Below are 57,487 nucleotides of genomic sequence, written 5' to 3'. Positions count from 1 at the left end.
GTGAAGGCAGGGGGCTGGACTCGACCTTTCAGGGTCCCTTCCAGCTCTAGGAGATAGGATAGGTAGTGATCACAGGGTGTACTGTTCCTTCAGGAATGTACCAGGGTTGTGAGGGCTGGATTCAATGACCTTTCTGGGTCCCTTCCAGTTCTAGGAGATAGAATATCTCCATTCCTCACCTTTCTCCTGTACTTCCACCTAGTGAGGAAAGGCTGGGGGACGGCAGGGTTTACAAACTGCCGCCAGGCTAAGGAGGCTGCTGGAAGCCTGAAGACTCCTTTGGGGGCAAAAGCCCCCTAATAATGTGCACAAGGGTTTAGCCTGAATCCAGCTAGGCTCATCTGTTACCAGGGACTCCAAGTTAGGGGAAGGGGAAATACCACCTAGCATGAAAATGTGCGATGGTTTATCTCCACCCTGAATCCTGGCTGACAACTAAGTCTGAGGGCTTGTCTACACTTGAACGCTTCAGTGTAGGCCCTACCTATGCTGATTGGAGGGGTTCTCCTACTGGGCTCTCCTCTGAGAGGTGGTACCTAGGTCGAAAGAATTCTTCCAGCGGCCTAGCGCTGTCTGCACTGGAGGTTAGATCTCTGGAGAACTGAATACTGAAAGCAGAGGGGATTCAAGGGACCAGGTACAGAGAACAAGGCATAGTCTTAAAGGACTCCACACACCTCCACACTGAACAGGAGAAGAGCTTGTTGTCTTCACTGACTCCAATGCTCATCTGCCATTGCTGTGGAGAGAAAAGGTCTGAACAGTAAATCTCGGTAGCATTTACAGTCATGCCCAAAGCAATGGTGCTAGCTACACACATCGCAAGCCTCCCCCGAAACAACTGACACTCCGGGGGAGGGATCTCATGAGAAAGACCAAGACTGGAAACTTAAAGTCACATTCTTCATATTGTGGCTTTATTGCATGAGGAGGGAAAGCTTGAGAAGGGCAGAACATGATTCTTAAACGAAGGGCAGTGCTTAATTTGTGCCAGGGCTTGCTTGAGCCCCGGCACCTCTGGGCCTGGCCGTTCAGAGCCCCGGCGCCTCTGGGCCTGGCCGCATCAGTTATGAAAGTAAAAAAATTGACAAATTTTGCGTTGACAAAGGGTGATTTGTTAAAACCGCACATACACCATTAAACACCGTTTGCCACTTAATTACCCGTGGCTCTTTTTAATAGCTTCACTTCTAGCGAGTGGAATACAGGGGAACCCTTTCCTCTAGCTCCGCTTCTTGTCAGTACCAATGAAAGGGTGGAGCAGCAGCGGCCCCCTGCCCCACCCTAGAAAAGCCATAACCCCATTCATGCTACAGGGGCTGACCCTTCTCCAGAGGAAACTGCCACAAGAATCTAATGTCATTTTGTTCTGTTTGTACAGCAATGGGGCCGTGATCCACGCCTGGGCCTCCTACGTACTATTGCAATACAAGTAATAATAAAGTCTTCAAGCCTCTTTAAGAACAGAAAGCCTGTTGGTTGTTTGCACATAGATTTCCCCAGCACCAGTAAGGGGTTGGAAAATACCACGCTCTTCTAGAGAGAGTTCCTGCCCCATGCCCTCAAAAGCAAAACTAACTACAAAGCTATATAAACTTTACAGAGATCCACTTGCTAAACACAGCCTTATTGTAGCACACAAAGACTTCATCCACAGGTGAGGCTGACACAGGTGATTCTCTTTTGCAGACATGCAGTGTTTCCAACTCTCATGATGTTTGTTTGAACTTTTAAAGCCCCAGCTCCCTGAGTCAGGGGATTACAAAAGACTCTTGGCCTTTTTAAAAAAAGGCCAAATTTCTAGCCCTGGTGGTTGTGGAGAAAAGCTTGAATACACGAATCCTAAAGGCGCAACAATCAGAAGGCAGTGGAAAAGACCCAACATTTATTAATTTAAGTCAATAATTATTTTTGCAGGGGGGCTGCTCAAGATGTTTAAACACTTTGGGTTGCTGTGATAGAAACAGAGGTCTTTATCAGATAATTTCTATATCCAGAAAGAGGGATGCAATTGTTCCTTATTCTTACACTGCAAGATCTAGGAATCTAAATACACTAATGTTCTTCAGAGACCCAGAAAAATGGTGAACAAAGTAATTAGCTACAGTCATTCTACAGACAGACCTCTTGAGAGGTTTCTTATTCTACTTCCTTGAAGCCTCTGCACCTGTGTTTCTTAAGTGAAGTGTTCAAATAACTCACCTCATTGGTCCCTCCCTGAGACGCGTATGTGAATGTGCAGGTGTAATCCTCCTTGAAAACAGCAGAGAAAAGTCAGTAGTTTTTCTAAAACAAGATATGCTAGGTTACTAGCTATTCGTTGAGCATAAGCAATTTGCTTGGCATAGATTCATAGGCCTGGTCTACACTACGACTTTAATTCGGATTTAGCTGCGTTAATCCGAATTAACCCTTCACCCGTCCACACTACAGAGCCAGTTAATTCGAATTAAAGGGCACTTAAAATCGATTTCTGTACTCCACCTCGACGAGCGGAGTAGCGCCAAAATCGATTTTGTTAATTCGAATTAGGGTTAGTGTGGCCGCACACCACCGAATTAATGTGGTTAAATTAATGGGGTAGTGTGGCCGCACACCACCGAATTAATGTGGTTAAAAACCGAATTAATGTGCTTAGTGTGGCCGCACACAATCGAATTTATACAACCTGTTTCCCAAATTCGAATTATCTAAATTCGGATTAATCCCGTAGTGTAGACATACCCATAGATTCTAGGACTGGAAGGGACCTCGAGAGGTCATCGAGTCCAGTCCCCTGCCCGCATGGGCATTGTACAGAACATATGTAACCTGGAGAAGCTAGGGGGAATTTAGGTTCTGATTTGCCAAAAGCCCTTACATTTTCTCTCCAAGCATGAGAAAGTGGTGAAGTATTCACAATTCCCCCAGAACGGGGCTATAATATCTTGTTTCCTCTATGCACGGGATCAAGTTTAGTTGGGTTAGTACCCAAGCAGGGGCCTTGCTGCAAGCTGAGTCGGGTTGCCAACTTTCTAATCATACAAAACCGAACAAACCTTCCTCGCCGCCCGCTCGCTCCATCCCCCCTCCCTCTGTTGCTCACTCTTCCCCACCCTCACTCACTTTCACCAGGGTGGGGCGGGGGACTGGAGTATGGGAGGAGATGAGGGCTCTGGCTGGGGGTGCAGGCTCTGGGGTGGGGCCTGAGATGAGGGGTTTGGGGTGCAGAAGGGGGCTCCAGGCTGGGGTAGGGGTGCAGGAGGGGGTGAGGGCTCCAACCCGGGGTGTGGGCTCTAGGGTGGAATTGGGGATGAGGGATTTGGAGTGCAGGAGGGGGTGAAGGTTCTGGCTGGGGGTGGGGACAGGGATGAGGGGTTTGGGGTGCAGGAGGGTGTGGGTTCCCGGCAGCATTTATCACGGCTCCGGGGAAGCAGCCACCAGGTTCCTGTGGCCTCTAGACACATGGGTGGCCACTCCAGGCAGCTCTGCCTTTGTGCCTGCAGGTGCCACCCCCCGCTGCTCCCATTGGTCACGGTTCCCAGCCAGTGGGAGCTGCGGAGCTGGCCCTGGGGACGAGGGCAGAGTGCAGAGCCTCCCTGGCCACCCCAGTACCTAGGGGACGCAGGTGAGCAGCGCAGAGCCAGGGCAGGTAGGAAGCCTGCCTTAGCCCCGGGCCTCCGCTGCGCCGCCAACCGGACTTTTACCAGAGTCAAAAACCAGACAGCAGGCAACCCTTAGCCTTGAGGCTGCACTTGATTGGTGTGGTCCTTCCCTCATACAGCATCCAGTTCCGCTTGGCGACGCTGCTGCAGTGGGAGTCCTGCAGGCTGGGGGCCAGTCTCTGCAGGGCTCAGAGGGGACCCTTGTGGGTAGGGGTCATGGGGGGTGGCAGGGGTCTAGTCACAGACACGCAGGGGTGGGGGGTGCGGAGGGACTCATAGGATGCCTCTGTCCTGAGAACCTGGGGGGCCCACAGGACAGGCCTTTGGCAGGTGGTGGGTGTGTATTGGGGGGGCGGGGGGGCTACCTCTTCCTACTGAAAGGGGGTTACACATGAACACCCCCAAAAAACCACTGGGGAGGGGCCCCCTCTACAGCAACTCGGGGAGGGGCTCCAGACTGAAGCAAGGGGCGGGGCTACAGGCCCGATGCCCCGCCCCCCGGCTCAGGACTGCCCCTCCCCCCGGCTCAGCTTGCCCCCGCCGGGAGCCACTTGGCCGGAAGCGGCCCGGACCCGGCCACATTGAGACCCACCCCGTTTCCCAGTTCCGCGTCATCACCCCGCCCGCCCTGGCTCTCAGCCAATCAAAGTGGCGGGACGTTTGAGCGACGTGCGGCTCAGCCAATCAGGGCGTCGTGCCCATACACCTCCCCCCCCTCACCAGGCTCCGGGAGAAGGAATGGACCATCCCGCCGGGCCGCACGTCGAACTCGGCCGTGCTGGGCCCCTCTTCGGCCGTGGCGAACAGGAGGAGAACGGGGACTAGCCCAGCCCAGAGCCGCCAGGCGCCTGCTCCACTGGGCGCCGCCATCTTGGAAGAGATGCCTCCCTACGGCGAGCCGGAGGGGTCAATTCAGAACGAGGCCGAGCCGGATCACGTGAGGCGCATCCCTAGGCGGCCATCTTGGATGTGGGCAGAGGTACCAGGCTGGTAGATTAACCCTTTGGGGACATTCCCATTCTACCCCCTAGAGCCCTGAGGGCAACAAGGAGGGAGACCGGGCCCCCACCTTGCCATGAGCTAGGGTGGTGTGGGGGATAGTGCATGCACGAGGGCGCTTCGCTTGCACAAGGGCCACGGCCCATTGTGTGCACGAGGGCGCTTGCACAAGGGTGGTGGTGTTTGCACAATGGAGGCCCAGTGACTGTTCAGAGTGGGGCAGGTGGGCGGCTTTGCACGGCGGCGTGTTGGTGCGGTTCTGCGGCAGCAACGGCTTCCTGGAGCAGCATGTTGGAAGGAGCAGCACAGCGGGGATGCCGTCCGCAGAGCGGCACCGTGCAGGGCTCGTGGTGCGGCGTGGGGACGACGTTCGCCAGGCATGCGGCAGTGACGCCGGGGCAGCTTCTCTTAGCAGATGTTTGTGCCACTGTAGAGCTGTGGCACCGTTTGCACAGCAGGGACGGCATTTTCCTTCTGCCACGGTGACGGCTGTCTCAACTGGTGCTGCCGGGAGCGGGTTCGCAGAGCAATCGAACCGCGGCATTGGGTGAGCAATGGTGACCTTGCTCTAGGAACGCTACCATAGGAATGGCATGTGCAGAGCCGTTGCCAGGGTGCCCTCCATGGCAAGGGGCCTGCAGGGTCGTCGAGGATTGAACGGGTGAGATAATATCTTCTGGACAAACAGACGTCCCATGAAAGATGTTACCTCCCGCACCTTGTCTCGCTAATATCCTGGGACCAACACGGCTACAACAACACTGGCTTGAATTTCAGAGCGGTAGCCGTGTTAGTCTGTATCACCAAAAGGAACGAGGAGTCCTTGTGGCACCTTAGAGACTAACAAATGTATTTGGGCATAAGCTTTCGTGGGCTACAGCCCACTTCATCAGATACAGGCATGTTCTCTGTGTGTATATATATATATATCTTCCTACTGTATTTTCCACTGCATGCATCTGATGAAGTGGGTTTTAGCCCACCAAAGCTTATGCCCAAATAAATTTGTTAAGTCTCTAAAGTGCCACAAGTACTCCTTGTTCTTTTTACTGGATTGAATGGCTCCTTTTCACCCCCTACAGGTCAGTATGCTGGTCGCACACCAGAGGAGAACCTTGCACTGCTGCTCAATGCCCATATTTGATAACGAGAGGATTTCATTCCCCAGGGCTGTCAAATAGGCCAGCACTAAATTAGCCCCCCCCACCACCCCACCCCCAAACCATAAAATAAAAAATCTCCTCTTCCCTCCATCTCTTTCAGGTCAGTGTCCATTGGGTCTGGCTCAGATGCTCATGCAATGACCTTAACCAGCCCAGGCCCCCTGCTAAAAACGAGGGACTGGCTGCTCTTTGACAGAGGTGCTGCGGAGAGCCAGCGCTGCTGCCTGTAAGCGCAGAAATCAATCTAACTGTTCCTGAAGCTGGCTGTGAAATGCTTGATTTATACCATAAGTACAGCTTGCGATTTCATAGAGCGAGGGGCAAATAGAGCTGAAGGAGCTGCTAATTCTCTCATAAATCTCAGGAGGCTTAGCATGAAGGACACCAGCTGGGTTGAGTGTTGTATGCTGCAAAGCAAATTGTCAAACCAGGCTTCCAAGGCACAGGGCAGCTTCGGCGCAGCGTCCCGAGAATAGGCCAGAACAGCGACAGCAGTAACAAGGCTCATTGAGCAGAATTCTGGACTCCCCCCGCCCTTCACACATGCTGATGCTGCTCAGATTGCATGGCTCTTGGAAGCCTGGCGAAGAGACAGGTGGATGGCTGCCGTTGGCATGGGCAGGTGTTCGCTGCCTGAGGTCCAGGGGTGACCTACAGGTCACTCTTTTGGGCTGGTACATTGACAGATTTGAACAGTCGCAGGCATGAAGCACCAGGGGCCTCCCTCCCAGACTCTAGCTTTCAGCTGAGAGCTTTACCCCTCGCCCACAGCCACCTGCTGCCTCGGTAACAAGCAAGGAATACAGCCTAGAAGGGCGGGATTGATGGGAAGGGGCTCCAAGCACATGAGACCTCACTGCAACAATAGATGAAGCTGCTATCCCCTTTCTCCAGCGGGGCTCAAAGGGCTTTACAAACACCACGGCAGGGCATTTGGTCGGTATTATCACCCACCTGCTGTGGATGGGGAAACTGAGGCACAGAAATGGGACGTGACCAGCCCCAAGGTGTGTCAGAGTTGAGAATAGTGCTCTGTTCTCTTGCTTCCCAGTTCTAACCATTGGGCAGTACTCCCCTTTTGCTTTACTCAAACATTGTTGGGCAATGGTCATTTTAACAGCCCCGTGGGTTTTTGGTTTTGCAAATACCAAAGAAAATGAAAAACAAGGTGTAAAATAAAACAAAAACTCCCCTGCAGTGGCAGCTGCCGCCTGTGAGGTTGAGCCTGGGGACCTAGTGCACGGGGTAGCAGCAGCACTTGGGTTTGGCCCAGCTGCCCCTCTGTCATGATGGTGGGAGATGGCTGGGCCAAATTTGAGTGAGTAGCGTTGCAAGCTGGCGCATAGGGCCAAAGAGTATGGGGTGGGTTTGCATTGCAAACTCCCCCCACCCCGGCTTCCTACTCCACTGGAACCAGCATCTGACCCTCCTCTGGCTGGAGAAAATGAAACCACACAAAATTCCCCCCAAAAATAAAATGAAAAATGATATAGAGAATTTGATGGGGGTTCTAATCACTTTCTTTCTCCCTGGCATCATCATATCCGAATAAAGAGGGCCTGGGGAGCAAATGTAACGGGAGCTATTTATATGGCTTCTTGCCTTGTTGTTCCTGTTTGGTTGTAAATACATATCTTCAGGACAGTGAGCTCTGCGGTCTTAGATCGTGCCTGCACAGAGGCAGTGCTTTAATAATACAGACTCAGATTACAGGCACTTCTACACCTTCCCGTCATCATCTTCGTGGTTTTGTTGGCAGCCGGTTTGGCACGGTCTCCACGGGCTTTTGGGCTTTAGCTAAAGAGGAAAATGGGATCTAACAGCTAAGGGAACTTGTAAGGTGTATAGAAAGCTCCTACGGAGAAGCATTTTTAATCATCTTTCAAACCCACAAGGAGACTGGTTTTCACACTGAGAGGAAAACATTCTTTATTTTATGAATACGTCGGACAGGCCACTAAGCCTCATTCAGCGATGCTGCGGCGTGACCAGAACAGGACTTACCCAGGCTTGCAAGAGCAATTTGCTGCACAACTTTTAATCGCTTCTAAACCCATGTAAATCGCAGCTAAGAAACAGCCCAGAAATCACTGCCAGGAGCAAAAAGAATCTCCATGCTGAAGACGAAGATCAAGTCATTTAGACTGTGGGAAGGAAAAAACCCCACGCAGTATGTGAGGCCTTCTGCCATGCAGGCCCAGGGCAGGAGGAAAACCCAGCACTGGCTACAAGACGGGATAGCTTGCTTGATTGGCCACACCACAGTGATTGTTGGCTCCTTTCGCCAGCCGGATGTAACCTTTTTCGCCCCATAGCTCAGACCAGCTGCGGGAAGATAAAGTGAAGAGAGCATGAGAGAATCTCTGTGGGAACTGAAGGGCGTTTGAACATTATAATGAGAAAGAAGTTGTCCCAATATGCTAGACCAGTGGTTTTCACACTGCGGGCACTGGGTCGCGGTGGCTCTGGTCAGCACCGCCGACCGGGCTGGTAAAAGTCCCATCTGCAGTGCTCCCGGCTAAGGCAGGCTAGTCCCTACCTGTTCTGACACCACACTGCGCCCCGGAAGCGGACAGCAGCAGGTCCGGCTCCTAGGTGGGGGGGCAATGGGGCTGCACGCGCTGCCCCCGCCCCGAGCACCGGCTCCACACTGCCATTGACCGAGAAGTCTGCCTTTGCACCCCCACTGTGCCGCTGCCCGCGAGCCGCCCGAGGTAAGCCCGTGCCCCAACGCCACGCCCCAATCCCCTGCCCCTGCCTTAAGCTCCACCCTAAACCCAGAGCCCCTTCCTGTACCCCAAGCCCCTCATCCCTGGCCCCATCCCAGAGCCTGCACCCAGAGCCCAGACCCCCTCATGCACCCCAATCCCCAGCCCTGATCCTCCCCCAAAACCAGAGCCCCCTCCTGCACCCCAAGCCCCTCATCCCTGGCCCCATCCCAGAGCCTGCACCCCCAGCCCAGAGCCCTGACCTCCCACCCTGCACCCCAACCCCCTGCCTCAGCCCAGAGCCCCCTCCCACACTCTGAACCCCTCATTCCCAGCCCCCCCCCCCGCAGCCAAACCCTCTGCCCCAGCCCCGAGCCCCTCCCACACCCCAAACCCCTCATCCCCAGCTCCTTTGGGTCACGGGCATCAACAATTTTCTTCAACTGGGTCCCCAGAAAAAGAGTTTAAAAACCACTGTGCTAGAGGCCAGCTTCAAGGATGCTTTGAGCATCTGCCTAACCAGCTGTCCACTGGCTGATCTCAGGTTCTCCAGACCATCCAATGAAGGCACCAAACGCTTGTTCTCTGCAGCGGGATGCTGTGCATTGGCACGTCCCTTCTGCCTTCGATCACAAATGGAATAAATCTGGCAGCCTCAGCTAAGCCATTTCTCCAGAATACCCCTCCGTCAACTAGCACGTTTGGCCTTCTCATTTCAGGAGCCGCCAGGGAGAGGGTAGGGAAAGTAGCCATGTGGCACTGAGGCAGTGCCCAGCGCTCAGTCCACGTACGCCTGGCTCCTGACAGCTGCTTAGCCCTTTCATTTTGAGAAGGCAAAAATCCAAAGACAGGCCCGGAGCGAGACAGATCTCCGGGGTGGGGGGGTGCAAGTTTGCGCGAGTGCCCATCCTGAGGCCATGGGAATGCGTACGGTCGGGGAGCAGGGTGAAGGGTTGTGAGTTCACACGTGGGCACCTGCATGCTGGGGGGCAGGATTGAGTTGGCACAGAGTGTCCTGCAGGAGGGGTAAGGGGGGGAGTTTACATGTGTGTGCACATGCAATCTGAGGGGAGGGTGCACATCTTGGGGGCGGGGCATGTTTTGATCATAGAATCATAGAATCTCAGGGTTGGAAGGGACCTCAGGTGGTCATCTAGTCCAACCCCCTGCTCAAAGCAGGACCAATCCCCAACTAAGTCATCCCAGCCAGGGCTTTGTCAAGCCGGGCCTTAAAAACCTCTAAGGAAGGAGATTCCACCACCTCCCTAGGTAACCTGTTCCAGTGCTTCACCACCCTCCTAGTGAAATAGTGTTTCCTACTATCCAACCTAAACCTCCCCCACTGCAACTTGAGACCATTGCTCCTTGTTCTGTCATCTGCCACCACTGAGAACAGTCTAGATCCATCCTCTTTGGAACCCCCTTGATGTGTGTACACATACAGTTGGGGGCTGGGGAGGAAGTGGGGGGGTGCATTTTCACAGAGGGCATGGGTTGGAGGCAGCTTTGGATGCCGCCAGAAGGCGACAGAGGTGAGTGTGCCAAGGGTGTCTCGGGGAGAGCTCTCTCGCCTGGCTATTCCCCCTCACCTGTTCTTTAGGAGCCAGTAGGGGGCGCTCTTCCCATTCTCCTGGGATGTGCCGTAGCCCACGGCCAGCATCGCGTGGTTCACTGTTTGGCTGCACTGGCTGTCGGTGAAGACTCCTGGGGGGAGAGCAAAGCCGGAGTGAGATGAGCTGCTGCGGGTCTCTCCCTCTCGGAGCAGAAGCAGACCCTGGAGGGAGGTCCCAGCGGATTGGAAGGAAAAACTCCCCCAGGGCATTGGATTGAAGCCACCCGGAGCGGCCCTGCTTGGTCCCTGCAGGCTGTCAGATAGCAGGCCCAGCTGGGGAAGGAGGTAATCAAGTGCCCCCCGGGAGGTGAGATGAAACTAAGCGACAGACCCAGTCATTCCGGATGGGAGCCCGGACAGCGCAGTGAAAAAGCCCCGAGCCAAAGTGCTGGAATCCCGTGTCCTGTTCTGGTCTGCACAGAAGGACGTCGATAAATTGGAGAGGGCTCAGAGCAGAGCCATCGTGACGATCAAAGAATCTGGGCTTGTCTCCGGCTGTAGCGCTTAGCGAAGATGCTCCCTATGTCAATGGGAGAGTTTCTCCCCTCGGGGTTGGTACTCCACCTCCCTGAGAAGCGGTAGCTCTGTTGACGGGAGAAGGCCTCCTGTCGCGGTAGTGCTGAATAGACCCGGGGGTTAGGTTGGTATAACTATGTCGCTCAGAAAACATGCCCCATAGTGATTGACTCAAGCGAGGAGCTCAATTCTATTTAGCTTCAAGTGAAGGCTAAGGGGTGACTTACCAGTCTCTAAGTACCTCCAGGGGGAATAAATATTTGAGAATGGGCTCTTTAGTCTAGCAGACAAAGGCGTAACGTGATCGAATGGCTGGAAGTTGAAGCTAAACAAATTCAGACTGGAAATAAGGGGCAGACTTTTCACAGTGAGGGTAATTAACCATTGGAACTCACGGTGGATTCTCCCTCCTGGGCAATTTTTAAATCAAGGTTTCCTAAAAGATCTGCTGAAGCAGAGGTGCTGACTCTGTGGGTGCTCTGGGGCTGGAGCACCCACGGGGGGAAAATGGTGGGTGCTGAGCACCCACCGGCAGCCCCCCTATCAGAACCTCCCCCTCCCCGCAGCGCCTCCTGCCCGCCGCAATCCACTGTTTCACAGCGTGCAGGAGGCTCTGGGGGGGAGGAGGGAGGAGCAAGGACGGGGCAGGAAGAAGCGGGGGGGGCCTTGGGGGAGGAGGCGGAGTGAGGGCAGAGCTTGGGGCAGAGCCAGGGTGGGGCAAGTACCCCCTGGCACATTGTAAAGTCTGCACCTCTGTGCTCTAGCAACTAATTCAGGCAAGTCCTACGGCCTGCATTATGCAAGACATCAGACTAGATCAGTAGCTTCCAACCTGTGGCCGGTGGACTCCTGGGAGTCTGCCGACAATGCCTCCGATTTCCAAAGGGGTCCGCCCTTCCATTCAAAAGGTATGGGGTCCGCAAATGAGAAAAGGTTGAAAACCACTGGGTTAGATTATCCCAGTGATCCCTTCTGGCCATAGACTCTCTGGGACGTTTGGTACCTGACTTGTAGAAGTGGAAGTGGAAGGTGCTGGCATCCACGGCAACGGAGACCGGGCCGACAGTGGCCACCGCCTGCTCCAGAACTGTCTCGTTGCCCGGCTGGATCTGCATGAGAGAGGTGCAGTTGGCAGCGTTGTCCTGGGGGTTGTAATGGCAGCTGAATTCGTCCTGCAGAGAAAGGAGATGGAACGGGAGCTCGGGCACTGCTCCCTGGAGAAGCAGCCGCCCGCCCCAGGAGGCCACGCTCGCCTACGTTACCCTCTCCAAGTAGGGGTAGTTGAGCTCCGAGTTGATGCCCTTGTTGTCCCGCACGTACTGGAAGGCCCGAGTGATGAAGCCCCCATGGCACCCGTTGTTCCCCAGCCTCCTCGAGCAGTCCATGAGGTTCTGCTCGCTCAGCGACACCAGTTTGCCCGTCTTCTTGAAGACCAAGCCCTCCAGGGCTCCCGTGGCACTGAAAGCCCAGCAGGACCCGCAGTGGCCCTGCAGAAAGCAAGGCAGGTAGGTGGGGGACAGGTTCGAGCTCAGACGTTCTCAACCTATTTACCCGTATGCCCTGGAGGACGTCCCATGGGCCGCGGCCGTGTGCTGATTGGGCCGCGGGTTGAGAACCACCGTTCTAGCTCAACCGGGAGCTGCTGGGCTCGGTGCAAGAATCCCAGCGGGAGGTTCCCTGGGCTGTGTGATGCAGGCAGGCGGGCGGCTTAGATAATCGTCAGGGCCTTACAAGCTCTTGCTCGCTGGAAAGCGGCGGGAAAGGAGTCCGAGCCCCAACGCGAGGCCGGGGAACCGGAGCAGCAGAAGAGAGCAGCTGGGGTGCTCTGGCTGTCCCTCCGTCCCGTGGCAGAGCTGGGGGTTGGGGATTTGCAACGGGGACCCTCGCCTCTGGGGCTTGCTCCCTCTGGCGGTTGCTGTTAGACGGGGGAAGAGATTCCCACCACCGCCTGCTTTTAGCGATCCCGGCTCCCGCCCCGGCGCGGCGGGGCACGTGGCCGAAGTGAACCCAACTCCTGCACGGCAGGGTCTGGATCAGGCTCAAGCTCCAGGCAAAGGCCCTTGGGGAGGCAGAGGCAGGGCCCCAGGGGGGCAAAGGCCCATTCCATGGGGCTTCATGGAAACCAGGACAGGCCAAGGGCCTACCAATTCCACGCAGGTTAGCCACTGCCACCCCACCTGCCAGGCCGTCCTCTAGGCCCCGGGCTGAGCACATTCCAGAGGGGCAGCCAAGGGCCCCTCCATCCATCATCCAGGAAACCACAGGCAGCGACGCTGTTCGGACAGGCAGCCAGGCCCGCCTGAGGGTTGCCTTGACCCAGGCTCTGGGGGCCAGTGACGGGGAGCTCCGGGGCTGGGAGGTTTCCATGGCTGGCTGAGGGGTTAGGCCCCAAGCAGGGAGCTCTCTGCACCGGCACCCACCTGGTTTTTCACGGGGGTGACGTAACCCTTTGCGCGCCAGTCCACCTCCGTGGGAGTCTCCCGAGCAGCCAATTCCTGGAAGAGAGGCACCTTCCCACCATGCCACTCGGCTAGGAAACCATTCAGAAGCTGGTTAAACTCTTCGTCTGTCTGGAGGGGAAGGAAAATTTTAAATCCGGAGAGCACGCGACCGAGAACTCCTGGCTAACAGAGGAGCTGCATTCTCAGCCCTGGCCCTGGCCCCCAACCCCTGAGGATACAGACAGATCAGACAGCTGATGATGTTGAGAGAGGGGGAGGCAGCCCCACGGGGAGGCTGGGGAGCTGCGTAGGAGGAGGCTCTTGCACCAACGGCAGCTAGGAGGCCAATGAAGAGGCAGGTGCCGAAGGAGGGAAAGTTATAAAACAGCGGGGCCCTGACGTGAGTGGGGGCAGCAGTGGTATGGAGGTGGATGGGGCGAGGGGAGCGGAGTCACGGGTGGGCTGGGAGCTGGGATCTGCCGGGCCCAGCGAGAAGTGGGGAGTCATGTGAGGCAGGGGGAGAAACCAGGGAGGAGGCTTCGGGTTTGGTCCCACGGGTGCCTCGCCCTGCAACCAAGTGCCAGGATCCGCGCCGGGGGGCAGGTTACCAGGTCCCCGAAGTGGTTCATTTCCAGGCGGTAGCTGTGCTTCCCCAGAGACTCCTCCAGGTTGTGGCGCTCGATCCGCCGCAGGTTCTTCTCCCAGACCGTCCTGCGGAAAGCTTCCGCCTCCTGCCAGGGGACGGAGCGACAGCTTGGTTACACTTGGCCATGGCCCCCGCGCCCTGCAAGCAAACGTCCAGCGGGCAGGCAGTGACGGGAGCCGTGGTTGGCCCCAGCCTGGCCTGGGTTCCATTGAGGGGGGCGACGCGTGGGAATCCGGGCACCCGCGAGCCGGCCAGGAGCTCGGCTCGCCTGGGCAGGCTCTGTGCAGCCGGTGAGCACAGGCCGCGAGGCTGGGGAGGGCGGAGCAGCGAGGGTAAGAGAAAGCAGCAAACATTTTGCCTCAAACGTTTGAGAGCTGGTAGCTTTCCTGCCTGCTCCCAATCCTCCCTGATTCTCCATGCACCACAGCTGCTTGCAGGGGCGGAAGTACGGGGGCAGAGCACATGTCCCCCTCCTCTCCCAGGCCTGGCTAAATAGGGCACCCCCTAAGACTACCCCTCCTTCTCCCAGCTCCATTAACCCCCGAATCTCCCTATTTCCAGCGGGGAGCAGATGTGCCAAAATCCAGCCTAAGAGTGGCTGAAACCCCACAGGAGCTGGGGGAGCCCTGAGGCTTCCCAGAGGGTGGAGGAGCAGCCAAACCCCTACAGCCATTGGGGCTCACCCCATCCCCCATCAGACCCCAGCGAGGTGACAGCCAGGTCCTACAACCAAGCCACCACGGCTCTCCGGGAAGTCGAGCCTGGCCGTGCCCCGGCCGCTTCGCACGGCCCGGTGGGTGCTGCTCGCTCTCAGGCAGCTGGGGCTGGAAGCGCTGGATTGCGAGAAGGCCTTGCTCGCTACTTCCCTCTCCCCTACCCCCAAATCCTCGAAGCTCGGGCTCTAGCCACTCGGTTTGGTTCAAATGCAGCCGAGCGAGGAAATCCCGCTCCCAGGGAGCGAAGGAGATGGAGCGAGCCGGGGGACAGCCGACGCGACGGTCACAGTGGCCAAGCCACGAAGAGTCACTGGGGCCGCAGTACTTACTTCAGGATACTCCTTAGCGTGGAAGGTCTTCCATCCTCGCCAGCCTTCCTCCAGGGCAGGGTCCAGTGCCCGGGACGCCCCCAGCAGGACCACAAGGGACCCCACCAGCACTGGCAGCTGCATCTCTCTCAGGCTGGGTGGGTTAAAACGCACCTGTTAGAGTTTAATCCTGGCTGCTCTTGGCATCTCACCGAGCCGGGGCGCGGAGGGGGACAGGAGCCAAGAAGCGCAGCTTGTCCTCAGTTCCCAATTGTAACTCAGCCTATGATGTCCCCTCCCCACCATTGACGGCAACTTGATGGGGAAACCTCCCAGCATAGAGCCCTAGGAAATTCATATCAAAGACCTCGCTCTCCCTGGCAGCTCCAATCCAGCCCAGAGCTGAAATGTGCCGTCACCCAAACAGCTGCGGGGTGGCTACTAGGAATCAGTGGGTGGCTCTCAGTCCAGTTTCTAGCTGGTTACACCTCAAAGATCAGCCATTGCCCGTGATTTCTTCGTTCTCGGCCTCAGCTGGGAGGCCGAGGACGGAGCCCAAGCGCCAGGTCTGGCCTGGGGCTGTCAGCTGGTCCTGCCGAGCCCTGTATTGCATACACGAATCCAGGCTCAGAGCTATCAGCTGGGCCCCTTTCCCCACCACCAGCTGCAAGGTCACTGGTTGCACACTGCCCACCCTCCTCCTTCCTCCCACTGTATTCAACGAGGTTTAGAAAATAAAACACAGCAGCAATGTGAAGATCTGGCTTTCCGGCTCTGCGTCCCGGGCCCTGTGTGTCTGTCCAGCATTGGGTGCCGCCCGCACTGTCAGCTAGCACGCTAGGTTCCCCAGGCCAGGGACTGCATTTGCACCTTGGCTTTCTTCAGGGCTGAGCGCACGGCCGGCTCTCACCGATCATATCGTCACTCTGATCAACCTAACGGATGCGTCAGCCAGCAGCATCTCTGCGTGAGGACAAAACACCCAACCTTTGCCGCTTGGAAATGACTCAGCCTGCGGCTTCCTCCCTGCCAGTAGTGCGGGGCTATTGCAACATGCTGCCGGCGTGTGCCCCGCGCCCCAGGGGGGCGTCACCGTTTTGCAGCCAAGAATTTAGCAAGGTTCAAGGAGGGCTTGGCCTTCTCTGTGCGTAACCAGTGGCTCTAGTTAATGCTAACAGAAGCAGAAGGGAGAGAAACGCTCAGGCGTCAGGGCTCAAACTGCTCTGTATTAGGGATGAGGATGAGATTGTCAGGGTGGGGCAGATTATTGCACATTGGCCTCCAGCCGAGTTTTTTTGCACCTTCCCTTGAAATGTCCGATGCTGGCCATGGTCAGAGCTGGGAGACTGGACCGGCTGGCCCATGGGTCTGATCCAGCCTGGCAGTTCTCCCCCAGGCTAACCCCATTTGCGTGAACACCAGGACAGCCCACTGGTGTCAACGCCTGAGATCAACAGGAAATAGGACTCTCCCAGCCAGGCAGGGCTGCTGCTGCTGCTGCAGCCCAGGGGCGGTGGAAGCAGTTGGGGCAGAGGGTGAGCTGCCTGGGGGCTCAGCTCCCATGTAAACTTGGGCACAGCTGGGGGGAGGGGCGCAGAGGCAACAGTGGGACCCGGAGAAGTGGGAGCAGGGGCTAAGACCCAGAGGGGCTCGAACAGGCTGGGAGCAGGTAGGAACCTCGGGGACCCTCTTTCCCCACTCACAGGGAGGTTCTGCCCCCCACTCTGCTCTTTCCTAACTGACCCCCTAGACTTTGAGGTCAGAAGGGACCATCATGATTCTCTACTCTGACCTCCGGCCCATTGCAGGCCACAGAACCTCACCCACCCGCTCCTGAAATAGACCCTCCGACCTCGGTCTGAGTTACTGACGTCCTCAAATCATGGTTTAAAGACTTCAAGTTAGAGAGAATCCACCATTGACACTAGTTTAAACCTGCAAGTGACCAGCGCCCCATGCTGCAGAGGAAGGCAAAAAAAGAGAACTGGATAAATTCATGGAGGTTAAGTCCATTAATGGCTATTAGCCAGGATGGGTAAGGAATGGTGTCCCTAGCCTCTGTTTGTCAGGGGGTGATGATGGACAGCAGGAGAGAGATCGCTTGATCATTACCTGTTAGGTTCACTCCTCTGAGGCACCTGGCATTGACCACTGTCGGTAGACAGGATACTGGGCTAGATGGACCTTTGGTCTAACCCAGTATGGCCGTTCTTATGTAAGGCAAAAAAAACCCCCAGGGTCTCTGCCAATCTGACCTGGGGGAAAGTTCCTTCCTGACCCCAACTATGGTGATCAGTTAGACCCTGAGCATGTGGGCGAGACCCACCAGCCAAACACCAGGAAAAGAATTCTCTGGAGTAACTCAGAGCTCTCTCCATCTAGTGTCCCAGCCCCAGCCCTTGGAGATCTTTGCTGCTCGCCGTCGCAGATCACCTACATGCCATCGTGGGCTGCCCCACCATCCCATCCCCTCCATCAACTTTTCTGGAAGTCAGTTAGGGTTTTGCTCCAGAACTTCACTCCTCTGATGGTTAGAAACTGTTTAATTTCAAGCCTAAACTTGTTGGTGGCCAGTTTCTATTCATTTGTTCTTGTGTCCACATGGGCGCTTAACTTAAATAACTCCTCCCTCCTCAGTGGTTAGTGGGCCCACTTCTTTCCTTTTATTTATATGGCTATGGAACCTTTCGCTATTGGCTTTAATTCCCTTTGCAAGGTCCAACTTCGCTTGGCTTTTGGCAGTTCTCACTGCATTCCTACACTCTCTGACCTTTCCTTGCTCATCCCTCCCATCTTCCATTCCTTGTAGGCGTTCTCCAATCACCTGTTTGAGATGCTTGCTCATCCAGCTTGGTCTGCAACTCTTCCCTACAAATATTTCCCCCTTGCTTGGGACGCAGGCTTCAGAGAGCTTCTGCAGCTTTGATTTAAAGTAATTCCGAGCCACCTCCACCTTCTGATCCTTGAGTTCTTCAGTCCAGTCCGCTTCCCTCATTCCCTTCGTTTTTTAAAGTTTGCCCCTTTGAAATCAAGGCCCCTAGTTGCAGAGTTCTTTTTGTTTATCCTTCCATTTAATTTAAACAGAATTAGCTCATGATCACTCAAGCCCAGGTTGTCCCCTACAACCCGCTCTTCTCTGAAGTCCTCACTGCTCACCAAAGCCAAATCTAAATGGCTCCACCTCTTGTTGGTTCAGCGCCTATTTGGTGAAGAAAGCGGTCACATACATCCAGGAACATCTGGGCCCTTCTATTATTAGTAGCACTTGTCCTCCACTCTGTATCGGGGAAGTTAAAGTCTCCCATAATCACACAATTCCCAGCAGTATTTTATTTAATTAAAAGCATTACAAAGGTTTCTCTCCCTCTCCATATCCAGATCAGATCCTGGGGGCTTTAGCACACGGCAGTGACTAGCCCAGGGGAACCCCCTCTGGTAGCTTTCTTCCCCCAAGTGGTTTTGGCCCCGACTCTGTCTTATCCATTCCATCCCTTCTCATTTCTGTACAGTCTGCCTTCTCATCAATACACATCACTACTCCAGTGCATCATTCTCATCTTCGCCCCTTCTTTCACAAACAGCCCCTCGGCCTCGGCGCTGCCTCCCTCGTGTGCAGCTCCCTCACCTTCCACTCCGGGCTGTTTCTGTGACGCCTTCCAGCAATGACCTTGGTTCTGCTCCGCCTCAGGCTTGGATCAGCCTCTCTGGCTGAACTCTAAGGGTACGTCTATACTGCACGATTCCCAGGCCGAGCAGACGGACTCACGCTCGCTTAGCTTGAGCGAACGGGTGCAGACATGTGGCGTGGGCAGCAGTTCGGGCTAGCCACCCTGTTTGCCCACTGGGATCCAAGCTCAGGTGGCTTTGCAGAGCTACACCATCCACAGAACTGTTCTTAACGCTAGATCAGCTTGAGCTAACACGAGTCTCCCCGCTGCAGTGGCTAGACGCTCCCTACACTTCTTGGGGCAGAGACCTGCCTCCAGCCCTCCAGCTCTGTTGGTTACAAAGAGGTTGGGGGTTCAGTGTGTGTCCCCTAAGTATTTAGCTCAAGGCTGGATGCTGCTAACTGGCAAACGTCACAAGGCGAGTGGTACAACTCAATTTATATTTTTTTATAATTTCAACAGCTAAATTGATTTAAAAAAAAGCTTAAAAATCAAGTTTTCATGGTTGTGCAAAATGATAGGGGGAAAACACTTAAAACCATTTTTATCTTCACAGTTGCAGGAAATTGGGGGAGGGGGTCAGGCAATATTTATTTAACAGTCGGTGCTGACATTCAACAAGTGAAAGCTTCGTAAACTGTTAAAACACCCGTTGGCAACGTCACCTGTCAAACTATACAAAAAGTCAAGAGCCTTACATCAAACTCTGAGAAGTTATCAAGCTACGTTGCCTGTCAGTTTCAGTTATCAGCAGTGGGATTTTTTGGTCAGTTTGTGCATGTGTGATGAAATCTACTGACATTTACCGATTTGAGAAAAAAAAAATCTAATTTTTCCAAACCTCCTCCTGAGCAAGAGCTTAGAAGCATCGTGGACAAACATCTCTAGGAAGCTGGTTTTCCGATTGGCCAGAAAGTCAGAGTCCAGCCCAGCCCAAAGCCCTGGTTGAAAATTAGTGCTGGGAGAAAATGTGTCTGCAACATTTTTAAACAGTAGAGCACCTCCCCTCCCTCCCTGGGCTGGGGCTGCTGCACACTGTCACACGTCCGCCCGCAGCGCTGATAAGTAGAGCCGTTTGTGAGCAGCATGATCGGAGGCAGAAATAGCATGTGTGATGGATAAGGTCAGAGAAACCGGGGGAAGGCGAGAGAAGGCTGTTGCTTTGCAGTGAGGTTTAGTGCAAGGCGTGGGTGAACACAGAGCTGTGCGTGATGGATTGAGCCTTCGGTTCTAAGCCCAGGGCCCTACCCGCTAGGACTCAGCTCAGGACGACTGTTGGAAGGTTTGTCTAATGCCTAGGGTTAATGGGAGGTAGATCTGACAGTCTCCTCCCTCTAAGCACTTAAGCACCCAAAGAAGCTGCAAAACCATCCTGCATACAGCTCCCTGCCTGCTCCCTAACTGGGGCCTCTAGACTTTGTCGCAATATCAGTAAACCCCATTTTACAGAGGGGAAACTGAGGCACAATGCCTCGCACTGGGAAGCCTGTGACAGCTAGAATCCAGCTGTGACTGCGGATAGAAGACCATCCCCAAAGAGCCCCTTACTCCTGTGTCAGCTTCACCGGAACAAGTTGATGTCCTCTCCCATTTCCTCCCAGAGAGCATACAGGGTTGGGCTGGTCAGGGATGCCCTAGCTCCATCACTTCAGGAAGCTAGCACTTGCTGAATTGTTTTGACCCCCTCGTTCTAGGAAAGCATTGCTGTAGGAGGGGGGAAACAGCATGCACTACTCCTTAGCACCTCCTTTGTGGACCAGATTCTCCATTTCCCTGTCCCCTCTGCAATCATTTACCCCAAGGCCAAGCAGGTGTACAATGAATGAATGGTAGAGTGGATACACACTTGCCCCTGGGGTAAATAACTATATGGGGCATAGGGTACTGGCCAATCCATCCCAATCAATGGAATCATTGCATCTCAGCTGGAAAGATCCTAAATGTTTTCACCCGCTATTGTACAGCGGGGCCAGTCGTTCCATAGTTAGGGTTGCAAGGGGTAGCTGAAGCCAAGTGTGGGCTGTCAAGCAACTGCGTAAGTCAGAGCGGCCTTAAAGTTAGAGCGGAGGTAGAATTCTACAAAATGTTAAGTGTATTGGACAATAGCATCCTACTTAACAGCCTAGAAATAGTTGAAGGGCTACAGCAAAGGAATCCTCTTTTCCACCTCTAAAATGCAGCTAGCTCTGGGGTGGAAAAGAGGGGCTGTTTAAGGCACTGCAGTGCTACACTGTTAATGGAGAACAAAACGGTGAGTGCTAAACATAGCTGCTGGCACCATCGCATGAAGGGGGCTTGCTGAAGGTTAGAAGCTGGTAAAGATGTTTTCAGTGAACTCCATGAGAATTTTCTGGTGTATTTCAGCATACTTTATTTTTTGGTGTATTTCTGGTGTACTTCATTTTTCCAGCTGTGTAACAAGACTCCTCCCCCTACCAGGGCTCCAGGACCCCACCACCACCCACCCCTTGCCCTAGAATTTGTTTGTCTTCTAGCCACCACCTTATAAACCACTGCAGTGTTGTAAATAATGCAGAGCTGCGGGTTCTGCCTCACAGAGCAACACAACACTCCAGAATGTGGCAATACTGTTTCAACATGGCTCAGTGGTGAAAAAGCGATCCAAGGGCTCAACGCTTCCAGCCCTGGCTCCCTTGACACTAAACATTAGAGACAAGGTGGGGGCTGTAATCGTTCAAGATCTTTCATTACCTCACGCACCCTGTGTCTCGAATATCCTGGGACCCACACAGTTGCACCTCTACTTGACACTAATATAACACACTCTGCAGTGATCAAGGGAAATGCTAGAACGTTTTCCGTCAAAACATTTTGGGGGGACAAAGTGGCTTTTGATTAAAACTGTAATTTTTCTGACCCGCCCCCCCCCGGGTATTTGTCAAAACCAAAAACTGGGGGGGGAAATATTATTTTAAAAACAATGTTCTGGCCCTTAACACCAGAACATTTTCCACATTGCAGAAAACCCGGGGTGGGGGGGGGGGAGAAGAGGGACAAAAATTTTTTTTTTCCATTTTTCACAGGGAAAGAATTCCTTTCCCAACCAGCTCTAGTGGTCAGTCCCATTCTAATGGAGTATTAGCAACACTCACACCGAATCCCCAAATACCATTCACGTCCAGGTGCAATTCATTTAACATCTGTCAGCAGCTACCTTTGAGATACAGATGCAGTAAGGTGCATTAAACCTGGCTTCAGCAATATAGGAGGTAAGTATAAGGTAAGGGGCAGCTGAAAGGAATAAGGTGGAGACTCTTTGCATAATTTGTCCGCAGTGCCCAATAGGCAGTGCCCGATTGGAGTAGGTTGATTTCCCAGCTACTGTCTTTCAAGCTCTCAATCCCCCACACAGAAAAAACAGTCCCTCTTCATGGCATGGAATAGTCTTACAAATTCAAGGGATGAGCTTGGATGATTGCAGTAGCGGAGCGATTTGTAAACGCTTCAGGAGAAGGACTTTAAAAAAAAAGATGTTGCAGAAACATTAAGTCCACTTACTGCACAAGACAACTACAATCAACTGCCTTAGGCTCTTGGGTCATTGCTGGTCACCTACCACATAGTCGGAGGAGGAGGGAAAACAAAGAACACAGCAGGCTGGGAATAAGGGGCTCGAAGGGCTCAGGTCTGTCCTGCAATCCATCACGCTTTCAGCTGTGAGGAAGCTGTTAGGATTAAGGAAGACAGAAGAGGAACAATCCAGGCAACACACAAAGGCTGTTGTTGACTGGCACTTACTTACCTGGATCTCCAAAGGCCGGGAGAAAGCACAAGCAACTCCAATCTCTCTCTTTCTCACAGCAATGTGGGGCCACCAGTACCTTCACTCGGGGAACTGCAGATGTGTGCAACTTCCTCCATCACATCTCCCTCCCCCAGCCCTGCTGCTCAGTCTCTTACCCCACAGGACTTCCTGAAGCAGCTAGAACAAGATTACAACACCGTCAGGCCAAGATAGAAGAGAAGGAAGGGGGGGGGGGGGGGGGGGGGATTTTGTGAGTAGCCACCAGGTAGGAGGATCTTCTAGGTTCAGTCTTCAAAGGTCAGGTAGATGCCCTGGCTGTGAGATAATATTCTGCACCTGAACAGGACCTCTGGCTCCATCTCTCTCAGGCTTAATTAATGCATTACTCACTTACACAGAGGGTCAAATTAATGCCGATTTTTTCAAACTTCCCACCCCAATTGTGCCATGAGATGAGCACAGGCAGGCCTGAGCACCCATGCAGAAGGGCTCTGCCCAGGGGGCCACCTGCCCACATTTCACTGCAGGGTCAGACCCTTAGATGTCAAATGTGAAGTACCTATGTGGCCTGATGTTGAGTTGCAAGTGTGTCCAACTCCCACAGTGATCAGTGGGAGCTGCTGGTTGTTCCGCTCCTCTTGAAGAGTCAGGCCACTTATTACGGGACCTAAATACGGACCTGAGGCCAACCTTTTCAAACACATCCTCCCCCAAGGACGCACTCAGCCGGTGGCAGGCTTACAATCCAAGAGTTCCAGCTGTCTGCAATTTCAACCACTAGCTCATGGTTCTCCTGAGGAATGTCGTAGGGGCGTAATACGTTCCCAATCCGCAGCAACAAAACTGAGCCTTTTGCGCTCACCCCGCCAGCAGCCTCGGCCACGGCAGGCGAGGCACTGCTTCCCTCCCCGAGCTTCCCCAGGCCGTCTGAAGACCAGTGAGAGCACTGCTGGGTCTGCTTCCAATATTTTAATGAGTCGCTACATCGTACACTCATAATTATAAAAGAATAAGAATCCATAAAAATATTTTCTTTTCATAATACGCACTTAAAATACTCGAGGGCAAGTTGATGTGGTTCATTAGGGTGGGTTTCTTTTTTTCTTCGCCCCTGGCAGAACCCTTGGCGTGGGGGGTGGGTGCGACCCTGAGGTGCAATTGCTCGACCCCCCCCTCCCTGGAACTGCAGTTCCCGTTGAGTAGGAAAATAAAAACCAGAAGAGTGTTCACCAAATAGATGCGCGAGGGAAACAGTCACTGACCCGCAGAGAACTGAAGCACAGCCAATTTCAGTGCACGTCTGAAAGCTCAGGGCATGGGTGAGGAGAGAAAGGCAGGGTCGGGACACAGCACGAGGAAGGGTAGAGGGGCGGGAAGGAGAGAGAAGGGGGGGAAGTAGTTGCATAAATATCCATTGTGTGTGGCAAAATCCAGATGCTGCTGCTGCGGTTTCTGTAGAGGCGAGTGCTGACCTGGCTGTCGCCAGCTGCTTCAGCTGCCATGCTCTCTGTTGGCACGGTTCTGCCCGCGAGCGGAGAAAGGTGCCCGAGGATGCTGACTGTCGCCAACCCCAACTGCTTCCCCGAATCTGCTATGCAAAATTAATTAAAAAAAAACAAAAAACGACTAGTGTTGCATGCTTCTACGGAGCTCTTCTCAGATCCCAGGGCTCAGACGCTCGTCACGTACGGGCCAGGAAGCAGCAGCAGTGATCAGACTCCACAGGATGCAGCAGTGGATCACCCTCTCCCTCCTGGCTTAAGGCAGCTTGCTGATTTGCCTCGTCCATCTCCAGCACAGGCACGGAGTTCTTGCAGGTGAGTGGAGGTGCAGTGGAAGGAAAAAGGAAAGAGGCAGACCTCAGCCTCTGGAGACACTCCACTGATTTCCCAGCGTAGAGGGAGTAGCAGCAAAAAAAAGCATTAACAGCCAGGCCAGAGAGGACAGCGGCTGAGCAGGGCAGAGCTCCAGCTGGAAAGTGAAGGAAGGTGGCACTGTCCAGAGGAAACAGGAGGGGTGACTTCCACCCTCCCCTTCACTGGAGGCAGCACCCCTGTTTGGGGGTGGGCACTCAGTGATTTGTGCACTGGATGAGGAGGCTTTTGGGCTGGGGGGGGCAGCGGCAGGAGGCAGAGTTGAGCTGTCAGTGTCCAACAGTTTGCAGAGGCCTGTGCGCTCAGAGGTATTCTTGTAGAAAGTGCAGCAGTGTGATTTCATAATGCTCTCCGGACTCGGGGCACCGAATACTGTGTCTCTCGTTGGGGTAGATCTGCGCAGAAGCAAAAGGGATGGCCGTTAACTAGGAATAAGTCATAGAATCTCAGGGTTGGAAGGGACCTCAGGAGGTCATCTAGTCCAACCCCCTGCTTCAAAGGAGGACCAACCCCAACTAAATCATCCCAGCCAGGGCTTTGTCAAGCCTGACCTTAAAAACCTCTAAGGAAGGAGATTCCACCACCTCCCTAGGGAACCCATTCCAGTGCTTCACCACCCTCCTAGTGAAATAGTGTTTCCTAATATCCAACCTAGACCTCCCCCACTGCAACTTGAGACCAACTTTGGAACCCCCTTTCAGGTAGTTGAAAGCAGCTATCAAATCCCCCCTCATTCTTCTCTTCTGCAGACTAAACAATCCCAGTTCCCTCAGCCTCTCCTCATAAGTCATGAGCTCCAGCCCCCTAATCATTTTTGTTGCCCTCCGCTGGACTCTTTCCAATTTTTCCACATCCTTCTTGTAGTATGGGGCCCAAAACTGGACACAGTACTCCAGATGAGGCCTCACCAATGTTGAATAGAGGGGAATGCCCCTACTTATACAGCCCAAAATGCCGTTAGCCTTCTTGGCAACAAGGGAACACTGTTGACTCATATCCAGCTTCTCGTCCACTGTAACCCCTAGGTCCTTTTCTACAGAACTGCTGCCTAGCCACTCGGTCCCTAGTCTGTAACAGTGCATGGGATTCTTCTGTCCTAAGTGCAGGACTCTGCATTTGTCCTTGCTGAACCTCATCAGATTTCTTTTGGCCCAATCCTCTAATTAGTCTAGGTCCCTCTGTATCGTATCCCTACCCTCCAGCGTATCGACACTAAGTTGGGGGGAGAGGTAATCTGCAAAATTGTTGAGGGTGCAGTCCACGCCATCCTCCAGATCATTAATGAAGATATTGAACAAAACCGGCCTCAGGACCTACCCTTGGGGCACTCCGCTTAATACCGGCTACCAACTAGACATGGAGCCATTCCCTCCCGTTAGCCTGCCTCTCGGTTCAGAAGATGTAGTCCATTTTAGGGGAGCAAATGACGGTTCGGAGAGACAGCGACCCCGGCGCTCCATTACGGTGGCATGCTATCTGCGAGCCAAAGGCCTGAGAAGCCCACTCAATGGCATCAGCAGAAGTGTATACTGCCAGAGGGCAGAGGCCACCTGGGGAAATGAGATTCCCAGCCGTAGAGTGCAGGGGAAGAAGGACAAACACCAGCCAAGAGGGTGAGAGTCCAGATTCCAAACTACTACTCAGTATTGGAACACGCAGTGGATCAAGCAGTGACAGAGTGCCACCTACTGGCCAGGCCTGTGCAGTCAGCTGCCAACAAGCCAGTCCCACAGGAAGTCAGGAGAGAGAACTCTGCTTCTCCAGATGAAAGAGCATCCACACTCCACTCATATTTCCTCTTGGGGGGGTGGGGGTGGAGGAGGGGAGTTTTCCATTGCCTCCAGGCTAAAGAGACCTTCCCACCTCACTCCAGTCCCTCCTACCTGCAGCTGGTAAGGCTTTCCAGCCCGGATTAGCTGGGAGACCAGAAAGTTGGTGTGGAAAAAGTGCACATTTTCATCCAGAAACCCATGGAGGATCAGCAAGCGGTTTGGCCTGGAGATGGGACAGGAGGAGAATCAGAGCAAAGCCCTGCAGGAGCCCTGAGCGGGGAGCTGCCAGCCAGCCCCTAGCCCACTTGGCATGGCACAGTGCCACAGGCTTGGAGTCCTGCCTCTTCCCTGTGGGTGAGCACGATGCCACCCCGGCTCGCTGCAGAAGGCAGCGATGAGCCAAGCAGAAATAAGGCTACATGGGGCCTGGAACCACCCAAACAAACCTTCAGGGCCCTCCGGACAGATGTTCTCCAAGCTGAACAGACTCTTCCCCAACTAGACCCTCTAGCTAGACTCCCTGGTCATCATCTTCCTGCATCTTGATCTTCCTTCCAAGTAAGGCAGCTCAGCTCAACCCAGCAGGAAGGTGATGTGTCCTGCTCTGGCCAGGACTCTTCTCCCTGGGAGACTTGGACTCACTGGTGCTAACTGGTGGGCAGTGTACCTGACATGCTCTACACTGGCCAGTGCTGGCGGAGCGGAGTTTCAGGAACCAGGGAGAACCCAAGGCACAATCAACAAACCAGGAAGGGTTATTCCTGTGAGCTTTTTAATAATGTCAACACCCGCCCCACACACCAGAAAGCATTACAGATTCTCTACCACTCCTCACAGTGCAGGTGCCCAGAGGGTGGGCTTCCAATTATAAGCATCCAACCCCGCAGTACTCACTCATTGGGGAGTTTTTCTACATGCAGCGCCACCGAGCCGGCCTCATAACCTTGCTGGTTGTTCTCTGGGACATCCATGTACCGCTCGGTGTATCCAGTATCGTACGCCATCCAAACCGTGACCGGGGCACCTGCTATAGCAACCTGCCAAACAGGTAACGGGGGGGAGGAGGGGCGGGGGGTGTAATTTTTCCTTTTCTAGGACATTTTTGAGGGGGGGGAACCCATCTATTTCTGCAAGTGGTGATTCTCCCCTGCCAACTCTGGTCATTTGCACCGGAGTATCCCACAACCAGGAAGTCAGGGACTTAGAGGTCTGGATGGTTGGTGAATTTCTTCCCCCATTTGTTATTTTCCTTCCAATTCAAGAATTAAAATCACTACTGCAGTGCTGGCAATAACAGTCTCACGGGAAGCCATGCTACAGCCAATCGCTGGGGGATGCAATGTCATTAAACCTTTTTGGGGCAGGGACTGTCTTTGTACAGCACCTGGCACAATGGGGTCCTGGCCCAGGACTGGGGCTCTTAGGTGCTATGATCACACAAATAATCTGCTGGCTCAGCACACTCTAGTGTCTCCCTCTGCACAGTGCCTAAACCCCACCTGCTTGAGTCCCCACATGCCACGCCTGGTCTGAAACCCAGAGTGTAAGTGTGATGCACGCTGACCTGCCGGATTCTGGGGAGGAGCTCTGGTGTGCTAGCAGCAGGCTGAGGTGAAGGGACTTTTCACACTTCACTACAGTCTGGGTCCACAAGCCACCAAGGGCAGCAAAGAGTAAAGGCCACTGACAGGTTCAGAGCCCTAGTCCTCCCTGCCTGGTATTATTCCTCCCAGACACAGCAGGGACTTAGAGAAGGACATCCGACCCTAGCCAGACTCACCTTGAATACATGGGGCTTACAGATAAGGCCCATGAGGGAGAGGAAGCCCCCGTAAGACCAGCCATGTATGGCTACCCGACTCAGGTCAATGAACCCGTATTTTTCTGCTACGTAATGTAAACCTTCCACCTGGTCCTCTATCTCCACCTGACCCTAGGAGGAGGCAACAAGAAGGCATACGGTCAGTTTGTCTCCTCCCTCGTAACTGAAGAGACACCGAACAAGGCAGCGAGGGAAATACACACAAACAGAGTCAGGCTGTTCTAAGAGACGGGAAGAGGGAAGGAAGTGAAAGGAGACACCGTAAAACAGGATATTACCATCTGGTTTTTAAGGGCCCCTTCAAATTTGAGTCCTCGCTGGCAAGAGCCCCTTCCATCAATCACCACCACAGCATAGCCTAGAGACGCTAGCGTGTTGAGCCTTAGGTACTTAATACCTTTGAAGGAGTTATTCACTAACTGCACCTAGAGCAGGAGAAAGGACAAGTCACATGGAACGTTCCCCCAGTGAAATCTTTAGCCTTTCAGCCCTACGCACGCCACTAGAGGCCACCAACAGTAGCAACTGAGTGTGGCTGGGCTCTGTACTAGCAGAAAGGGCCATTCCCAAATTCCAACAGGTTCTGAGCTGGGCAACCAAGTTTGCCAGATGGGCAAAAGCCATTAACTAGGGAAGTTATGCAATTATGGATTAAATGGGAGAAGCCATCTGCAGTTCACCAAAGGGGGTTTACAATACTCCAGGCAAAGCTGTCCAATTCCAATCATGCAGAGTGCTTCCCCCCCCCCCCCCCCCGAGCTGAGCTATGGAGAGCTCTGTCCTGGACCGCACCACCAGGCTCACGAAGGAGAGCCAAGGTCAGCGGTTGGTCCTGGCCGTGGCTGGGTCGTTACCTGAGGGCCTCCATAGACAAACAGCACCGTGGGGTGCTTCTTTCCAGGCTGGACGTTATGAGGTTTGTAGACCATCCCGTAGAGCTCTACGTCCGACTGGGTACGGAAGTGAAAGATTTCGGGGGGGATGTAATCTGCAGGACAGCCTGCGGGAAACAGTTCAGACGCTAGCTACCAGGCTAAGGACAACATGCTTTCATCATCCTCCCCAGCCCAAACCAGGTGAGTTCGACCTTTGCCCAACGTGCCTCAGACCGGGGGTCCCTCCCCACCTTCCCTTTCAGGATGAACGGACTGTCCCAGATCTTAGCAAAACCTCCTTTACAAGAGCCCCTCTCCGCCCGCAACTGGGAACTGACCAATCGCAGCGCTGGGACAACCCAATACAAAACTTCACCAAGTTGTGCTCCGAGCCCCTCGTACCATGCACAACCCAGTGTGACCCTGTAAGGGGAGAGGAGGATGGGGTGGAGGGAGAAAGCCTTCCCAGCAGGGTGCAACAGCTGCTGTGAGCTGAAAATAATTCTTTATGGGCACCAAAAGCAGGAGTACAGGAGGAGCCAGCAGCTACACACATTCCTTGGATGAAGCAGTCAGTGGATCCCCACCCATCCCGTCTCTGCAGACCATCACAGGAAAGAACCCCAGGTTCACATGCAGGCGTTAACCTGGCACCCTGTAAGGAGGTGACAACTTCCGCAAGGGGTGGGTAGTACCAAATGTATAGCATTAGGGCCCCTCTGGCCCCAGCAATGCCCAGTCTGTGTCAAGCAATCCACTGAAGAGATCTCTCCAAGGATTTCACAACTTCACCATGGCAGGGTGGAAATCAGCCAGGTCATTTGCCATCTACTGGTCTTTGCCTCTCCCTTTCCATCACGTTCAGTTACTGGTATCCGTGATGCTCTCCTGGCTACGTCGCCTAGCACAGAGGGGATCGGGGAAGGACTTACTGGCTGCTTCCATCATGCTGGCCCAGAACTTGGGCTGTTTGTGGAGCGGGTCGTCAGCTGAGCCGTTCAGTTTGTAGACGTGCACGCAGGGCGGGGTGCTGACGCTGCTGTAGTGGCTGATGAACATGTCAAAGTTCTACAGACAAGAAACAGCTGATGGGGGTTAAGCGAAGATGGTTATTCCCTCAGGCCACTTCAGTGGGGGTCTGTATCCCTATCAGGGCCTTGAGAACTAGCCAACGCTTATTCCCCCCCGCCCCAACCCCCCCCATGCCTTCCTCTCTGGGGCATATTAACATCACACTACACCAGAGGAGTAAGTCCATCATGAAGCCTTCCAAATGGACCTCTACTTCCCATGATGGTATCTATGGAGTCCCATCAGGAGATCATGGTAGGAACCGGATCACTCCCATCAGAGTCCAGCAGAGCAGTCACAAGCAGCCACGGCATCTAAGGGAGCCCTCATGGATCATTACTAGCCAGGACTCATACTAGCCGGAAGATAGGGAGCCTACATGGTATCCTATGGACGGGGCAAACAGACCTGGCTCATAGAGCAGCTGTGAGAGAAGCCCAGTGTGGTGAGCCGTACAATCTCGCCCGGGGACTCGTAATTGACCACATAGAGGTGGTGCTCCAATGGGGTGTCCTTCGTGCCTTGGAAGTACACCAGCTTCGTCTCCTCATTCACCCAGATCTGCCAAGAGAACAGAGGGCTCAGTGTCAAAGGAAAACAGCTGACTGCTCCCTGCCCCCACTGCAACGATCTGTCACCAGGCAAAGTCAGGGACAGTACTTGGTCCTGCTAATGAAGGCAGGGGACTGGACTCAATGACCTTTCAAGGTCCCTTCCAGTTCTATGAGATAGCTGACTTTATATATGGAGATATACCTTAAATCAAACACATCACAGCGGTACAGGGTGCTTGTGGTATTAATGGTTAGCGCATGAGGTCTGTTGATCTGGTAAGTTACAGAACATACACAGTGCTTCTAGAAGACAGGATAAAGCCCAGTCCTTTGCACCGGAGGAGACAGCCAGCTGTCCAGAGGAAACCTCACTGTGCCTATGTGCTAAAGAGCAAAGCCAGGAAAAAAAGGATGTTCTGGCTCTGTTCATTCTGACTGAAACCCTGTTTGAGCACAGATGCATCTACCCAGTGTTCCAGCATTGCTTCCCTGACCAGCGCGCACCTCCAACATTTCTTTCCAACCACCATGCTATACGTTCATGCTCTACACTCCTTGCGGGGGGCAGAATAGCCACTACCCCATGACAGAGTCCCAAACCCAATTCAACTGTCTGTTTAATCATCGGTCCAGATCAAGCCGTTTCTAAAACGATCTGGCCGGCCAGCCTGGAGGAGGTCACACTGCGTTAGAATTGTAACGCTAGACTAGAATAGGGCTTTTAAACGGCGTTCTAGCAGCGCTTAGCTCCATAGCTAGCCGGCCCGTTTTAGAAACTTCACGGGGAACTTAAGGTTTCTGAATCCCGAATGCTATTCTTAGCCCAGCCTAGTTGGGGTCTGCAGCAGAGTTTGGCCAGCATGGTGCTGGGGGGGGGGAGAAATCCGTCTACAGTAGCCAAGAAGACGGAGATAGAACCCTGCAGAGCAACAAATGCATTGAAATAATTGCTGCCAGTACAATTTCAGCCATCGTGTGCACAGAACAATACTGTGGCCAAAATGAACAGCACATCCCACATGGATTCTCTGGGTGAGGGACAGAAGATGAATTCCAGAGTGGGGAAAAGCCACTGAGACTAGCTGCAAGGCCTCAAGAGAGTGAAAATCCAAGTTAATTGGGGCTGAGCAGACAGGCTCATAATTTCAGTTGAAACCGACTGGGTTGGAGCGATTAGGTTGAGGGCCACCTCATTCTTAAAGCAGAAAGGAACCGGGCCTTCCATAAGTCAGTAACAGGCTAATAAAACACCTATCTGGCTATTCTGTAGATACACAGTTCCCTCCTCTCCACCATCACACTAAATCCCCCAGCCTGTTTCTCAAAACGCTCGGCAGAGGGATCAGCTAGATGGAAGCAGATAATTCCAAGCACCGGGTAACGTCCCCGATTCCCAAATGCCTTTTGGTTAAAATGCTGCAATCCAGCCCCACGACGGGTTTGCACAGAATGTCTTTTTGTGGCTATTAAACCTCACTCTACTCCTTTTTATGGCCTGACCCACGTGGTTTCCCAGAAGGAGCAATAAGAGACCTGATTAAAGGCAATCAGCTTTCTGTGCACTCGGCTACAGTGCTCCTGGGGGAAGCGAAGGCAGCAATAAAAAAAGGAAACTAGAAACAAAATGAAGCCTAAACGGTTGTAGCTGGTCCCAAGAGCCTGTAGCACAAGGTACATGCTAGGATTGTGGGCAGTGAGTACAGAAGCAGAGCACTGCAAGAGAAAATAAAGGTAACCGGTACCTTGGATCCATGCCTCGCCAACACCTCCCATTCCCCACTGGTCAGGGCGACCTCCTCTTTGATAGGACATTTGAAGTCTTCTAGAAAAGAGGGAGTGCAAGGATGAGACAGATCCCCACCGCCAGAGAACAAGAGCCGAGTACATTCAGAAATGCCCTCCTGACGAGGGTGAGGCAGAAAGGAGGGGGAACATTCCTTGGAGTCGGGAGGGGATTTGCACTCACCTTCGCTAAGGACGTATGGCTGAGTCCAGTCATAGCTGCTCTGCCTTAGGATGGCTGTGACTCTGTACAAGTGACAGAAACCGGTTTTGCATTCGTTGGCTCGGATGAAGCAGAGCTCTTCTTCCTCACCCTCCAGTTGGGCAAAAGGATAAAAGATATCGTGAACCTAGCAGACAAGAGATGGACAAAAGCACCATGAGCCAGGCAGCCCCTATGCTGGAATAACACAGCAGAAGCACAGCTTAGGGAGCCAACACTAACCCATGCACTTTCATGGGAAATCAAAATGACAGATGGTGGGGAAAGCCGGATCCTCACTTACCGTCTCACCAAAGGAAAGCCCTGCGTGCTCAAAAAAGCCAGGCACGTCAGCCTTTCCATCTGGCTCCAGGACACAAGTGAGCCCACGAGGCCTTTCAAATGCCCATGTCCAGCAGACACACTCTCCACCCCCCCCGTGTAATTTTTTAAAACCAAGCTGCGTCAGACTGACAGCCCCGGGGACTGAAGTCCTGTTTGTCCCCTCGTCCCGTGTCCATCAACTACCTAAACCCTGACAGAGGAACCCATTCTAGGGCTGAGGATAGTTCATTCTTCAAGATCCCTTCACTCCTTGACCTCTCTGCCAGAACCTTCACGAAGAAGTCAATTAGCACCACAGCGAATGAGGTCTGCAAGGAGGAGAGCTGTCTACTAAGAGTCAGACTCACTAACTCATTTCACTCTGGCCACTCAACTGCCATGAACTGTCTTTTCCAACCTAGGCTTGAACCAGTAACCCAGAGGGGACCGTTCTTTATTATCCCACTACCAGTCCTTTGAACAATCAGAGTTTGACATGGGCCAGAGTAACCATGGACATTATCCGTCTCCTAGGGCTACCTGCATCGGCAAAGGCCAAGCTGGTTGCACGTCTCACACTCAAGAGGATGGGGGGAAAACCCAGAGGCCCGTTTCTAATTTGGGACAGCCCCGTGCCCTTACATTTATCCACACATCTGTGACTTCTTCATAGATCACGTATGGCTGGACGTTTTCTGGCACGGCTTTGGCAAATTCGATGCGCTGCTCCTCACTTTCTGGTACTGGGATAAAGAGCGCTGGGGGCAGGAGAACTAGCTGGAGCCGTTGCTGAGGTCTGTCTAGGAACATGGCCCAGGCGCTGGGAAAGAAAGAAGTTAGCAAAGGTGAAATTGACAGCATTGCAGAACAGAGATCTCGGATGTCAAGAACACACTAGCTTTTCCTCGGCTGAGGAGGGGATGTAGGCTCCCCCTCATTCCGGCCTTACATATTTATTGGAAAGACTCATAAATTTGAATCCCAAGGCATCCATGGTATTGTACATGGGTAACATACAGGCAGGTTGTTTGGGAGATTTGCTAGAATGGCCATTTACAAAGAAACTCAATTAGCAGAGCTGCATTTTTAGAATTTAACTTTTCAGTGGGCAGTCCCGCTCCTTGGGTAGCAAGGGCCACTTGTATTATCATGAGCTCCCAAAACAAAACGAGAAACTAAAATAACTACTTTGCAGCTTCCTTGCTGCCTGGCTATGCGAGTGGGGAAAGGAACAGACCAAAGATCAGTGCAAACTGAAGGAGTTGCTCCAGTCTCAGCTTCCTGTCTCTCAAGGGAGACAGTTGATTAATCAGGAGTGGTGCTCTATTGCAGTCCTCCTGGCTAGAAGAGGCAGGTCATCATTGCTTGGTTTGGACACCCCTCAGGCCTGTGTCCACAGCAGAAGAGGTTTATAAAACTGGGAAAGATGAAGGAGCAGGTTCTCCCATGAATGATACCCTGCTGATCATGACCTGATTTCATAAATGCATGAGTACTGCCTACCTCGATGAGCCCTAGTGCATGGCAGTTGTATCATGAAGTAGAAAGCTGCCTTGTGGTTCCTATGTAACGCTGAGTAAACCTAGCGCTAGGGCATGGTGAATTAATCAAGAACGGGCTCAAAGGAAAGTGCAGCATCATGCTCCAGTTACTGATCAGCCACAGAAATGACATCTTCTGAAAACAATTTATAAATAGCCAAACCAAGTATGATCTGGATTGAAGCCTGCCAAAACCTTAGCAAGCTTTTTAAGCAAAATTAAAGAGATTTTAGTAGGAAAGAATTTTTTTTCAGATGCTATTTTGGGGTCCTGTAACAATTTTAAAGAAAAAGAGAGCTACAGCATGTCTGAGAATCATCCAGGTTTGCGTGGGGGAAGGGGGAAAATGAACATGACGTGGTTCTTGTACTTGGAAAAGCAAATCACTGAGCCGGGACCTTCACCTCCAAGGTCGCTGGACTATTTTTCTGTTGTACTTGGAAACAAAGATATACTGTCAAAGGAAAGCATGGCGGGAACCATGTAGCTAAATCTGCCAGGCACCCCTTAGAAAATACACACACCCTAATACAAGAGCCCCTTCCCATCTAGCCAAACAAGAAGTTCCCCAATACAGATTCACTCAGTCCTTCAGGGCTGGATGTTATGACCATTAACAACTTCTATAGCTATGCCAGCTGAGAGACTAACGTTCCAGAAGTGTAAGCTAGGCCCCTGCAGAGACAAAGGAGTTCTCCCAATATACACAATGCACAAAAGACTAGGTGCATTGTGGGAATTTTTCACCTTCCTCTAATGCATCTGGCATGGTCACAGACAGCAGCAGGACAAATCATTGTTCCATTTAATGATGTGACCCTTTATAAAGTTCTCATTTCCTATCAGGAGTGTTGTGTCCATGTGCCTATGGGTTAACTGTCCTAGTCATGGAATTTTAACTGAATTCCCTGTGGGGGGGAGGGGGGTGTCACACTTAATACATCAATGTCATTTACACTTGTGGTAGTGTTACAGTTCTGGCTTAAAACCCACAAAAGCTAGAAAACATGAAGCCCTTCACTCTGTCCTCCACTTGGTCAGTTACAACATGTGCTGTGTAAGGTCATACTATTGCAGGGGCTGAGTCAAGCGCAGCCAAGACTGGCTTTTGTGGGTTTAAAACCAGGCCTTTATGGTGGAAGGTGAGAGGCAAATTTCTTCAGTGAGTGGCTGTAATAGCTCAGTAAACTGGTGGGGGGTAGTGTGTGGTAGAAAAACTATGTACTATTTGCCATCTCTGGTCCATCCAGCCCGTGCGATGTACTCCACCGTAGGGAACAACGTGGCAAAAGGCTGTACCAGCTCCTTGTCCTGAGCGCACACAATCTGCAACAAGAGACCAAAAGAGTATTAAAAAACTAGGATGTTCCAACATTGTGGGCTGGTCTACAATGAAAACTTAGATCAGCCTAGCTATGTCTCTGAGGGGTGTGAAAAACTCACATCCCTGAGAAATGTAGCTAAGCCGAACGAACACCAGGTTTAGACAGTGCTAGGTCAACGGAAAAATAATTTTGTCGACCTAGCTACCGCCCCTCAGGGAGATGGATTACTTATGCTGACGGGAGAACCCTCCTGTTGCAAGTATCAGAGGGCATTCACCCACGAAAGCTTATGCTCCAATACGTCTGTTAGTCTATAAGGTGCCACAGGACTCTGTCGCTCCTGTTGCAGTAGTCACTGCTTACCTTTCCCTGGCTGTCCATTTTAAACTCTGCCAGTTTTAATGAGATCTTGGGATTTTTGCTACCTGCAGAGGAAGAAGCAATGAGAGAGAACACCATTATCAGATGGCAAGCGGTCGGAGCATCCCAGGAGAACAAAAATCTGAGCCGGATGCTATCTGGCTCTGTGTGGATATACACCTGGGGAATGGCATTGCTGGTGTGGAGATAAGAGATTCCATGTGTGGAGAAGTATGCCTGCCCACGTGAATGAATGCATGGGCAAGCATTCCCAGTATGGAGAAGGTGGGATTCCAAGTGTACTCAGCAATATGGCAAAGGGATACCCTCCATCTCGTAACAGCAATCCCTTTACTTAAGTTGGACTTTAGCTGTCCTTCCTGCAATGAACTTTGTGCTGACAGATTCGGAGACTGTCCTGAATATTTATGGACCTTCTCCTAAATCCTGGTAAGTATCTAGATTAATAATGCAAAGTCGATAGCACAGATGATGCTTCAGCCTGCATGAGGCAGCAGCTGCATTAGTCGCTCCCCTGCGCCTCACTGACCTGTCCTGGGGTACCGATAGGAATCCGTTTTTCTCTCCTCCAGGGCAGGTGAAGGAACATGAATTATCTCCACCTCTGACTCATCCACTTCTTCATACAAGATCCGCAGCGTTTTCCAACTCTCTGAACCTAGGACAAGACAAGGTAGGTCTGTTTGCCATCACGCAGTTTCCCAACTGTATCGACTTGCAAGGACCACCACAGCAGCACATACTGGGCCTACTGGTTCTCCACATCTCCCTTAGGGTCATGCCGCACCTACGAACTATTCACACAAATATTTACCAGCACACAGTGCACATCCCATAATGAATGACCTGGAACTCAGCACCTTAAAGGGGCCAGTAATTATGTTACCAATGCAGCTTGGCTTCTGCAGGGCTAAGCAGAACACTGACCTTCTAGGGTGGCTGTGGGGCACCACCAGTACCCTGTGAACCGATCAAACTCCTCCTGGATGACAAATGTGGCTACACCTGCCGATTTGGGGTCATCTAACACGTTGGATAAACCTGCAGATAAAAGAGAGCAGAGAGCGGTTGAAGTTAATAGAAAGACTGATCCAGAAAGGGAATGAGAGATGAAAAACAGAGGAGTAAATCCTTCTGGTCAGACTCTTGTTGTAAGAAGTGATTCTCCTCCAGATGTGGAGGAGCAGTTCCGGTTACCTTTATGGCAATAAGTCATCCGTTTCTCCTCTCCTGTCTCGATATTTGCTACCCACAAGTCATTGTTATTGATGAATGAAAAGACGGAGGGGTCGGCAGGGCAGATCTTGGGATCCATTCGAGGTCCCGTGCACTGGGTCTTGATTTCCAGGGGCTTCATTGGAGACACCTGGGGAAATAAGGCACATGATGTGCCCCTATTCTGCTTTCAGCTTCAAACAAAGGTACAAACTTCTCGATAGATCCAGCCCACCCACAAGGGAACCAAGACCAAGAAAACAAGACTTGATGGCAGACCAGAGCCAAGGTCTGACTCAAGAGGTATTCACTATGGGACCACCACGCTGAGCTGTGGAATCCCTCAAACCTCCCACACAGCCGTTAGCAGACCCACCATGAAGCCATTCTGGCCCCCATCTCGACAGTGGAAGAGGCTGTTGCTGGCCTGGAAAAGAAAGAGGCCGCTCTTGCTGTGGAAATCGTAGGAAGTGATTCCAAAGACCCCGAGACGCTTGCGTTCCCTCAGGAGTTCTTCTTCCCTAGAGTACATCCCATGGTGAGGGGTTGCCTGGTTGCGAACGACAGAGAGAGACAATCTGCAAGTCTGAAGGAATGGCAACACTTTATTAATGAGACCAGCTAATCCAGGAGTGGCCAGAATGTAACCCACTAGCCAAATGCAGCCAGCAGTCCTACAGCACGGCCACCACCATCTTTAGTGTGAAAGCGTGGCCCACAAAGGCTACACCCCCATGACCTTCCAATTGCAATGTCCCCATCTAGATCTGAGCCAAAGGCTTGGACCTGTAGTCTAGGAATGGCACCTCCACCTTAAAACTGAGGAAGAGCTGCCGCTTGTTTATGCAAATTAGGAGCAGCCAATTCACCTAATGACATTATCCATGTCCTCTCATATACAGCTTCCAAGTCAGACACTGCAAACAACTGCTATTCCAGGAATCTTGAGTTAGTTTCAAGGGGACTGAAGATCCAAGTGTAGTTCCAGGCACTTGAAATCTCTGCTTAGCAGAAGACCTGAGAAGTCAAAAGCCAGTCCCATACCTTCCACCCTCTTGTTGCTGAGGCTGGCGAATTATTAATGGTACCAGAACACCAGGCCCCTGTGAAGATAGGGAGGGGGAATCCATTTCCCTTCCTAATTCAATCTGGTTTATGTGAGTCTAGCTGGCAATGTATGTTTAGAATGCAGACAGCCGATTGATCCTTATTCCACACATTTGATAAAAGTACAAAGTTATCAAAAATAAACATGGTAATCAATGTGCAAATGGAGGGAGGGCAGGTGGGGGGAGTCTGGCCAAGACAGCCAGAGCTCTGGTCTATTCTCCCAACAGTTTATGTTACTGGTTTATAACTGGAGGTAGACTGCAGGCAACAGGAGACTTAGGTACAGTGTTAAACCAGTCCTTGCCCTGCCAGCTGTTGTTCCATGCTCTCACTGCCAGCCCCATGCCTGGCACACCAGCCACTCTCCTGTATTACTGGGGAAGGCATCTTCCTACACAGCACTCTACCAATGCCATGCCCACAGCACCAAGCCCCGCTCCTTGTTCCTGCCTTACATGCCACTTCACCGAACTCCAACATACCAGCTACCACTCCAACATCCTACTGTCAGCCTGGGTCCCCACGCACCACCACAGCAAAGAGGATGTTGCAGCTCCTCACCTGAAAGTGATCCAGCATCTGTTTCCATGACAAGAGTAGCAGGGCCTCTTTCCGTACTTTTTTGGGAATCTCTGAGTAAAGAAGGGAATTCTCCCGGCTACCATATGGCATCCCTGTATGGAAGAACAAAACAAAACAATCATGGCAATTTCAGAGACGTCAGCCAGGACGAACCCAGGAAAGGCAGATACACAAGGCCATTTTCTTAAATATTCAGGAAGACAGGAGCTTTTTATGAGGTGTCTTTCTCAACCTGCTCTTACACAGTCCACTTACTGCATAGGGTCCAAACGCTTTAGTTTTATTAACATGCAATTTTTTCAACAGGACTAAGTCCTACTCAAACCCTCTCCCAGCTTTGGCTGCTCCTAGGGTTCCGCTCTACAGTCTGCTCAGCCGCCACCCTAGATCCTCACTCTAGAGAGCTGACCCCTGTAGCTGTGTGTGTCCGAGTCAGCAGAACCCTCTTAACATTCCTCAGCACAACGAAGATCTGCTAACCGGAAAGAGCGTTCCAACAAACACAGCCAGCCTGTTCTAGGTCCTAGAGACCAGGTTCAAATGTGGCTTTGTTGAATACTGGCCAAAAGGCATTGCTATATGCTGGCTGTTCAGTGGCCATGATAAAATGAAGTTATTTGTGCCGGTCCAATTTCCAACCTCAAAAACCTAACACAGCTGGCAACTATGTTGGCAGTTTCAGCAGGGGCACCAGAGACAATGAATGTTTCCTTTCACCTTTACAGGTGGGGACGCTCTAGATCAAGGCTGTAGTACACTGACAGGATGCCATGTGGAGGAAGCTTCCCATGCTACTGTCCCTGTGGCCTCTATTCTGTGCAGGAAAGGAAGCCTTCAGCCTCCAAGCCTGTTATTCTGTCACTAAATTCACTTTACAACAATTAACATTTAAATATAGTTATAAGTATTCAGGAAGCAAAGCAACTTATAAGCATACAATCTTCAGAGATGCAGAAACACTGAAATGCTGAGCATGTGGTGTTTAATATAAGCAGCATCTGCCATGATACAACACGAGACTCTATGGGAACAGCCCAGGAAAGATCTAACATGTTCAAACAGAACAGGCTGCAGTCAGGGACACAGACAATACTACAGATGCATTCTCAAGGCCGTGACTACAACCACCTGTGAACTTCCAGATCCATCTATGGATATTCTTGTACTGTACTAATATTATCTATGACGACTCTACTGTCAGTATTTGCAAAAGAATTGTCCCCCAGTTTTCAATACTTTGTATTTTGGTCCTTAAATGAAGTCGAAAAGATGCTCAGCTCTGATAAAGTTTTCCAAAGGTCGAATAGAAAATATTTACTTGCTCCTCCCCACTCCTCAATGGGCATACTCCAATAAGATCCACACTGATGCTTGGAAAGCAATACTTATGCTAAACGTGGGAAAATACTGGTATGCTGCTTTTAAGCATATTGGTCAACAGGCACATCTCTTAAATCAGAATCAGATTCTTCACAATACCTACCTAATGCAGTACGGATCAAATAGAACGGGCAACTCAACCCCAGCTTAATGAGGCTGTAATAGAGTAGGAAGGTTTTACCCTATATTGTGGGAATGCCTTGAAGTTAAGATATTTTGAAATCGAATTACTAGACAGGCTCTTCCAGTTTATTGGGCAAAACAGCAACAAGACTGACTGATGGGCTGCCTCTATGAAAAAAAACTGATATCACCTGGCCAATCAAAGAAATGCACTGGGCTTGCAAGGATACAATAATCATAGGGAGAGTTATCAGGTCCCTGGATGGCCAACCTGCTTAAAGAACCAAATTATCCCCATTTTTTTGAGGTAATACTCCATAGTTCGGAGAACTGACCAAACCAAGTCCACATGAGAAATGAAAAGAGGCAGTGGCACACAGAGGTTCCAAGCTGGGGCCCTATTTGGGTCAGCCACTATACACAAGCAGTCAGCTAGTCCTTGCCCTGAAGAGTGTCCAGTCTAAACAAAGGGTAGGAGAGAGGCAGGCTTATCTCCATTTAACACATGGGGAACTGAGGCATGGAGAGATTAAGTGACTAGCCCAAGATCATATAAGACGCCTACACCAGACCCAGGAACTGAACCCAAATCTTCTGAGTCCCAATCCAGTGCTTTAACCACAAGACCATCCTTTCTTTTTCCCTTCCTCTCTGGCACCGAGCTGCCTAGCGATGAATGGAGACGTCAGCCAACAAAGCTTACTCTCCTGACACAGAGACGGGTTTGGCTCTGCCAAGGGACTATCAAGGTGACCTACTAAGGAAGGTGGTTGGCTGAAGCCAGGCTTACCCAGATAGTAAAGGCGATGAGAATGTGGGCTGGATTCTTCTGTTTTCTGGACAAATTGGAAATCATGGGGCGCCTTGTTCACTATCATGCCTGAATACTTCCTGCTGCTGTGAATGATGTCACGCAGCCCATCCCACGAATGCTTCTCCACCAGGAACTGGGAAGGCGCGTCCTCCATCTCGACCACTTCAGTGCTGTCTGACAGCGCATCCACTGCAGTCATCCTCTCTTCCCCCTCGGATCGGGTCAAGAAACTGAGAAAGAAGGTGGGGGAGATGAATGAATGTGGGGAATCGGATTAGGCACATTCCATCCGCTCACAGGGAGCTCTGAGCATTCAGCCAACTTCTAAGGACACATCCTAAAGTTACCTACACATTCATAAAGGTTACCAGTTAAACATAAACAGTACCAGATGGAAAGGAATACTCCATCTCCCACGCCCAACTTGGTAAAGGATGCTAACTGAGCCCAAGACTCATTTGCAGGACTTCTTCCAGGAAAAAAGTCAACTGTTAAGTCAGTCAGGGCAGGAAAGCATCTGGTGTAGCAAGTGCTTAATCATTTGACCTAAGTGAAACATACTCCAGGCATTTAGATGGGATAGGTCCTGATTGGAAGATACCATCAATGTATGGGTGAGCACACAGAGAAACTTCTGACCTATGGGAATACAGAAGTAAAGTCCCCTTCCTGTCCTGCAGAGATCAGGTAAGCATCTCAAATAGGTTTAGCGAAGGCATGACACCTGCCTTACTTGAAGTGCTGCTGCAACCAGGAGTGAAGTGGCACAAATGACAAAATAAGATACCAGTGCAATTGAGTTGGCTAATGGAAAGTGGCACAGGAATAATGCATATCTTGGACTCCTACCGCATAATCAGCAGGAATCCCTCATTGATTTCCCAAGTATCACATTATATAAAACCCACAACCCATCTCCCATAGTCATAAAACCTTCCAGTTCAGCCCCTCGAGCCATTAGGCACTTCTGGGATCTGCACAGTCCAACATTTGTATATGAAGCAAGATACACTACCCTTGATCAACCTTATTCCAGATGAGGCAAGGGCCCACAAGTCAGAGCAGGGACCTTATTCTCAGTGGAACCAGGGTCCAGGGAGCATAGATCCAGGTAACCCAAGAGCAAGCTAATTTGCAAGACTCATTTTCTTCTTAAAAAAGTGACATTTCTGTAATGGCACCCTCAAGTCACCGTAGCACTAGTCCCTTTATTATTTCCTAGTCCTACCTATTAACATGGTATCTGAGCACCTCAATATGTATTTATCCTCACACCACCACATGAGGTAGGCCAATGCTTTTATCAAGTGCTACTTTACAAATAGGAATTGACACACTGAGGTAACCTGTGCTGGAGCAGGGAAGGAACCCATGTCCCAGGCTAACACCCTAACCGCTGGACCATCTTTCTTCATGGTCATCTTATGGGGTCAAGGCTCTGTTACTCTGGGACAAAGATTTCAGTTTGCTGGAAAATAAATGAAACCAGAGCGGTCTCATCACCTTGACAGAATCACCACCTTGGATGCTGCATCAATATAACAATGTAGTAAATAAGGGCTATAGGAGTTTAAAAAAAAAAAAGACCCCTGTTCTAAACAGCCCAGCATTAACCAAGACTTCCTTTTTAAAGTCATATTTCTTTAAGGAGTGAATGCAGCTTGCCCCTTAAGAGATTTGTCTGCATTCCGACAGGAGAACATCCTACCATGTGCCCGTCAGACTTGAGTACTTAATTTGCATGAAATATACACCAACTCTCTGAAAGTGCAGCCTCAGCACCATGCAGGACCTGAACAAGTCCTCTCCCAGTCTGATTCTGGCGGGAGTTGGGGGTGGGTGGTTAATTCATAAACCAGTGTTAGATCGTTTCATCTCAATCCACTTTATCTCACAAATGATTCTGCCAGGAAATCTCTCCGCACTCCTGGGGGACTCCCCACTACCTTCCAATAGCCTTTTCAGAATAAAGTTTTCTTCCCTACGTCTTGATCTCATTTGACTATCAATTAGACATTCTGTCCTATAGAATTATGCCTTTCAACGGTCAAGCACAATGACAACTCGATTTCCCTCTTAATGAATAAATACCTCTTGTGATGTCAAACACACAAACCTCTTTTCCTTTAACCAAGAGGGAAAAGGAAAGTCTTTACAGTTCCTCCTCCAATCTGTTACTTTCCTGACTTCATTCCGAGAGACTAACCTGAGATTAGGCAAGTAGCAATCCAAACCACACGCAGAATCTGCTGCCTGAGACCCAGTAAGTGGAGTGGGCTCTGCATAACCAGCAGACCAGACCACAGTACACGAGGCCAGAAAAACTGAACTAAAATACAGCTTGGCTCCGTTAAGTTACAGCTACAGAGTAAAATGGCAGCTTCCAATTCCTGAGTCTCTCAGTGGTGCAGAGAACAAAATACAATGTGGAAGCTACAGAAAGGGGATCTCAAAATAAACCTCTCCCCACTACTCCTAATATCTATGACCCTGAAGCCAACCAACAAAACAAATCACAGCTTGAAAATTAAACAAAGAAAAGTACTTTCCAATCAGACCACGGCAGGCAGCACAAGTAAAGCCAAAGTGGCAGAGACAGCGGACAACGTGATGAAACATTGGACCAAGCTTTGAGGAACTTTCTCCCAAGACTTTGCAGAGTGTCAACAGTCTTGAGTCTGTCCAGTGTGAATGCAGAACCATGCAGGGGGAATTAAATTCAGTCTAATGTCCTTCCCCTTCAAAGTAACTAATACTGTGTTTCAAGGCAAACTGCTGCCTATCAAAAATACATCACAGAGAACATAAGGATATAAGAAGGGATAGAGCAGTGATTTGGGTACACGCCTCTCTTCCCAAATCCCACTGCAGCTTGGATCTTAAAAGTCTGCTCAGCTGGTAAAACAAAATAGCTTTCATGCAACTGAAGACATTCCACCCTACAGCTAATTCCCACCCAATTGGTGAAGCCTCTTCAAGGTTAGTGACGTGATCATTCAAACAACACTGCTCCTCACAAGAAGGGCTTTCAAGGCCAGATCAGGTTTCAGGGACCTAAGTCCAGGACAGTCCATTCACACCCAGATTTACATACTTGCAACCACCCACTCCACAGTGACTAACCCCACTGCTCCCCTTCCTGGTGAATTTTGTCTGTAGAACACACTGTGATTGAGGCCTGGTCTACACTTAACATTTAGGTTGACATAGCTACAGCACTCAGGGGTGAGAAAAATCCACACTCCTGAGCACCACAGCTACGCCGACCTAACCCCTGGTGTAGATGCAGCCTAGGTCAATGGAAGAATGCGTCTGTTGACCTAGCTACAGTCACTCGGGGAGGTGGTTTTCCCACAGCAATGGAAAAAACCCTTCCATCGCTGCAGAGTGCGTCTACACGATGGGGTTAAACTAGCATAGTTACAGCACCATAGATATGCTGCTCAAGACCCTGCAGCATAGACATGGCCCAAGATCCAAGATGATCTCAGTGGAAGCGGTACAGTCAGCCTTTAATCTTACGTTCAGTATTCCTCAGCCACAACACAAAAGAGTCTGAAGATGTCCGAATATACTGTTTTACCATCCTGCTTAATCTGCCACATCTGACAAGGTTACATGGCTGCAGGTTTTGGGGAGGGGGGAAATTTAATAAAATTAGGCCAAAGAGAAACAGCAAAGGTAGGGGAGCAAGGAGCATTAGGGTAGACAAATGCAGACAAAGACCTTTTAAAGCCTGGAACCTAAATTCCAGTAGGAAAGAGGTAATTTTCCTCAAACATTTCAGGCACTCTCAATACAGTTGGACACAGGATGCCATGTACAGAATTAACAGGTGTTGGTTTATTGTGTCCATCACTCGTTCAGAATGTTGATTGTAGCCCTCTGACCACTTGGTCCCAAAGGCCACAAAGATCCCAAGAGAGACCAGGAAAGTTACCTTCTCCAACTTCCTGCAGTCTCGTTTTCCAGACGAACCCTCTTTATCTTCTGCATTAACTACTCCGCGAGCCTTGGGCAAGACAGGAAACTAGATGAGGAGAGAGAAAGAACAGATCTCATGTAACCGCAGTTCCCCCTGGCATGGGAATGAAATACTGTAAAAGGAGTCCTCCATCAATCATGTTGCTGACACAGCCTGGGGCCTACCGAGCCGCTTCCTGGGGATATCTTTGCTTTGCAGTCCAGTTCCATCCCAATTAACCCATATGGGATATTAATACCCAGATATTTTAAGAGGTAGATTTCCTCGCTCCTCAGCACCAAAGCTCAGTGTATGCAGGGAACCATGCAGGTAGTCAGCAGCTTTTTCTTCTGCCAAATTCCCAGTTAAAATCTTCTGAATGATCTCAATCTTTAATGCCCAGATTGCTGCAAGGCCCTAGAGCAGAGAGAGTACTCAAGTCTGTTGCATATATTTCAGGCACCAGCTCCACCAAGAATATAACCCCCACTTGTTTACAGAGCTGGCAATCCTCTGTCTCAGCAACAGCCTGATGACTGTGACAAAACGTCCAGGGTCATTGGTATTTACAAGATGTTAGTGCTCCTTAAGACCGTAAGGAGGAATGGGTCTTTAATGCATAACTCTTCCCTCACCCAAAATCCTAGCCAAGAAAATCCTGAAAGTACAATGGGACCTCCCCCTCATCTCCCATCCCCTCGTAGAGCTTTGGATTGTAAATACGCCCCAGATCTGCAGCACTAACAGCCTTCACTAACAGACCCCTGGGCCTGTCCAAACAACCACCACCTCTTATCCCCCCAACAGTGCACTAGGGGAGGCGAGGTACAGAGGCTATTTCACTTGCCCTCTCCATCAGGGAAAGCTCCAGGCAATGATGTTTTTCATAGATTCTAGGACTGGAAGGGACCTCGAGAGGTCATCGAGTCCAGTCCCCTGCCCGCATGGCAGGACCAAATACTGTCTAGACCATCCCTGATAGACATTTATCTAACCTACTCTTAAATATCTCCAGAGATGGGGATTCCACATCTCTGGAGTTCCCTGACTCCGGAAAGCTCAAAGTGGGGCTAGGCAGAAACAGCCAGTATTTTGGGGACAGTTTTAGATGCGCGTATGAACCACATCAGGACTGGAATTGGGTCTGACCCAATGGACACCCTTTTACAATCCCTTAGGGGATCAAACTCTATGCAGAAGAGCCACAGCAGTGCCGATGGCTCCCAACTGAAGATGACCCAAACTAATGGGACCTAAGAAATCAGAAATCTGGCAGAGAGGCTGAGGAGACGGGCAATTATAATCTCGTCAGCAAGACCCTGGACTGCTGCTGCATCTGCAAGCCCCACAAAGATGCTGTCACCCCCAGGCCCAACAGCCTTAAATGGTTCCCTGTGCTGCCTGGAAGCTCTGAGACCTACCTACCCCAAAATAGGCAAATCAATAAGAACTTGCACAGAGAGGAACAGGGCTTGGCATGGAGCAGCTGCCAACAGCGACTGGCATTAACGGCAAGGCGGAGAAGCCCTGCCCAAGCGCCTGTCACAGGCAAGGCCAGAGAAGCGGTTATTTCTCTGTAGGAGGGAGCCGGCTGCCAAGGCAATGCCCGGCAAAGAGGGCAGCTGGAATGTGTGTCCCTGTAACCTCCGGCCCAGCTGCCAAAAGGGTGAGTCGACGCTTGCCTGCGACAATAAGGAGTGAGCACATTCCTCACCCCCCCCCTCCACCCGCACCCCCAGGAGGCAGCCAGGGGAGCAGACTCCCCCAAGAGACTGGGGGGGGAGGGGGAGAGTGACATCCCCCCACCCCCAGGGCAATAGGGGCGAGGCTCCCCATTCCTCCCAGGAAATCTGGGGAGGGGGAGCCAGTGACACAGCCCCCCGCCCCCCAAGGCACTGGGGGGGCTCCCCATTCTCCTGGGCAATGGGGACAGAGGCCCAGCCAGAGACAGCCCCTCCCCCGGGGCAGAGCCCACCCCCCCTCCGCGCCATAGCCCCTGCGGGAGGGGGGCAGTGACCCCGCCCCTCCCTCAGGCTGGGGAGGGGGAGTCAGAGCCCCGGCGGGGAGGGGCGTCTCCCCCGTACTCACCCCGGGGCTCGGCGTCCTCCCCCGGCCGGGGCGGCTCCTCAGCGGGGAGGGGGGGGCGGTGGCGCCTTCACTCCCGCTCCATGGCCCGGACACTCAGACAGCAGCCCCGGAAACGGGGAGGGGAAGGGGGGGCGGCTTGCTCAGGCGCGACCTTTAACCCGGAGGCGGAAGCGTCCCGGTCTCGGGGTGGCGAGGGGAGGTCCGCCAGGAACCAGCCCGCCCCTGGGAGGGGCACGCAGGGAGAAGAGCTTGGGAGGAACCACTCTCGAGGATAGGGGAGCTTGGGCGCAACCATTGTACCGTGGGGAGGGGAAGCCAACATTCCAGAAGAGGGATGGAATCGTTCAGCCGGGAATTTGAGGGTCCATGGAGGGAACTAAACCTAATGGGAGGAGGCTGAAAGAGGCTTCTGTCCCCCTCCTGGAGCCTGGGCGCGCTCTCGCCCAGCCCTCCCTCTTTCCCACACACACGCGTTGGTTTAGTCCTCAGACTACCTTTCGTAGGCACTACCCCCTTCCAAGCCATAGCAAATGGTTCATTCCTAGAGTTGTGCTGTTCTCCTGTAGCGTTCTCAGAACAGGGTCGTCAGAAGCGCGTTGGTGGTATAGTGGTTAGCATAGCTGCCTTCCAAGCAGTTGACCCGGGTTCGATTCCCGGCCAACGCAGCTCCGTGTGGTTTTTTTTTTAAATTCATTCAAAAATTAAATTTAAACAATAGTTGTTAATTGCTTAGTTGTAAGTAATGATCAACCTTTATTCTAATAAGCAGTAATGAATGAAGAATGCTTAACACTAGGGGGCCACAGGAATTCTCTGCAGGGTCATGGTATTTAACTTGAAATTAAAATCAAAATTCTTTTTTTATTGATTAATAAACCTTGATGTTCAATGAGCATGAAACTGAGAAAAAAGAAATGAAAAAAAAAATGGAACATGTTCCCGCCCGGGATCGAACCGGGGACCTTTCGCGTGTGAGGCGAACGTGATAACCGCTACACTACGGAAACCCATGTTTAAAAGGTTTGTCATAAGTCCTGATATCTCTTAAAAGTCTGTGTGTTCTGGGCTATTGCTGAAAAGTTTGAGAAATAATTAATGTTAGAAACCCAGAGGTTATTTGATATTTATTTTGCAGTCACACTCAGGGCAAACACAGAAGAACAAGCCAAGCAGCACTTTAAGAATGTAAAGTGCAATGTAAGCCCTAATTATTCTTCATTTATTAATTATGGGGTGGTTTATTATTAATTAACAACACACAATACTAATGTGTTTACAGTAAGTTAAAGTTCACAAAACAAGTTGGAAAACTAGGGTGTAATATCAACACTAAATATTATAGATTTGTGACTGATTCCAACATATTTTGATTATTAATATTAATTATAAATACTGGGAATCTGTGAATATAGTAAGTAAAAATTCATAAAGCACTGTGGAGATACAAACAGCAATACAATACCTCAACCTTGCAATGAACTCGCATGGATCCGAAATGTTGAGTACTATTAATTCATTACTGATTAGAATAAATGTTGATTATTAATAACAGCGAAGCAACACTATTAGCTTGGTTGCAAGTCAGCGTTGGTAAAGCACTTTGAACATATTATAAAGTGAAGTTTAAATGCTAAGTATTATTGGAACCAATGTTGCAAAGTACTTAAGCGTGAACGTAACTCATATTGGAGTACGTGCTTTGATGAAAAGGCCCTTAGTCGAGCAAACACTAATGTTTGTGTTTTAACTTCAAGAGTGTGAATAGCCTAAATCAATTCATTAAGCTATGCCCACACGTAATTGTTTTGCAGGATCAGGGCCTACGGAGGAATTTAGGCATGGGTTCTCGTCTATACTATTCTATTCCAGGGTGCTTTTATTGTGTTCAATGGGAGTTATGAGGATACCTTTGAGGATCTGGGCTCAGGGGCCTTCCAGTCATGCATTAACCCACATGACTGACGTTGGTCACTTGTTTGCCAACCACAAGCACTGAAAAATTATGAGGTAGGCCCCCAAACTCATGAGATTAAAAAAGAAGAAAGACATTTGGATTTTTTTTATTTGTCTTCTGATTTCAGAACATTTAGGGTGTGCTTGCTTCACGTTTCCAGGTTTTCTTTGCAAGAGCAAAAAAATTATATTTTTTAAATGAAAATTGAGAGTCTCGTGTTGATTTGAGGAGCTGAGGGTTTAAAAATAAGCACCACCGAATACTGTGAAATCGCTAGGGTTGGCAACACATCACCTGCTTAAAGTTAAGCACATGGGCAAGTGTTTGGCTGAATACGGGCCATTGTAATTAACGAGTAGTATAATATATTAATTGTTAGTAATAACTACGAAGAGCAATATGTGCGTGATCCTGTGAAGAGTTCACTCCGCTCCTGTTGACAATAATGGGAAATGAGGGTGCTTGCTGTCTTGCGAGATCCATCCCGTGGTATTGGCATATCGTATATTTACACAGGGGTTTTCAACACCCAGTACCTCTCAATTGCAGAGGAGTTAAAGTGCATGTAATCTACAGATCAAGGGCAGCGTATCTTCCTCATGGCCCTTCGTGACAAGCCCAGCTCAGAATGACAGAGGCCAAGGATTTTGTGTGCCTCCATATTTGGGCGTCCAGCCTGAGACCCCCAATTTTCAGAACTGCTGAGAACCCACAAGCTCCAAAGGAAGCAATCGGGCACTGCATCGTGCTGGGTTCCTCTGAAAATTAGGATAAGTGGCCACTTTGTAAATTTGGCCAGAGTAGGTATCTTCCATGCACATCCTCCACTCCGCTACCAGCCCCAGCCCCTCGCCTTCAGGCCTGTAAGCAGCCCACTGAGCCATTCCAACCCACGCGGAGTAGAGGGCATCCACGGAAGAAGAGACTAGCCCGAACTGGTACACTCACAACCTCATGTGATTCCAGCAGCTTGATTCATTTGTCTGCCAGCCTGGCAGGGAGTCTCAGCTTTGCATTTTCCTTTGATTGATTTGCATTCTGCATGGCTCGTGTGTGCTATCCCTGAGCAACCCACTCGCCTCCAAGCCGCCGCTAGTGTGGATGCAGCTGCCACCAGGTGTCGGCAGAAGAGCAGAAATATAGGACAGGCCTTCTTCCTTCCCCTCCTTGCAGAACAAGGATCCCGCAGCTCAGGAAAGAGAGCTCCAAGCAACTGACAGCAGCATCAAGAGGTCTGTCCTTGGCCTTCTGAGCAAGACTCTGGGAGGGGCCTGTAGGGAAGGCAGTCCTGCGGGATCCTGCAGATGTGGAGGGAGCTTGGAGGAGTTCTGGGGGTGGGTGGAAGGAGTGAGGGACCTGCTGCTGGAGAAGGGGAAAGAGAAGCGGAGCTCCGTGTGGGGAGCAACTCAGCCTCCGTTGCAGCCGCATCGAAGCTGGGTTCAGTGCCCCGAAGGGCGGAGTCAGAGGCATGGAGCCAGCCAGCAGGGCGGCGCCGGAGACCTGACTGAGATTCAGAGGGCTTAAGCAGCCCACTCAGGCCTGGGCCAACTCCCTTGCCTGCTCCAACACTCTTGGGCAGAAGCCCTGCCTGCAAGCAGAGCTGCTCCAGTACCCCGTGGGCCAAATATTGCTCTCCGTGGCCACCCCGCAGCACTACCAGGGTAACCCTGAGCAGGACTGGGCACAATATAATAATAACCCCGACCTCATTTTCAATAGCTCTCAAAGGATCCTTTACTTAGGAGGTCAGTGCCACTAACCCCATTTTACAGATGAGGAAACTGAGGCTCAGAGAGGTGCCCAAGGTCACCCAACAGGTTATTTGCACAACCAGGGCTCATAGGATGATCAGATAGCAAGTGTGAAAAATCGGGACAGGAGGTGGGGGGTAATAGGTGCCTGTATAAGAAAAAGCCCCCAAAATCGGGACAGTCCCTATAAAATCGGGACATCTGGTCACCCTAAGGGTTCACCATGCAATGTTGCCAGCTCTACTGGGTTTCACAATAATTGGTATTTCTATTATATATGCTGGAATCATGCAACTATATGAGAATCTCAGCTTCCATATATTTTTTTAAACAAAATTATGTTCCTAGCCCTCACGGCTGCAAAGAGAAGCATGAATAATAATAACACCAGATTGCCCTTCTATAGCACCTTTCCTCAGTAGAGCTCAAAGCATCCTCATCATTATCCACATTTTACAGATGGGGAAACTGAGGCAGAGAGGGGAAGTGAATTGCCCAAGGTCACCCCACAGGCCAGTGGTAGAGCCAAGAAAAGAACCCACGTTTCCTGCATCCCAGTCCAGTGGGCGATCCACTTAACCATGAAAATACAACCCTTGTCTAAACTAAAGGCTCAGAAATCTGAAGAGACATTAAAAGCCCCCAAACTTTTATGTTATTTTAGTTTTTTAATCTCCTGATTTATTTTCAAGCCAAACTCATGCTTTTGGGGGATGGGGGAGGGGCTGACTCAGGATTTTTAAACATGGATCAATGTTGAAAGGAGTTGGCAATACTGAGAGTGGAACAAACATGAGTGGAGGCGTTCTCCCAAGCTCCGCCCACAGCCCACGCTCCGCCCACAGCCCACACTCCGCCCACAGCCCAACTCTGCCCACTCAACTTGAGGCCGCTCAGTTCTCCGTAACACAGTCATCTCTCGCCTTTCTTACGTGCTTTGGTTAATGCTGACATTAGACTTCAGTGTTAATACCTCCTTGCACACAGTAGGGGTGGTTCACACCTGTTTCAGAGATCTTGTTTCAGGCAGCTGACAGACTCAGGCAGATGTCACTGCATCCGTTTACATTTTGAAGGTTTTCTTTGCCACCATAAGGGTTGACAAGTTAATTATCATTATTAATTATTATTATTATTATTTTAGTTTAATAAATTTAAGCTTGGATTCTGGAGCACAAGTGGAAGCCTCATCCCAGGAAAAGTAATAGCTCACTGAATTGCTGTGAGCCAGCCCAATCAGACCTCTGCACCAAAAAGTACGGATAGCTCTAAGGACCAGCCTCAGTGCTGGATATAAGTCGATGCAACCCCATCAAGGTCAGTAAAAGCTGTGCTTCCTTGCGCCAGTTTGATCCCTGCTGGGCTATAAGTCCTGATGAAGAGCAAAAAGAAACTGCCACTCATCACAAGAAAAATCCCTCCTGTGGGAAATCAGAGCTTGCACAATATTGTGCATGCAACATACCCCAGCACCGATCTCCTCTAGCCACCGCTTCCCCAATCGGGACATGCACGCAAAGTCCGTCTGTGGACACGGTTATGGTAGGCAAGAGGAGGAAACCAGCTCAGACTGGAATGTTTGTGTCTGTATCTCTGTATGTGAGAGCAGCCCCGAGATGAAGGAGGCTGTTTGAACACCTACCAGTGAATGTCAAAGTGAACCTGGTTCCAGGGACATCTATTCAGTTCGGTCTTGGTGAGATTGGAGCTGAGGCCGTGTCTATAGCTTTATGCTCCTCAAGGACATGTTTCAATGCCTGCAGAAATTCACGGCCAGCGCAATTTTAGAAAAGAAAACCGTATGCTGGAGAGTGACTCATCAGAGAGACTCACATGTGGACTAAATGAATCTATCTATCTACCTAGGCTTTTCTGTCTCACCTGGCACCAGGGTACCTGGGCTCCATACACAGTGACATCAGTCCTTGGCCCTGCTCCAGGAAGGCACTTACACACAAGTGACTCTAAACGCATGAGCCGTCCCTTTGACTTCACTGGGAGCTGTAGACTTCAGTGGGGCTAGTCGTGCTTAAATTTACTTATGTCTCCTGGCTGGATCTGAGGCCGAATGACTAGGTCTGCCAATGAAGAGACAGAATAAACCAAAGCCTTTTGCCACCATCGGGGCTGCCCTCCCGAACATTGTCCTGAACATCTTTTTCCGAAGAAGGCTCCATTCACTAAGGACCTTTCAGTAAATATGACCTTGTCTGGGAGTTCAGACACCTAGTTTGATCACTGAGCCAGTGACAAACAGTATTACCAACTCTCCTAAGAACATAAGAACGGCCAGACTGGGTCAGACCAAAGGTCCATCCAGTCCAGTATCCTGTCTACCGACAGTGGCCAATACCAGGTGTCCCAAAGGGACTGAACAGAACAGGTAATCACCAAGTGATCCATCCCCTGTCGCCCATTCCCAGCTTCTGGCAAACAGAGGCTAGGGACGCCATCCCTGCCCATCCTGGCTAATAGCCATTGATGGACCTATCCTCCATGAATGTATCTAGTTCTTTTTTGAACCTTGTTATAGTCTTGGGCTTCATAACATCCTCTGGCGAAGAGTTCCACCGGGTGACTGTGTTGTGTGAAGAAATACTTCCTTTTATTTGTTTTGAACCTGCTGTCTATTAATTTCATTTGGCGATCCCTAGTTCTTGTGTTATGAGGAGTAAATAACACATCCTTATTTACTTTCTCCGCACCAGTCATGATTTTATAGGTCTCTATCATATCCCCCAAGTCATCTCTTTCCCAAGCTGAAAAGTCCCAGTATTTTTAATCTCTCCTCATACGGAAGCTGTTCCATACCCCTGATATTTTTGGTTGCCCTTTTCTGAACCTTTTCCAATTCCAATATATCTTTTTTGAGATAGGGTGACCACATCTGCATGTAATATTAAATATGTGGGCACACCAGGGATTTATATAGAGGCAATATGATATTTTCTGTCTTATTATCTATCACTTTCTGAATGATTCCCAACATTCTGTTTGCTTTTTTGACTGCCGCTGCACACTGAGTGGATGTTTTCAGAGAACTATCCACAATGACACCAAGATTTCTTTCTTGAGTGGTAACAGTTAATTTAGACCCCATCATTTTATATGTATAGCTGGGATGATGTTTTCCAATGTGCATTACGTTGCATTTATCAACATTGCATTTCATCTGCCATTTTGTTGCCCAGTCACACAGTTTTGTGAGATCCCTTTGTAGCTCTTCGCAGTCTGCTTCGGACTTAACTATCTTGAGTAGTTTTGCATCATCTGCAAATCATCTCATGATTTCATGATGAGTCTCACAATTTTTGGAGTTTTTCTTAAAGCCCCAGCTCCTGCAGTCATGAGGTTACATAAGGACCTTGGCTTCCATGTTTTAAAAAAAGTAAGTTTCTCGCCCTGGTGGCTGCAGAGAAAATCTTGCAAATGTGATTCGAATGCATCCCAAAGGCTCAGATTCCAGATGGCAAATCAAAAGAACCACACAAATCTATATCGGTTTATTTTAAAATCTCATGATTTTTAAGCCAATCTCGTGATTTCTTGAGGGCCTGGCTCATGAGTCTGGGGGTTGGCAATATTGCAAACATAGTTTCAGATTGCAATAGGTCCTGGATCTTTATTATTCCATAGCCACACTGAAGCCGTGGGACCTTGTCTGCATTACCATTTTTGTTAATGTCTCCCAGCATTCCAGCAGCACTGGTGGGAGAATATCAGCCTGGACAAGACCAGATGGTTTCAAACCACACCACGAAGACCTATTTAACTCCAAGAATAAGTGAACACTCTGGAGAAAGGACAGGGCAGAGTCTGTGCTGCGCCTCGCACAGACAGCACGGCCCAGGCGATGGCCGGGCACGAGTGGATCCGATCCCCGCAGCAGTCGTAAGAGCAGGATCAAGCCCCCCCAAAAAGGCACGAAGGGACCATAAGGACCAACACCTCATTGCAGTCACTCTAGCCACGTTCAATAAACAGGCTTAACTCTGGTCAGTTTCATAATCTAGACGGGCCCAATGAGAAAGAGTAAGACAGAGAGGGGTGGTGCTACCCAGCGGGTAGGCCATTGGCCTGGCAATCAGGACACCTAGAATCTATTCCGGTTCTGCTGTGTGACCAATGAGCAGGTGGTCTCCTGCCTTTTGTCTGTTTCAATTGCAAACCTCTCGATGTTGTATAAACAACCGTAAAAGAGCAAGCAGGGGCTGATTTAGATGTGAGGGGTAAATGACCCTGTGTATTGCTCCAGTCACTGCACTGGCTGAATGACCCCCTTCTAAATTGGCTTTTTCACTGGTGTAATGAGCAGTGTCATGCTCTGCTTTGTTTCGGTGACAAACCATAATGGCTCCAAAGGTCCCCGCCCCCCAACAGTCGGCATGATTTGTTACATGAGAGCCGAGAGACATTCAGGGGAGCTCAGAGCCCCATCAAGCAGGGAAGTTGACAACCGGGGCTGAAAAACAAAGCTGCCTTCACAATACCCCCAATTAGCCATTCATTTGGGCTGCCCATGGAACTGGGAGCACATCCCTTGTGCTGGGAGATAAAACAAGAAAGGATTCAATAGCGCTGATTCAAATTAGGTCAGGCTGGCGTTTGAGTTGCAGGGGCTGAACAATAGCAGTTACACGACCACGGAGGGGGCAGACAAAGGAAAGAAGACCGACCAGGCAAGTGGCACAGGGGGCGGGTGCAGCAGGGGACATATTGCAATAAAAAATTATTCTAACAAGGAGACAAGGGGCCACATGGACTGCACAAAACGGGCTGGTCAAAAATACACCCTGCTCCTTGATAAGCCAACCCCACTCCTTCCCATGCTTAGCCAGGGACTCCTGAGGCAATAGAGATGGCAACGCAGTCTGCGGCCTTGACCGGTACGTGGTGGGGGCGGGAAAGACATTCCCTCCTTTGAAGAGCAAATTCTCCCATGACTCAAGTAGGCCGATCCTCAGAAGTAGTTAGGAAATCAGTGGAAGTTAGGCACCTAAACACCTTTGAGAATCTGGGTCGTAGAGTTTACGGGTGCGTAGATCTTGCTCTGGTCCCTCTGCACGGGGATGGATTCCACCCCATCTCAGGATCTCAAATTCCCCAGCCAGTTTTTCTTCGTTCCTTGCGCCCAGGGGCGGCTCTATGTTTTTTGCCGCCCCAAGCACGGCAGTCAGGCGGCCTTCGGCAGCATGCCTGTGGGCAGTCTGCGGTCACACGGATGATCTGCCGGTTCCGTGGCTTCGGCTATCCGCCGCTGAATTGCCACCAAAACCGCGGGACTGGTGGACCTCCCTCAGGCGCGCCGCTGAAGGCCGCCTCACTGCCGCCCTCCCGGCGACCGGCACGCCGCCCCCCCGGCTTGCCGCCCCAGGCACGCGCTTGCTGCGCTGGTGCCTGGAGCTGCCCCTGCTTGCGCCTCACAACCCCGCTGTGAAGCACCGGTCTGTTATCCCCATTGTACAGCAGAGGAGATGGAGGTGCAGAGACATTGGGCAAGATCACACAGCAAGTCAGTGGCAAAGCTGGGTTTAGAACCCAGCTTGGTTTACAGTCCCCAGACTTAACCCCTTGGATACCACTCCTTCCCATGTAGGATGACCTAATAAATCTATTCCCATGTTGTGTGTCTGAGGTTCTATGAAGTCTTGTTCTTAGCTCTGGGCTGATGGATAGACCTTGGAGAGAATCAGCAACCTAGTGAAAATAGCCTCATGAGTCCAGCTCTTGGGCCTTGGAAATTTGGTTCCAGCCCCAGACCAGACTATCAAATAATTCGTATTATTACAACAGGGGTTACATACGTTTGTGACTGTTTATCCGGCAGTGGAGAACAGGGCCGTTTCTGTGGCAATATCAGGGCAGCCAGAGATATTTACAAGAACCTGATCTTCGAAGGCTGCCTGGCCTGGTGAGTTGTTGTTATGATCTGAAATCTGCAAACTAAACAAGTTCATGTAGGTGAGTCCGCTTACTAGTGGGGAGTTTTAAGAGCAAGGGCTCACTCCTGTGAGTCCTCTCTTAATAAATTTCCCACTGACATCTCTCATGCCCCAGATTGGAACAACGAGGGCGAAGTTGCATTGCTAGAGGACCAAAGAAACATTAACTAGAGGAAATGTGTGTGCGGAGGCAGGGCACTTTCCACCAAAGGAAAAACAGATCCAGACATTTAACACAGGCAAAGCCTTTCACATACACGCAACCTTCCCATGGCTAGAACTGAAGCCAGGCAATGGAAGTTAGGAGTCTAACTACTTTTGTGGAGCCGGGCCATACAAGGATAGTTAACCATTGGAACAATTTACGTCGGGATTTGGTGGATCCTGCGTCACTTGAATTCTTTAACCTGAGACTGGGCGACTTTCTAAAAGCCATACTGGAGTTCAACCAGAAGTTAAACTTGATGCATGAGTCACTGAATGCAACTTTCTTGTGTGATTCGATTATCATAATGGTCCTTTCTGACCTCAGTTCTATGAATCTGTGGCTATTACAGAGTTGCCAGTTTTCACGGGTTTATCGCAAGCCGCGCAATATTTGACGCTTTTCTGAAAGCCCTGGTGTCTTGTGAATTACACCCAAATCTCATTTCTGTCCCTTGGGGTTGTGGAGACAAATGCAAACCCTAAAGATTCCAAAACCAGAAGTCAAATAAAAGGGACCCCATATACACCTCTACCCCGATATAACGCTGTCCTCGGGAGCCAAAAAATCTTACCGCGTTATAGGTGAAACTGCGTTATCTTGAACTTGCTTTGATCTGCCGGAGTGTGCAGCTCCCTCCCCCCCCCCC

At 51.0% G+C, this 57,487-nt stretch overlaps 3 protein-coding genes and 2 non-coding genes across 6 annotated transcripts in view; 1 reads left to right on the top strand and 4 right to left on the bottom strand.

Moving 5' to 3' along the window:
- MYDGF (myeloid derived growth factor) overlaps positions 1–4,520 on the bottom strand; it is a 7,078-nt gene extending 2,558 nt beyond the window's left edge. Inside the window, exons 1-3 of the mRNA XM_024222155.2 lie at positions 4,365–4,520; positions 2,203–2,253; positions 678–739 (exon numbers count right to left, since the gene is read on the bottom strand). Coding sequence (XP_024077923.2) covers positions 678–739; positions 2,203–2,253; positions 4,365–4,514 — 263 coding nt within the window. The 5' untranslated portion in view covers positions 4,515–4,520. The remainder of the gene's footprint in view (positions 1–677; positions 740–2,202; positions 2,254–4,364) is intronic.
- Positions 4,521–7,756: 3,236 nt separating this feature from the next.
- On the bottom strand, positions 7,757–22,292 carry LOC112122785 (cathepsin L1-like). Its single transcript, XM_026654957.1, has 8 exons — positions 22,185–22,292; positions 14,775–14,907; positions 13,692–13,814; positions 13,063–13,212; positions 11,905–12,129; positions 11,646–11,814; positions 10,104–10,218; positions 7,757–8,131 (listed from the first exon to the last, which is right to left on the bottom strand). The coding sequence occupies exons 2-8, from the start codon at positions 14,895–14,897 to the stop codon at positions 8,032–8,034; spliced, it is 1,005 nt and encodes a 334-aa protein (XP_026510742.1). The 5' UTR covers positions 14,898–14,907; positions 22,185–22,292; the 3' UTR covers positions 7,757–8,031.
- An 845-nt stretch (positions 22,293–23,137) lies between these two features.
- DPP9 (dipeptidyl peptidase 9) lies at positions 23,138–47,106 on the bottom strand. 2 transcript variants are annotated; one of them, XM_024222164.3, is made up of 21 exons: positions 46,987–47,106; positions 44,875–44,964; positions 40,911–41,164; positions 38,597–38,709; positions 37,302–37,511; positions 36,908–37,076; positions 36,638–36,751; positions 36,240–36,368; positions 35,693–35,754; positions 35,230–35,330; positions 33,106–33,283; positions 32,122–32,287; positions 31,898–31,977; positions 30,010–30,162; positions 29,463–29,598; positions 28,510–28,655; positions 27,934–28,080; positions 27,614–27,766; positions 26,728–26,870; positions 25,945–26,056; positions 23,138–24,456 (listed from the first exon to the last, which is right to left on the bottom strand). In XM_024222164.3, exons 2-21 carry the CDS (start codon positions 44,928–44,930, stop codon positions 24,364–24,366), a joined length of 2,715 nt encoding a protein of 904 aa, XP_024077932.1. In that variant the 5' UTR covers positions 44,931–44,964; positions 46,987–47,106; the 3' UTR covers positions 23,138–24,363. The 2 variants fall into 2 exon arrangements, with proteins under 2 accessions (XP_024077932.1, XP_024077939.1); XM_024222171.3 differs by having other exon boundaries at positions 37,302–37,475.
- A 473-nt stretch (positions 47,107–47,579) lies between these two features.
- Positions 47,580–47,651, top strand: TRNAG-UCC. Its single transcript has one exon. It is a non-coding gene; the product is annotated as a tRNA-Gly (tRNA).
- Positions 47,652–47,920: 269 nt separating this feature from the next.
- Positions 47,921–47,993, bottom strand: TRNAV-CAC. The gene has a single exon. It is a non-coding gene; the product is annotated as a tRNA-Val (tRNA).
- Between the last annotated feature and the right edge of the window lie 9,494 nt (positions 47,994–57,487).

Source organism: Terrapene carolina, unplaced genomic scaffold (assembly GCF_002925995.2).
Source record: "Terrapene carolina triunguis isolate 2854851 unplaced genomic scaffold, T_m_triunguis-2.0 Scaffold194, whole genome shotgun sequence".
Lineage (NCBI taxonomy): Eukaryota > Metazoa > Chordata > Testudines > Emydidae > Terrapene > Terrapene triunguis.
This window is presented reverse-complemented; position numbering and strand designations above follow the sequence as displayed.

Excerpts from the sequence above, each read along its gene's own strand:
- DPP9 (XM_024222164.3), bottom strand. The coding sequence starts at position 44,930 with ATGCAGAAGATAAAGAGGGTTCGTCTGGAAAACGAGACTGCAGGAAGT. Across the intron at positions 36,752-36,907 it reads GATGACTTATTGCCATAAAG|GTTTATCCAACGTGTTAGAT; the intron begins GTAACCGGAACT and ends TTTTATCTGCAG. Across the intron at positions 29,599-30,009 it reads ACAGCTGCTCTATGAGCCAG|AACTTTGACATGTTCATCAG; the intron begins GTCTGTTTGCCC and ends TCTTGTCTGTAG.
- LOC112122785 (XM_026654957.1), bottom strand. The coding sequence starts at position 14,897 with ATGCAGCTGCCAGTGCTGGTGGGGTCCCTTGTGGTCCTGCTGGGGGCG. Across the intron at positions 13,213-13,691 it reads TGAACCACTTCGGGGACCTG|ACAGACGAAGAGTTTAACCA; the intron begins GTAACCTGCCCC and ends CTTCCCCTCCAG. Across the intron at positions 8,132-10,103 it reads TACTGGCTCCTAAAGAACAG|CTGGTCTGAGCTATGGGGCG; the intron begins GTGAGGGGGAAT and ends ATCTTCCCGCAG.